The sequence below is a fragment of the Phaseolus vulgaris genome, chromosome 7 (genome assembly GCF_051622355.1).
Source record: "Phaseolus vulgaris cultivar YP4 chromosome 7, ASM5162235v1, whole genome shotgun sequence".
NCBI classification, from domain to species: domain Eukaryota; kingdom Viridiplantae; phylum Streptophyta; class Magnoliopsida; order Fabales; family Fabaceae; genus Phaseolus; species Phaseolus vulgaris.
In genome coordinates this window covers 21318149-21390237 of record NC_143504.1, presented here as the reverse complement: position 1 = coordinate 21390237, position 72089 = coordinate 21318149, and the positions used below count along the sequence as shown (strand labels likewise).

Below are 72089 nucleotides of genomic sequence, written 5' to 3'. Positions count from 1 at the left end.
TCTTAGCCATATAGTTTGAGCACAGCAACTCCCTGCTGCAATGTATTCTGCTTCAGCAGTGGAAAGTGCTACACAAGCCTGCTTTTTGCATTGCCATGAGATCAAGCTTGATCCAAGCAAATGACAGGTTCCACTTGTGCTCTTCCTATCAATTTTGCAACCTGCAAAATCTGAATCAGAATACCCAGTTAAGCTTAATGAAATGTTACCTGGATACCACAAGCCAACTTCTTTAGTTCCTTGCAAATACTTCAAAATCCTTTTGACAGCATTGTAGTGTGATTCTTTAGGAGCAGATTGAAATCTTGCACACATGCACACTGCAAACATTATATCTGGCCTGCTGGCAGTAAGATACAGCAGTGATCCTATGAGTCCTCTGTATTTGGTTTCATCAACAGAAATTCCAGCTTCATCATGATCCAAATGACAGCTTGTTGAGAAGGGTGTGCTGATTGGTTTACACTTGTCCATTTCAAATTTCTTCAGCAAATCCTTGCAATACTTAGCTTGACTCAAGAAAATGCCATCCTTGAGTTGTTTGACCTGCAAACCTAGAAAGTAGTTCAACTCACCCATCATTGACATTTCAAACTCACTCTTCATGACTTTCACGAAAACTTCACACAATTCTCCATTGTTTGATCCAAAAATGATGTCATCCACATATACTTGGACTAGAATTGAGTCATCTCCTTTCTTCTTAATGAACAAGGTCTTATCTGATGTGCCTCTGTCATAGCCTTGAGAGGTGAGAAAATCACTTAGCCTCTCATACCATTGCCTAGGAGCTTGCTTGAGTCCATAGAGAGCCTTTTGGAGTTTGAACACATATTCTGGATGTTGATGGTCTTCAAAACCTGGTGGTTGTGAAACAAATACTTCTTCATTTATATAGCCATTTAGAAAGGCACTCTTCACGTCCATTTGAAATAGCTTGAACCCTTTGATGCATGAAAAGGCAAGCAGCAGTCTAACAGCTTCTAACCGAGCCACTGGTGCATATGTCTCATCATAGTCTATTCCTTCTTCTTGATTGTACCCTTTAGCTACAAGCCTAGCCTTGTTTCTGGTGATCACTCCATGCTCATCCATCTTGTTTCTAAATACCCATTTTGTTCCAATTACATTCATCTCTGGTATTCTAGGAACAAGAGTCCAGACCTCATTAAGAGCAAACTGATTCAGTTCCTCTTGCATAGCTAAAATCCAGTTGCTGTCCTTGAGAGCTTCTTTCAAATTCTTGGGTTCAACTTGAGATACAAAGGCCATTGCTTCACAGAAATTGTTCAAGGATTTTCTAGTTGACACTCCTTTCTCAATGTTCCCAATTACATTATCAAGTGTTAAATCTCTTGGGGTTTTCCACTCTTTTGGCAAACCTGCAGCTGCAGTAGATTCTTGTATAGCATGTGTATCAGCAGTATCAAAATGAATCGATTCATTTTGATTTAAAACAGATTTAAATTCATTACTGTCAGGTTCATCAGCAGCTTTAGATATACTATGATCAGTTTCATCAAAAACAACATGCATTGATTCTTCTACTATGAGCAACCGTTTATTGAAGACTCTATATGCATGACCATTCAAAGCATAACCAATGTGCACACCTTCATCAGATTTAGCATCAAACTTACCAAGATTTTCTTTACCATTATTCAATACAAAACATTTACACCCAAATACTCTAAGGTGACTCACACTAGGTTTTCTGCCCTTATACAATTCATATGGGGTTTTCTTAAGAATTGGTCTTATTAAGGTCCTATTTAAGACATAACCAGCAGTATAAACAGCATCAGCCCAAAAGTACTTAGGAAGCTTAGATTCATTTAACATAGCTCTAGCAAGTTCCTCTAGTGATCTATTTTTCCTTTCAACTACACCATTTTGTTGGGGTGTCCTAGGGGCTGAAAAGGTATGAGCAATCCCATGCTTCTCACAGAACCTCTCAAACTTAGCATTTTGAAACTCTCCCCCATGATCACTTCGAATTGATTTAATGCAGCAACCATTTTCATTTTCCAGAATTTTTGCTAATCTCTTAAAGGCAGAATAAGCATCATGTTTATGTGCAAGAAATAGAGTCCATGTAAATCTAGAGTAATCATCCACAACAACTAAAGCATACAAATTTCCAGCCAAGCTAGCAACTCTAGATGGACCAAATAAGTCCATATGTAACACATCCAATGGATTTTTTGTAGAGACAATATCCTTTAACTTGAAAGAGGATTTGATTTGTTTACCTTTTACACAAGCATCACAAAGCCTGTTATCCTGAAATTTAATGTTAGGTAAACCAGAAACTAAATCTTTAGATTTCAATTTATTCAAGTGATTTGTGTGTATGTGAGCTAACCTCCTGTGCCACAACCAAGACTCATCACTTCTGGACAGCAAACACTCATTTGAAGAGTTAGTTTCCATGATATTCAACAAGTAAATGTTATTCACTCTCTTACCAGTAAACAGTGCCTTACTAGATGAATTACTTGAGATTGTGCAGCCACTTGACTCAAAATTCACTTTGTATCCTTTGTCACAAAGCTGACTTATGCTGAGAAGACTATGCTTAAGTCCTTCTACATACAGCACATTCTCAATGGTTGTTGAATTTCCTGTTCCAACAGTTCCTCTGCCCAAAATTCTCCCTCGGTTATTGTCACCATAGGTCACATGTCCTTCTGCTTTGAGCTTTAGGCTGGTGAACTTTGTAAGATCTCCAGTCATATGCTTGGAACAGCCACTGTCCAAGTACCACTGGTTCTTCTTGCTTCCAATCTGCAAAACAGAATAAAAAATATACAAATGGTACCCTTTTCAGTATAGGGTCCAGCACAGATTAACACCTTCTCTTTGGTAGCCACTTAGCTAAGTTCTTAGGCACAAGATGTCTTATAGCAATGCAAGACCTAGATGTATGACCAGATTTCATGCAGTAAAAACAGGTTACATGAGATGCCTTTTTGCCACTGTTAAAAGTTGAAAAAACTGATTTTGCTGGAACAAAAAAACTTGAAAGCTTTTTGACATTGGTTGTATTTCCAGGGATATAACCAAGTCCATTCTTATTGAAAACAGCATTCCGTGATCCAAGGAGAGACTCAAGGTTTTCTCTTCCCTTGGTGAAATTGGAAAGGGTTTTCAGCAAATATTCCACTTGTTTTTCCAATCTTTTGCAGTTTTCACAGTTTTTAATAGAGGCATGCAAGCAAGTCAGTTCAAGGCTTACCAAATCTGTTTTGGCCTTATGCAATTCTTCCTCAAGTGTTTTTACTTTAGGTGCAAGCACATTATTTACCTTTTGCAGCTTATTGCATATTACAGCTAGCCTATTGGCTTCCTCATGTGTTTCCTTGAAGGCAGCAAGCAAATCATCATAGTTATCAGAATCAGCAGAAAAATTACTTACTGATTCAGAGCTTGACTCCTCATCCTTCATCATGAAGCACAAATTATTCTCCTCATCTTCTGTTGAAGAGCTGCTAGTTGAGGATACTTCATTTTCCTCCCATGAGATGTAGGCTCTTCTTCCTTTGTTCCTTTCAAATTTCTTGCTGGCAGATTTGTCCCTTGTTTGATTGTCTGGACAATCTGTTTTGATATGCCCTGTTTTGCCACATCCAAAGCAAGTATATTTAGAGGAATTTAAATCATTGGGTTTAGGATACCTTCTTTTCTGCTGGTTCCTATTTTTGCTTTTCTTCCTCAGAAATTTGCTGAATCTTTTTGTAAGAAGGTTGATTGTATCATCATCTTCAGCATCTTCCTTTTCTTCCTTGATCTCATCCAATTCAGTTGCTTTCAGTGCCAAGCCTTTGGGTTTTCTCTCTGTTGTTTCCTGTTCTTTAAGTCTTTTAAGCTCTAACTCATGCTCCATCAGCTTTCCAAACAGTGCAGTAGTTCCCAATTTTGACAGATCACGGCTTTCAGAGATAGCTGTCACCTTTGGTTGCCAGCTTCTGTCGAGGCACTTCAATATCTTTATGTTGAGCTCCTCTCTATCAAATTCTTTTCCCAAGCCAGTGAGGTGATTCACAATGTGGGTGAATCTTTTTTGCACATCAGCAATGTTCTCTCCGGGTTGCATTCTGAACAGCTCATACTCTTGGATGAGTGCATGTTTCCTTGACCTTTTTACATCCTCAGTCCCTTCATGAGTCACTTCTAAGACTTCCCACATCTCCTTTGCTGACTTACATTGAGATATTCTGAAGAACTCGTCAATTGTCAATGCAGAAGTTATGATATTCTTGGCCACAAGATCATGCTGAGCCTTCCTCCTTTCAGTCTCATTCCACTCTGATCTTGGCTTTTCAACTTGTTCATCTTTGACAATCTGCATTGGCACATAAGGTCCATTGACCACAACTTCCCAAATTAATGCATCAATGGATTCCATAAAAATTCTCATTCTAGCTTTCCAAAATGCATAATTCAATCCATTAAACATAGGTGGTCTATTTACAGCAGAACCCTCAGCAAAAAGCACATTAAACTCAGACATTTTTACAAACAAACTTGATTAAACTACAAGTCCCAGCTCTTGATACCAATTGTTGGGTTTAATAGTGCCAAAGTTCAAGAGGGGGGGTGAATTGACCTTTTAAAACTTCTTCGCAGAAACAGTGTTTAACCCAGTTTTACAGAAAATAAATCGATTTATGTTAAAATGAACAGATTTATTTCAGCACTGTTTTTGTTTGAAAAGCTTTTAATTCAGCAAGGTTAATCACAAGATTATGCAGTGAGAATTTCCAGCAGCACACACACAAATATCAGATTTGAAAAACAGTGAAACACAAATACAGCAAGCTTCAATTTCAAGCAAGTGATTAAGGTTCAGTTGATAACATGCTAGTTAATAGAGTGACCTTTGCAAACAAGCTGTTCCAGTGACTTTTAACAGACTATGAGTGTTCTTCTTGATGTCAAGAAATTTTCCAGAAATTAAGAACAATGAATCACAAAACAGCAAGCTTCAACTTTAAGCAATTTGTTTAAGGTTCAATTAGTAGCATTGACAGTTTCTTGAACAGCCTATCACAGTCAATCTGTTCCAATGGTTTTAGCAGATTATGTATGTTCTTATCAGATTCAAACACCTTTTTCAGAAATCAAGAACAGTATGCACAGTGCCCAGAAAGAACAGATTTATTTTCAATTGAACAGATTTATTTCTTTGCTGTTTTATCAATTATGCAGAAACGAAATTGCAGAGAGAGAGAGAGAATGAACACAAGCAATTATACTGGTTCACTCAACCTGAGCTACATCCAGTCTTCACCAACAACAGGTGGAATTCACTAACACACAGTACAATCAAGTACACTTCCCACTGTTCTTGAAACCTACAAGAACTTAGGTACTCTTGCTGAAAAAAACCTATTTCAGCACTCACACACACACATCCACTCTCCAAGAACACCTATCAAGAAGAGGATTCAACCAAACTATTACAAGTAATAAGAAGTGAAACGACTACACCTGATTGAGGTAACAAAGATCAGCCTTAAACCAGTAGGCAAGATTGCTAGAACAGTAGCTGCACCTCACACCAAGCTTTTGGAACCAAACCAAGAACAAGCACTTTGTGATTTTCGAAATCTTTGAAGAACAAATGCTAATCCTTTGTAAACCTTTGATTCTCTGCTGTAAAACTCGTTTTTTGCAAATGTATGAACTGTTGAATTGATAGTTAACTCAGAAAACAAGTTTGCCTTTTATAGAGAACCAACTTATAACAGATATTTGAAAAACAGTTAAAGCTGTTATAAAATGAACAGATTGAAAATAAAATGAACAGATTTATTTTCAAAAAGCAGTTAGAGAATCTGTTAAGAGAGGTGACTTAGTCAACCATTCTGGTGCAGAGATAAAACTGAAAACGTTTAAGCTTGTCATGGCACCAGAGAGAAAAAGAATCTATTCATTTACAGATGAACAAATTTGTTTTTTTCAAAACGAAAACAGAGAAAGTTTAACTATTTGAAACTCAGTCGTTTTGAAAGGTAGAAGACTTAGTCAAAATACCTGATGCACAAAATCTAATTTTCACAAGACATAGCCAAGGCATCAGTGTAAAAATGAATCTGTTTATTTAGAAAAGAACATATTTATTTTTATGCAGTAAACGTGTTTTTGTGTAAAACATGTGAAAAACAGTTTAAGAAAACTTATGCTTGTTCTTATCACATGGCCAGTGGTTATGAGGTGAGTTACTCAGCAAAAAGCCCACTCTTAGACAACCTCTAAGCACTACCTAAGACACACTTAAAGCAAAGCAAAATACAAATGAAATGTACATATAAGTCTTCATCAAACACTACACATAAGTCAACATCAAACACAATCTTGAAGGGGCAACAACCATCTTCAACAAAACTCACACAGGTACATAATATTTGTAACATACTACATCTATTACATATAAATATATCAAAACTTATAGTGTTTTTTTATTCAAGGAAATGTTGGACAAAGGACAATATTACCATCATCATTTATTGGTAGTCGTCGAGACTTGACCCAACGATATGAAGATGGCATGACAATTGTTGTTCATGATGGTAAACCTGATATTTTCTTTACAATGACATGCAATCCTTCTTGGAGTGAAATTTCATCAGAACTTAAAAAATTTCAAACTCCACAAGATCGTCCTGACTTGCTCACAAGATTATTTCGTGCAAAATTTGAACAATTGAAGGAAGATGTGATCGATAAAGGATTTATTGGAAAAGTTAAAAGTTACATGTATGTGACTGAATTCCAAAAACATGGACTACCCCATGTGCATATGTTAGTTATCTTACACGATAATGATAAATTACGTGATCCAGAAGATTATGATAGCATTGTTAGAGCAGAGATACCAAAAAATGAAGAAGAACCACAGTTGCACGAAGCTGTACTAAAACACATGATACAAAGGGCAAGTGCTGTACCGTCTTGATGTCATGTCTGCAGAACAAAGGGCACACTTTGAGACTACTCATGCAAGGTTCCAACACCTTGATGATCAGATTGAAGGGGTTCAGGCACAACTTGCAGAGCTTTACTACAAGGATCAGTAGTTTTTCTACTTTTAATGCTTTCTTTATCAGTTTTTAAGTTTCTGTAATGTTGAACAATTTGGTTTTCTGTTTCTGAACTATTATGGTTATAATTTCTGCCTTATACCCCTGTATTCCCTATGCTTATATGCTGTTTGATGAATCCAAAGGGGGAGAAAAATAGCTCACCATGCTAGGTGATGCTAGCTGAAACAGGGAGTTGACTCTGCACCTTTAAACAAATTCTGCATGTTATGCAATATTGCTGTTTTCTGGTTTAAAGTCTGGTGCAGTGCAGGTACTTAAAGCAACAATGCTATGAGGTTAGATATGGGGATTTGTCTCCATCAAACAGGGGGAGATTGTGGAAGATGGTTGTTGCCCCTTCAAGATTGTGTTTGATGTTGACTTATGTGTAGTGTTTGATGAAGACTTATATGTACATTTCATTTGTATTTTGCTTTGCTTTAAGTGTGTCTTAGGTAGTGCTTAGAGGTTGTCTAAGAGTGGGTTTTTTGCTGAGTAACTCACCTCATAACCACTGGCCATGTGATAAGAACAAGCATAAGTTTTCTTAAACTGTTTTTCACATGTTTTACACAAAAACACGTTTACTGCATAAAAATAAATCTGTTCTTTTCTAAATAAACAGATTCATTTTTACACTGATGCCTTGGCTATGTCTTGTGAAAATTAGATTTTGTGCATCAGGTATTTTGACTAAGTCTTCTACCTTTCAAAACGACTGAGTTTCAAATAGTTAAACTTTCTCTGTTTTCGTTTTGAAAAAAATAAATTTGTTCATCTGTAAATGAATAGATTCTTTTTCTCTCTGGTGCCATGACAAGCTTAAACGTTTTCAGTTTTATCTCTGCACCAGAATGGTTGACTAAGTCACCTCTCTTAACAGATTCTCTAACTGCTTTTTGAAAATAAATCTGTTCATTTTATTTTCAATCTGTTCATTTTATAACAGCTTTAACTGTTTTTCAAATATCTGTTATAAGTTGGTTCTCTATAAAAGACAAACTTGTTTTCTGAGTTAACTATCAATTCAACAGTTCATACATTTGCAAAAAACGAGTTTTACAGCAGAGAATCAAAGGTTTACAAAGGATTAGCATTTGTTCTTCAAAGATTTCGAAAATCACAAAGTGCTTGTTCTTGGTTTGGTTCCAAAAGCTTGGTGTGAGGTGCAGCTACTGTTCTAGCAATCTTGCCTACTGGTTTAAGGCTGATCTTTGTTACCTCAATCAGGTGTAGTCGTTTCACTTCTTATTACTTGTAATAGTTTGGTTGAATCCTCTTCTTGATAGGTGTTCTTGGAGAGTGGATGTGTGTGTGTGAGTGCTGAAATAGGTTTTTTTCAGCAAGAGTACCTAAGTTCTTGTAGGTTTCAAGAACAGTGGGAAGTGTACTTGATTGTACTGTGTGTTAGTGAATTCCACCTGTTGTTGGTGAAGACTGGATGTAGCTCAGGTTGAGTGAACCAGTATAATTGCTTGTGTTCATTCTCTCTCTCTCTCTGCAATTTCGTTTCTGCATAATTGATAAAACAGCAAAGAAATAAATCTGTTCAATTGAAAATAAATCTGTTCTTTCTGGGCACTGTGCATACTGTTCTTGATTTCTGAAAAAGGTGTTTGAATCTGATAAGAACATACATAATCTGCTAAAACCATTGGAACAGATTGACTGTGATAGGCTGTTCAAGAAACTGTCAATGCTACTAATTGAACCTTAAACAAATTGCTTAAAGTTGAAGCTTGCTGTTTTGTGATTCATTGTTCTTAATTTCTGGAAAATTTCTTGACATCAAGAAGAACACTCATAGTCTGTTAAAAGTCACTGGAACAGCTTGTTTGCAAAGGTCACTCTATTAACTAGCATGTTATCAACTGAACCTTAATCACTTGCTTGAAATTGAAGCTTGCTGTATTTGTGTTTCACTGTTTTTCAAATCTGATATTTGTGTGTGTGCTGCTGGAAATTCTCACTACATAATCTTGTGATTAACCTTGCTGAATTAAAAGCTTTTCAAACAAAAACAGTGCTGAAATAAATCTGTTCATTTTAACATAAATCGATTTATTTTCTGTAAAACTGGGTTAAACACTGTTTCTGCGAAGAAGTTTTAAAAGGTCAATTCACCCCCCCCTCTTGAACTTTGGCACTATTAAACCCAACAAGTTTGTCCTTCGTGCAAAGCATCTTGCAAACCTTGATACACTTCAGCACGAATATTATTTTGATGATTTCGAATTCATCGTAACCTTCCTGCTTCAATCTTGACATAGTTGTCTACAACATATTGTTGTAAAAGTCGTCCCGCTTGTAATATTGTAGATTGATCATTGGGTCGAATCTACATTGAAGTAATCATGTATGTGTATTAATTTTATGATACCACATTGATAAGTAAATTGTTGGAAATGATATATATAATTGTGTTGGAAGTTACCTAAACCATGTAGCTATAATATTCTCGGCATGAGATACTTTGGGCATTAAGATTTTTTGTGTTGAAATCCCAACCATATGTTCCAAAAGGAAATAATAGTGGATATTGTAAAGGGTCATAATATCCCACAGTTTCTTGAATGTTTATTAAGTTCCCATCATGACTTACAACTTTAATGTCTCGTCCACATGCCATTGATTCTGTGTCCCCAGTAACAATAATTGCTGCCACTTGAGATGCAGTTGGAAGATTATATTGTGGTTGATTGGCAGGACGCTCTTTAATGACTAAAGTACATTCATGAATATTTTGTTCTTGAGCAAGTTGTCTAAATACATGCACAAATGAATTGCACTGATGTAGTATTTGTTGTAACTTATTAACAATGGTTTGATGAAGATGAGGAGTTTCCAACATGAGGAGTTAAATGCGGATACACAAAATGACAAATAAAATAATAAGATAGAAAGATAGAGATAAAATTAAAATAAAATAAGATGGTAGTTAAGAGGGAAATTCCCTATATATAGGTATAGATAATATATGTATAAATTATATTAATAATAATATATATAAATTATATTAATAATAATAAGTGTATAATTGATATCGGACAGTGAAGTGATGAATATGAAATTAGGAAAACTGCAATTCGTTTTCTTAGTCTCACATTAAAAATTTATAAATTGTTCTAGGCACTTTGTAATATGTTCGTTAGAGCTTAAATCTGAAAACAATTATTACTTTTTTAAAAGTTGAAAAAATGAATGATTATTTCTTTAAAATAATCGAAATTTGCGGTCAATTTCTTGAATGATATCTAAAAGGACAATGATATTTTAATATTCTAATTTTTTTCACACTTTTTTGACAACCAATAATATTATTATTTTATTTTAATTTTTTTATTAATTTTAATATTAGTTAAATATAATATTTTAACCAATAATATTATTATTTTATTTTAATTTTTTTATTAGTTAAATACAATATTTTAACCAATAATAGTATTATTTTATTTCAAAATTTAATGTAATATATTTTTTATTAGTTAAATATAATATTTAATTATTAAAAAGAGGTGTAAAGTAGAAGATATAAAAAGAAAGGAATGTGGAACAAACATTATTCATTCTAAAAATAAACTGCAAGGAAATCAACATCCATATGTAAATACGTTAAACTCGATGCTTGGAAACATAGTGCTTATTTAATTTGTAATGTACATAAAGAACGGTGAGACCAAAGCCAATAAGGTCAGAAAATAAAAAAAGATGACATGCTCCTTCCTAAGATTTGGAAGCATGCATTGACATTTATTCACCTTATGCTGAATTTAAACTTATAAAACTCAAGTACTTCAAATTTCCTTTATGACAAGACCTTGCTTATGAAAAACCTTTATGTTAGTTTGATAGTTTGCTTGAAATTGAAGTTCCGCCCCTTCGAAATGGTTGATCAAATTATGTGAAGATGCTTCGTTTATAATCCCTCGTCCATGATCATATTCAGAAAGAGGATCTTAATGCTGATGCTCAAGGAGTGGCCACATTTTCCTTTGCAAGAGGAGCAATCTCATCACCTTCAATTCCAGCTTCACTGCGACCAACGTCTAGGCTAAACAGCACTTTTTCCCATTGTTTGGCTGGTCCCTGTATCATAATCATCCCAATGATCAGATAAACAGAATTTGCCTCAATGTAGCATTTTTTTTCAGTATGCTATGAAATAAACAAACGTTTCACATATGCTTACCTTCCATGAAAAGTCTTGGGCCATGCAGTTCTGGATAATCTTTTCCATGGCTACGGTACCATATGTTCCAAGGGCTCTCCTTACGGTAGTTGCTATCTTTTCCACATCAGCAGGATCAATAGCTTCACACTACAGAAAAACCACAGTAGCAATCTTTCAGATTCGCTCCTATATCAAATAAAAAACAAGACAAGACTATTTTTCTACTCTACTTACGTCTACGTTAAATGCACCCATGTGGAATCCAGTAAACCCTTCTTGAACGGTATCAACGAGTCCACCAGTGGAAGAAACTATTGGCACCTGTTGCAAACATTTATTGTTTAGAGTCAAAATATGTTGTCCCGGAACACCAAGGCGTAGAGGAGAAGGAAATAGAGAAAAAGAGGCCAATAGTCTCTACCGTTCCATATGGCATAGAATGCAACTGAACTAGACCACAGGGTTCAAATCTACTTGGGATCATTATGAAGTCAGATCCAGCAATTATCTTGTGAGCCAAGGGACCATCGAATTTTGCTATGCCTCTGGCCTTCTTCGGAGAAATTCCATCCATCACCGAGTCAAATGTCGAATAGATGACAATGTCCTTTCTCAAACTAGAAATTGTTATGTGGATAATATTGTTTGTCCTTTCTCTATAAGTTTTTCTTCTTATAGATATTCAATTTGTCCTTTAAAAGATTTTTTGGAAATTGACATCTTATGCATAAAAGTGTACTAACCAGGTTCAGTAACATGTGTGTTACTTGGTGTTGCTTCGTTATCGTTAGATCCTTCAAATATCAAGTTAAATGAATGAGTGAATAAAACTGTACCGATCAGGTAATCGGAAGTGATGACGAGGCAGCAAGTGATAATATAGGCGTGTTGAACGGGACACCTGGCTGACAGGAGGGAAGTACACCGGGAAGTCTGTGTAGTCGCCAATCGTTCAGTTGGCATTCTCCGATCTCTAGTATGTATAACCGGCGGTCACCAGGCTTGCGTCATAATCGCCGTATGAGAGTTTTAGGCGATCAAGTGGTTAGAGACCGCCTAGAGGGGCACATCGCCGAAAGATCAGGGAGGCTTGCTTAAGGCTTTCAAGGGGTACAAATACGAAGGACGAGGTTATCAGATGATCATTCCCTAGCCAGGAGTCGGGGCAAGGGAATAGTTTACCAGAACATGCATGATGTGCAAGTGAAGCAGATCGTGATAGCGGCAGGCGAGACCACAGAGAAGGTGTGCATGGTGACACCCCGTACTCGTCGCTTAAGGGGTTGCGCTCCAAGGAAGCTATGCACCAAGTTACTCCTCGCATGGGTAACTTAGTTGAATAGCTTGAAGAGTAGAGGTGACGCTCAAGTAGAAGGGGGCTCCAGAAGGTGACACGTGTACAGTTGGATGCGAGCCACGTGTCCAGAGGTGTAACCGTCAGGAGAGAGAAAGTGCTCAGGTATATAAGGAACTCTTAACAGACGTTGAGGTACGCTTTCTGAGAACACTAGAGTACGCTTTTCAGAACACTGAGATTCACTGCGCACGGTTCCTTGAGTTTTGATATTCTCTCTGAGTATTTGGTGATTCCGTCACTGACTTGAGCGTCGGAGCGCGATCGGCCGCAGTGGCGCCACTCTGTTTTCTGCAGGTTCTTGCGAAGAATTGAGGTGTGGAGGACAGAAGCTAACGTGGTGCGAAGCTGATCCAGAAGGAGAAACCTTTGATGTGGCAAGGCTCTTGCACTCAGGTCAACTAGCAGGATCATCTGGCGCCCACCGTGGGGCCGTGTAAAACGTGTTTCCCATCCACAGCGTGAGTTCTTGAAGTTTCTGCGATTCTTGTGTGGTTGTGTGTTGGTGCAACCATTTTCGGCGTTTTCCACTGTTTGTTTGAGCTTTCAATCGGTAGTTTAGAGTTTTCCACCGTTTGTTCGAGCTTTCAATCGGTAGTTTGAAGTTTTCGCCGTTCGTTTGAGCTTTCAATCGGTGAATCGAAGTTTTTACCGTTCGTTCAAGTTTCTGATCGGTGAATCAGAAGTTTTGGTGGAGAAGCGGTAGGTTCGCGTTGAGATTGCAAGTTTCTGTGGAGGTTTTTGCATCCGAATCATTTCCGTGTTGTTGTGGTTGCGTTCTTGGAAGTTCGTTGGGGTTTAAGAATATTTGACTGATTGATTACTGGATCGATCGTTCCGCTGGTGAAGGTTTTGGTCGCTGAAGTTTGATTTGTTGATTTTTCATGAGAAAGATGAGAAGTACGCGTTCCAGTTCCGTTGTGCCAGCTGCTGCAGAAGGCGCCATGACCATGGCGCAAATAATGGAGATCATGCGCGCATTGCAAGAAAATGTGGAGGCATTGCGCATAGAGCAGGCGAAGATGCATGAAGACCTGGTCGCCTCTCAGGCCAGAAATGAAGAGCTCAGCAAGGTCACTGAGGAATTGCGTCAAGCTCTTCAGGAGCAGAGAGGACGCGCAACTGTTGAGGAAGTTGCGCCGTCATCGCCACCGTGCGTTTTCCCTATGTCATTCGCTCAGGCGATCACGGACACGCCGATCCCTACGAGCGTAGTACCTGTGAAAGCTTCTTTCACCGGCATGGAGGATCTGAAGCACATCTCACCACGTTCCACACGCAGAAGATGTTGTCAGGAGGCTCAGATGCTGTCTATTGCAAGATGTTTGTGAGCACACTCCAGGGAACAACGCTGGAATGGTTTGTTAGCCTGCCTACTGATCACATAACCAATTTCAAGCAGTTTTCGAAGCTTTTCGTCGACCAGTACATTGTGAACAAGGCACAATCTAGGGTGTCTTATGACCTGTTCGACGTAAGGCAGTATCAGGGAGAGTCCCTCAGGGACTATTTGAATCGTTTCGGGGCACAGATGGTCCGCTCGCATGCCAAAGACGAGGAGATGTTGGTATACGCCTTCAAAAAGGGCGTGCTGCCTGGACATTTCTGTGAGGCGCTGATTAGGGGCCACCCCGCCACGTTTGCTGAAGTTAGGCAACTTGCTGTGGCCCACATCGCCGACGAGAGTGAAGTCGCCGAAAAGAGAGGAAGCGTGGCTCCTGCTAGGCCACGGGCCCAGACTAGAATCCAGCCCCAGAGGGTGCTGGAGACGGCGGCGGCTAAGAAGGATCAGAGGACTCGCCATCCTTATGATCCAAAGAAAAACAAGGGAAGGTGCCTAGGGCGCCCTAGGGAGTTCAATCGCCCACTAAGGTACAAGTTTGTCATGGGGTTGGCGGATCTGATCGCCATTCCCAACATAGCGGCCAGGCTTAAGGCGCCGGAGAAAGTTGGCGACAAGGTGTTAGGGCCAAAACCAAACGTGTGGTGCGAATTCCACCAGAGTTTTGGTCACACCCTTGACTCGTGTTTGACCCTGGGTTACCAGCTCGACGACTTGGTCAAGAGCGATTTCTTGAATGACTACCTGCTGGACAAGAGGACGGGGGGTGCGTCGAGCTCTCAGCCGGCGAGCAGTGAGGGTCAGCACCATGAGATGCCCACTCATGGCGAGATCCACACCATCGCTGGAGGTTTTTTATGTGGTGGATGAACTGCATCACAGAGGAAGAAATATGCGAGGTATGTGATGGCAGTGGATGTGTTCGAAGATCACTCGCCGGATGTGGACATTACGTTCACGAATGAGGATCTCAAGGACGTTGTTCCCCATGACAACGATCCCATAGTCGTCTCGCTAGTCACGGCGGGAAGGAAGGTCCACCGGGTACTGGTGGACCAAGGATGCTCGGCAGATGTAATGTTCTGGCCGACTTTCACCAAGTTGCAATTACCCCTTGACCAGTTAAGGCCCTACGGAGGATGCTTATATGGGTTCGTTGGTGATCAGGTGGAGGTCAGGGGGTACATTGAGCTGAGAACTACGTTCACGGATGAGGTGGCCTCGAGGACGAAGAAGATCAGATACCTCGTTGTGAACGCCCCCTCGGCGTATAACATTCTGTTGGGAAGGCCGACCCTCAACAGAATAGGAGCTGTGCCCTCAACCAGGCACATGAAGGTTAAGTTGCCATCAATGGAGGGGGTGGTGATCACCATAAGATCTGACCAAAAGGAGGCAAAGAAGTGCTACGAAAACAGCCTCAAGAATAAGAGGTCGGTGAGCTACATCACCACGACGCCGCCTCCCGGTGTGAAGCCCAGGTCAATAGAAGGGCGAGTTGTTGATGCGGCGATGGAAGTGACCGCCGGAGGCAATGTCATCATGGTAGATGCTGAGGTTGAGGGAAAGAGCGCCGGACGGGAAGAAGAAGCGATAAACCGCCCAGAGGAAGCGAGGGAGTCGGGAATCGCCAAGGCGGTGATCGCTAGGGAAACCAGGCCCAAACCCGTCGAGGAGTGGCTCGAGAGGGAGATCGGGGGCAAGGTCTTCAAGTTGGGAAGATCTTTGGAAGGTGAGCTCCAAGACCAGATCGCTAAGGTGATAGAACGATATCTGAATGCTTTTGCATGGTCTGCTTCAGACATGCCGGGAATCGACCCCGATTTCTTGTGTCACCATTTGAAAATGGACACACAGGTCAGACCAGTGCGACAGAGAAGAAGGAAGTTTAATGAGGAGAGGAGACAGGCAATTAGGGATGAAACGCAGAAGCTCCTCGCCGCAGGCCATATCAGGGAGGTCCAGTACCCTGAATGGTTAGCTAATGTCGTGCTGGTAAAGATGAGCAACGGGAAGTGGCGCATGTGCGTCGACTTCACAGACCTAAACAAGGCTTGTCCAAAGGATTCATACCCTTTGCCAAGTATAGATGCCCTGGTCGACAGCGCGGCAGGGTGCAAGTTGCTGAGTTTTCTAGACGCCTTCTCGGGGTACAACCAGATAAAGATGCATCCCATGGATGAAGAGAAGATCGCCTTCATGACTGAGAGGTCGTGCTACTGCTACAAGGTGATGCCTTTCGGGCTGAAGAATGCGGGGGCCACGTACCAAAGGTTGATGGATAAGGTACTTGCACCAATGCTGGGGAGGAATGTGCAAGCGTACGTAGATGATATGGTCGTGACCTCGTTAGAGAAAAGCAGGCACGTCTCAGATCTGGAGGAGATGTTTACCACGATCGCCAAGTTCAGATTAAAGCTGAACCCCGAGAAGTTCATTTTTGGCGTGGAGGCAGGGAAGTTCTTGGGTTTCCTCTTAACTGAAGGAGGAATAGAGGCAAATCCTGATAAGTGTGTTGCCATCTTGGCGATGAGGAGCCCGACTACCGTGAAGGAGGTGCAACAGCTTACAGGTCGGATGGCCGCCCTATCCCGTTTCGTGTCAGCCAGTGGAGAGAAAGGCCATCCGTATTTCCAATGCTTAAGGCGAAACAACAAGTTTGTCTGGTCGAAGGAATGCGAAGAAGCTTTCGTGAAGCTTAAAGAGTACCTGGCGAGCCCGCCGATTTTATGCAAACCTTTGGTGGGAACCCCTCTCAGGTTGTATTTTGCTGTAATTGAGAGGGCGGTGAGTGCGGTGCTCGCCCAAGATCAAGACCAGGCTCAAAAACCTATCTACTTCGTTAGCAAGGTGTTACAAGGCCCAGAAGTAAGGTATCAAGCCCTGGAGAAAGCTACACTGGCGGTCGTATTCTCGGCGAGGAGGTTGCGCCACTATTTTCACAATTTTACAATGTTGGTGATGACCGACTTGCCCATCCAGAAAGTCTTAATGAAGCCTGATGTAGCTGGGAGAATGGTGAAGTGGGCGGTGGAGCTGTCGGAGTTCGACATCAAATACGAACCCCGAGGACCAATCAAGGGGCAGATTTTCGCTGATTTTGTGGTCGAGCTCTCATCGGAAGCAGCACGAGTTGAGGGGGACGATTTTCGTTGGGTACTTTCGGTGGACGGATCGTCTAACCAGCAGGGTAGCGGTGCTGGAGTCATTCTAGAAGGGCCTAACGACGTGCTGATAGAACAGTCCTTGAGATTTGCTTTTAAAGCCAGCAACAATCAAGCAGAGTATGAGGCGTTGATCGCAGGCATCTTGTTGGCTAAGGAGATGGGGGCTAGGGTGTTGATGGCCAAGTGTGACTCTTTGTTGGTCACGGGACAAGTAATAGGCGAGTTCCAGGCCAAGGATCCACAAATGGCGGCTTACTTGGAGTATGTGCAGGAGTTGAAGGGTTCCTTTGCCTCGTTTGAGGTGGTGCATGTACCCAGAGAACAGAATGCTAGCCAAGCTCGCCAGTTTGGGCAAGGGGGGTAGGCAGAGGACAACTATTCAAGAAACTCTGAAGACGCCCAGGGCGTTTGTGGCAGACCACCAGGTTCTTCAGATAAGCAACTCGACGAAGAAAGCGGCGAGGAGTCACAGGTCCTTGACCCAAGAGACCTTGAGATTGCCGAGAATAAGAGCATGTCGAGGGGAGAGGGTGAACGTGGCGCAGATCTGCGCTACGCATAAGCCAGACACATGGATAACGCAATACCAGCGCTGCCTGGCAGATGGCGTTCTCCTGCTGGATCCAACGGAGGCTAGGAAGATAAAGAAGAATTCCAGCAAGTTCACCATGATCGACGGCGAGCTGTACAGGTTTGGGTTTACACACCCACTCCTAGAATGTGTGCACGGAGAAAAATGTACAAGAATTATGGCCGAGCTCCATGAAGGCATTTGTGGGAGTCACATCGGGGCTCGAGCTCTGGATGCAAGAGCTCTCCGTGCAGGTTATTACTGGCCGACGATGAGGGAGGACTGCAAGAAGTATGCACAATGTTGCAAGCAATGTCAACAGCACGCCGATTGGCACAAGGCGCCTCCAGAAGAACTAAAGTCAATTTACAGCCCTTGGCCGTTTCATACTTGGGGAATTGACATTCTGGGACCCTTCCCATTGGCGGTCAGGCAGATGAAGTACTTGGTAGTGGCGATTGAATACTTCACCAAGTGGATCGAAGCGGAGCCAGTAGCCCAGATCACCGCACACAAGATCGAAGGCTTTGTGTGGAAGAACCTCGTGTGTCGGTTTGGTGTGCCTAAGCGCCTGGTGTCGGACAATGGAACTCAGTTTGCGAGTCACCTGTTGAAGAAGCTGTGCGAAGAGGTGGGAATACAGCAAGTGTTTGCATCTGTCGAGCACCCACAGACAAATGGCCAAGTAGAGTCTGCCAATCGGGTGTTGCTGAGAGGTTTAAAGAGAAGGTTGGAGAAAGCTAAGGGATCGTGGGCTGAAGAGGTACCCCGCATAGTTTGGGCGTACCATACCACAGAACAATCAGGAACCCACGAGACCCCGTTCAGCTTGGTTTATGGATGTGATGCGATGATTCCAGTTGAAATCATGGAAAGCTCGCCGAGATTCCAGAACTTTGTCGCGGAAGACCGAACGAAGAGAGAAGATTGAATCTGGATTTACTGGATGAGGTCAGGGAGGAGGCAAGAGTAAAGGCCGCGACAGTAAAAAGGAGGATTGAGCGAAGATATAACTCTAAGGTGATGCCAAGGCAATTTAGAGAAGGCGACCTGGTGATGAGGAATGCCCATCAGTACGAAATGGAGAACAAGTTATCGCCTAAGTGGACGGGACCGTTCAGAATAACCGAGGTTCTCGGGAACGTCGCCTACCGCTTAAAGACGTTAGAAGGGGGGGCGATTCCTCGCACCTGGAACGCCACACACCTCAAATTATATTACAGTTAAAGCTTTGTAAGTAAAAACGAACATGAAGAGATTTACAAGCTTTCTGTTAAAACAGTTTAAAGGGGGCACTCTTTTTTCCCTAAGGAGGGTTTTTAATGAGGCCACCCAATAAAGAAGCGTTTTCAAAGTTTAAAGTTTCTGAGATTGCATGCTTGTTGTTTCGAAAGTCTTAGAAAAAAGACCTCATCACTCGTACGTGATCTAAGGCAAAGTTATACTGCATGCTCTCTAGTTAAAAGTTTTAAAGTCCCCATCGTTTTTCGGCAATCGGCGGCAGTAGTTAAAGTTTTAAAGTCCTCATCGTCTTTCGGCGATCGGAGGCACCAGTGATGATTAAAGACCTCAAACGCTCTCGTGCGTCTTGAGGCAAGAAGAGAAAAAGACCTCCTCGCCTTTGAGCGAGTGCAGGCGAGAAAGAGAAAAGACCTCCTCGCCTTTGAGCGAGTGCAGGCGAGAAAGAGAAAATACCTCCTCGCCTTTGAGCGAGTGCAGGCGAGAAAGAGAAAAGACCTCCTCGCCTTTGAGCGAGTGCAAGCAAGAAAGAGAAAAGACCTCCTCGCCTTTGAGCAAGTGCAGGCGAGAAAGAGAAAAAGTCCTCCTCGACTTTGAGCGAGTGCAGGCGAGAATAGAAGAAGTCCTCCTCGCCTTTGAGCGAGTGCAGGCAAGAACAGATTGAAAGACCTCTCTGCACCAGCAGATAGAGGCAAGATTAAAAGTCCTCAGTGCATCCAGGGGGGAGGAGATGTACACCCTGGGCAAGTTGAGGCACCAGAAAAAGTCCTTCTCACCTCAGAGTGAGTTCAGGCAAGATGAACTGAAAGGTCAGGGGTGTTCGTGACCTTAAACGGTGGGAAGGGAAGGAAAACGCCCTTTCCCCCTTTAAGTGAAACATCAATATTGACTCAGTAAGACCAGAGAAAGCTTCCACGCTTGTAGGCGGTGTGAGGACAGATAAAATCCTTCTCGTCTTGAACGAGTTCAGGTATGGCGTGAAGGGAGAAAGAAGTTGAAAAGATAGCTAAGGTAGGTTCAAAGAGAACACCTCACTATCCAGCTCATTGCTCCGAAACTCAGGGAGGTAGAGAAGGATCCAAAAGGCACCTCTACCTCCCAGATGAGGGAACAATGGTCAAGTTATGAAGGCAAGAAAGTTCACATCGCCAGAACCCTACGACGATCAGAAGAATTCCAGGTGATGACAGGAATAAGGGCTCACTTTGCTGGGCAGATCAGGTAAACTGTATTGTGATACTAGTTTAAGTTAAAACCTGCTGCCTGCTAAATAACTTATGTTAAGGTTTATTGCCTTGAGTTCACAAGTTATATTAAATGTCATCGCTAAAGAGTTAATAGTTGCTCAAGTTTACTTTGAGTTAACAGTTTGATAAGTTGTTATAAGGTTGATAGTTTATTCAAGATCGAAGCAGTGTGTGAAAGGTGAGGCTCGAATGTTGTTGAGTTAATTCGTTTGAGTAAGTCTCGCCAGTTATGTTGGTAAACCACACAACAAGTAAAGGTAAAACCGTGCGAAGTAAATAGAAAACGATATATGAGAAGTAAAAATCATATAAGAAGTTGCAGTTCAAGTTTGCATACATACATAAACAGTTACATAAGCAGTAATTACAGATAAAGTTTTTACAAAAGAAAAGGTGATGGAGGAAGGCAGCTAGTCTTCAGAGGGTACAATCTTCCCATCCACCACCTCGTTGCAGATCGACGCCATGGAGAGGTCGAGCTCAGGGTATTGACATGCAACTTGCTCCAGAGCGGCGTCAAACCCGGCGGTGAGGACTTGGGCGGTGCTTTGCTCGAGCTCTTGTGTTTGCTTCTTCAGCTCTTCCTTTTCCTCACGAGCTCGAGCTAGGTCTTCAACAGCCTTTTTGCCTTCGTCCCGAGCCTGGGCCAACTCTGCAACAATCTTCTTGGCCTCCTCTCGAGCTTCGGTGAGCTCAGCAAGAGCATCGTCCCTTTCTTTTTCGACCTTCCCAAGGAGAACCTCCCGATCTGCTGACCTTTTCTCAAGGTTTTCCACCTTGGTTGCATCCGCCTTTTTTGCAGCCTCCAAGTCTGCCACCTTGAGCCTGTAAGGGACCAGCTTGCTTTCCAAGTCGATCTTCTCTTGGACTTGGAGATGCAATTTCTGGCGCAGGTCGGAGGCTTCCTTGCGAGTGCTCCTGAGCTCAGCATCCATGGCGTCCTCCAGCCTTGAGTGTTCAATCTCCACCATCATCAGGTTGCAAGAGAATTTCTCAGCCTCAGCCCTTATCATCAGGTTTGACTCCTTTAGCACAAAGTTCTCATCTTGGAGCTTCTTGAGTGAGTCCTTCACAGCCCTTGATACAATCGAGGGAAGATCCTCCGCCATCATCTTTAGTGTGAAGGGTCCCAAGACCTTTTCAAAGGAGGTTGGGAGGCCTGAGGTTGTCGCTGGAGGTGCTGGGGGGGTTTGGTGCTGACTTTCACCACCGCCCTCTTCAGTTTGTAGGGCAAGGGGGGCTTCTTGGCGTGGTGGTGAGGTCGGAGATTCTGTTATCAAAATGGGCGAGGCTTGAGCGACCTCATCGTTTCCTAACGCAGCCCCAGCAATAGAAGTGGTTGAAGGAAGACCCTCTCCGGCAGATACGAATGGTGTGAAGGCGCTTGGAGGGTTCTCTATGAAGTTTGGGTCGCTGCTTTCGACTCTCTTTCTATTGTTTTGTCCGCAGAGGAATTTCCATCCCTGGATGTAGCGATATTCTGCACGGCGGGAACTCTTTCCTGTTCCTGGCCTTTCATCATTCTTTTCCTTTGTGGAATGTCTAGTGGGGTGCGGCGGCGGCTAAGGGCGTCGCTTGGACTGGTTGTAGCGGAGCTGGAGGTGAGGGCGGTGTTGGTGTTTAGAGTGCAGGTGGTGAAGAGGGGGCCGCCCTTGTTCTCTTAGTAACGAGGCCATCCTTAGTCTCCTCATCATCCTTTTCTTCCTCTTGCACCACTTGAGGAGCCTTCCTCTTGGGTCTCCTCAAGACTAGCTTCTTCCTTTCTGGGGTGGGCAGTACCTCGAAAGAGGTTGGACCTCGGGGAGGGGTCTTGCCTTGAGCAGCGGCGATCTCCACCACCGAGTTGGGCACGGTTTGGGAGCCTGCCGCGAGCTTGTGAGATCGGGCGATCGCCCTCAGTTCTGCCAGTTTCCCTTTGCCCAACATGTTATCTGCACAAGGTAAGGGATAGGTAAGCAACCAAAACAGAAGCAAAAGATACAAGTATATTCATGCAAAGGTAACACAAGCAGCACATGGATAAGTAATGGAATGCCAAAATAGAGTGGTAAAAATTCAGAGTTAGTTTTAACGCGAAGTGGGAGACTTGGTGTTGAGGTAGGAGCTAACCTATGTGAGCTTCGAGTTGGTCCTCGAGGAACTCGAAGGAAATTATTGAGGCGGTGAGGAAGGTAATGTTGGCAGCAGCCATACTCTTCCAAAAGAGACAAAGATCTTTGTCTAGCTCCCCCATGTTGTCGGGACTTCTTGGCCTCCTGAAGCTCTCTTTAGAGTCTTTGTTTCCCTTGTTTACCCAATACAAGGGGAAGCCGTTGAGCAGGGAGGGGTCTTGGTCATTTTTGCACACCTTGATGAACTTTCCCTTCCAGTCTTTGTAAGATTGCTGGAAGATCGAGAGGATTGACCTTCCATCAATCCTGTTCAAGCTGACCCAGAGGCGATCTCCAGGATTCTTTGCCTCGAACAGAAAGAGGAAGACGTCGACTGAAGCCGGTAGCCCCAAGTGTGCACAGATAATTTGGAACGCCCAGCTGTTGGGATGAAGCTGGGCAGGGGCGATGTTGAGCTCGGTCAATAGCTCTCTCTCAAAACGGGTAAAAGGAAGCCTGAGCTTCACTTTCTTGAAGAAGGTAATGTAGATGAAGCAGAACAACTCGTTGTTGTTCCCCTTATCGTCCGCGCAGATCGGTTCACCCGGGCAGCAGGGCAGCACGACCACTTTGCTAACGTGCTTCTTGTGAAAGGAAAGGTCGGACTGGTCTCCTTTCCTCGGTCGGTGCACGCCCAACTCGGTGGTTATCGAGGAAGTCTCTTTCAGCAGAGTTGGGGTGGCCCAAGGGTAGAGCTTCTTATAGTCTTGCGGAGGAAGGGAGGCTCCTCCGGCGAGTGGTGGAGTCGCCTGGGTAGGGTTGGCATGAGAAGGAGCAGGCCTCTCAGCCTGTGCAGAGGGAGCACCAGAGGCTCGAGATGGGTTGCGTATCGATGGAGGATTTGTCCCAGGGACAGCCCTACTGGTTTTGGGTGGAGGGTTTCGCGATGAAGAAGGAGGGTTAGCGGTGGACTTTGTGTGAGCCATCGCAGGAACTGCAAAGGAAAGAGAAAGGTTGAAATGAAGATAGCAGAGAATGACTCGATTGGGGACGAAGAACATAGAACGAACGACTAAGGGTTCGCTGGGATAGACATTATCAAGGGCGAAAACTTAGGTTATGAGAAAAAGAAGAACAGCCCACAACGTATGCTTCAGACGGATAAAGGATTATGCAAACCGATTAAAATGCAACAAATACCCATGGGAGGAGTAAAAGGGTTACCTTTTTATGATCGGATGAGTGATGAAGAAAGTTGAAGATTGAGGAAGACGAAGAGCTTCGTGGTTCGCAGAGAAAATGTTTGGAATGCTTGAGAATGAAGAAAGACGATGGAACAGTGAAAAGCGCGAAAGAGTTTAAGGGTTTTCGAACGTTTTAGGAAGCGCAAACGTCAGTTAAAGACGACCGTTGATGAAGCCACATGTCGTGTGATTGAAAAAGGGGTTGGTGGAGAGTCAGAAAGGTAGAGGGTACGAACGTACGGAAATCTGTACCAGCGCCACGTAGATCGACGATGACGTGACCTCTTAGTCTTTTCGCTGGACAAGTCTCAGCTTAAGACTGGGGGGCTTGTGTACCGATCAGGTAATCGGAAGTGATGACGTGGCAGCAAGTGGTAATATAGGCGTGTTGAATGGGACACCTGGCTGACAGGAGGGAAGTACATCGGGAAGTCTGTGTAGTCGCCAATCGTTGAGTTGGCGTTCTCTGATCTCTAGTATGTATAACCGGCGGTCACCAGGCTTGCGTCATAATCGCCGTATGAGAGTTTTAGGCGATCAAGTGATTAGAGACCGCCTAGAGGGGCACATCGCCAAAAGATCAGGGAGGCTTGCTTAAGGCTTTCAAGGGGTACAAATACGAAGGACGAGGTTATCAGATGATCATTCCCTAGCCAGGAGTCGGGGCAAGGGAACAGTTTACCAGAACATGCATGATGTGCAAGTGAAGCAGATCGTGATAGCGGCAGGCGAAACCACAGAGAAGGTGTGCATGGTGACACCCCGTACTCGCCACTTAAGGGGTCGCGCTCCAAGGAAGCTATGCACCGAGTTACTCCTCGCATGGGTAACTTAGTCGAATAGCTTGAAGAGTAGAGGTGACGCTCAAGTAGAAGAGGGCTCCAGATGGTGACACGTGTACAGCTGGATGCGAGCCACGTGTCCAGAGGTGTAACCGTCAGGAGAGAGAAAGTGCTCAGGTATATAAGGAACTCTTAACAGACTTTGAGGTACGCTTTCTGAGAACACTAGAGTACCCTTTTCAGAACACTGAGATTCACACGGCTCCTTGAGTTTTGATATTCTCTCTGAGTATTTGGTGATTTCGTCACTAACTTGAGCGTCGGAGCGCGATCGGCCGCAGTAGCGCCACTCTGTTTTCTGCAGGTTCTTGCGAAGAATTGAGGTGTGGAGGACAAAAGCTAATGTGGTGCGAAGCTGATCCAGAAGGAGAAACCTTTGACGTGGCAAGGCTCTTGCACTCAGGTCAACCGGTAGGATCAAAAACTACATACATAATCAAGTTATATAATATTTTTGTTACCTGCGTTATTTATTGATCGAGCCAAATGTCGAATAGATGTCAATCTTCTTCCTGAAACAATATTTGTCATATGAATAGTATTGTTTCTCCTTTCTCTATATTAGTTTTTCTTCGTATAGACATTTGTTTTTTAAAATACTTTTTGAACATTGACATCATATGCATAAAAGTGTACTAACCAGGTTGAGTAACATGTGTGTTACTTGGTGCTGCTTCGTTATTGTTAGATCCTTCAAATATGAAGTTAAATGAATGAATGAATAAAATTATATATTAAGAAAATTATTTCAAAATAATATATGTTTTGTTATGTAATATTTTTGTTACCTGCATTATTTATTAATCGAGCCAAATGTCGAATAGATGTCAATCTCTTTCTTGAAACAATATTTGTCATATGAATAATATTGTTTCTCCTTTCTCTATATTAGTTTTTGATCCTGCCGGTTGACTCGAGTGCAAGAGTCTTGCCACGTCAAAGGTATCTCCCTCTGGATCGGCTTTGCGCCACGCTAGCTTCCGTCCTTCACACCTCGATTCTCCTCAAGAACCTGAAAAAGACAGAGTGGCGTCGCTGCGGCCGATCGCGCTCCGATGCTCAAGTCAGTGACGGAATCACCAAAACTCTAAGAGAGAAAAGCTAAAACTCAAGGAACCGTGCAAAATCTCTCTCAGCGTACTCAAGTGTTCTCAAAGCGTAAAGAAGTGTTCTAAACGCGCGTACCTCAGAATCTGTTAAGAGTTCCTTATATACCTGTGCATTTTCTCTCTCCTGACGGTTACACCTCCGGACACGTGGCTCGCATCCAGCTGTACACGTGTCACCATCTGGAGCGTCCTCTACTTGAGCGTCACTTCTACTCTTCAGGCTGTTCGACTAAGTTACCCATGCAAGGAGTAACTCGGTGGATAGCTGCCTTGGAGCGCGATCTCTTCTAGTGGCGAGCACGGGGTGTCTCCATGCACACCTTCTCTGTGGTCTCGCCTGCCGCTATCACGATCTGCTTTACTTGCTCATCGTGTACGTTCTGGTAAGTTGTTCCCTTGCCTCAACCTCTGGCTAGGGAATGATCATCTGATAACATCGTCCTTCGTACTCGTACCCTCTGAAGGCCCTAAGCAAGCCTTCCTGATCCTTCGGCGATGTCCCTCTTTCGGCGGTCTCTGATCCCTTGGTCGCCTAAACTCACATACGGCGACTATGACACAAGCTTGGTGACCGCCGGTTAGATATGCTAGAGATCGGAGAACACCAACTTAACGATTGGCGACTACACAGACTTCCCGATGTACTTCCCTTCTGTCAGCCAGGTGTTCCGCTCAACACGCCTATATTATCGCTCGATGCCACATCATCACTCCCGACTACCTGGTCGGTACAGTTTTTCTTCGTATAGACATTTGTTTTTTAAAATACTTTTTGAACATTGACATCTTATGCATAAAAGTGTATTAACTAGGTTGAGTAACATGTGTGTTACTTGGTGCTGCTTCGTTATCGTTAGATCCTTCAAATATCAAGTTAAATGAATCAATGAATAAAATTATATATTAAAAAAATTATTACAAAATAATATTTTCTTTGTAATGTAATATTTTTGTTACCTGCATTATTTATTGATCGAGAATGTCGAATAGATGTCAATCTCCTTCCTAAAACAATATTGGGATATGAATAATATTGTTTGTCATTTCTCTATAAGTTTTTCTTCGTATAGATATTCCATTAGTCTTTTAAAAATATTTTTAAAAAAAATTGACATCTTATGCATAAAAGTGTACTAACCATGTTCAGTAACATGTGTGTTACTTTTTTTTTTATCAGCAAAGAATAAATAAAATAAAAAGAGACATTTGAGAGGTGTCTCAACCCTTATACAAAACCCCAAATACAAGTATTCTAGTACCCTACCAACTAATGATCCAACAATACACAATCCCAGTACAAAATATAAGAACCCAACAAACACAGTTACATCAACCCACCAAAAAGGTCACACCCTCAAACAAAGACATACAAGAGGTTTTTGCCATAAGGCTGAATTACCATAACCAAGTGTCAAACTCGACAAATAAAAGACACATCACCCAACAACTAAGCCAAATCTTTGTAACATGCAAACTGTACCAAAAATCCAAAAACTAACATCAACAAACCGATCCTTCAAGGATAGTACATAGACCAGATATTGCTTGCAAGAAAACGTAACAACTTCCAATCGCAGTTCTGAGCAAAGAACTCAGTCCGGCCCTGCCAAACAAAATGTCCAAGACAACCGCAATACAGAGCAGAATCATCAGTCTGACCTTGCCAGATAGGAAATACTAAAACAACCTGCACAACCACTTAAAGCTTTCCAAGCCTCAGTCTAGCCATTCATATAGGAGTTACCGAAGGAACCTGCGCAAACCACACAACAACTACCAAAACTAGAAAAGAACGTTAGTTAAAAACACAAAAAATCAGACTTTCAAATACCTCATACAACAAATAGGATCCAAACACCAGACTGAGTAAGAGAACGCAGCCGATTTTTATTTTACTGTGACCCAAGACCAAGTCTTCCTTTGTGCCACGGTAAAAACCTCCACTAGATCCACCCGCCCATTCTCAAACACAACCCTATTCCTGTGATTCCAAATTTCACTCACAAAACCTACCCAAATACCCCCCCAACACTTGGTAACTGCGTGGTTCAAACCAAGAGGTTTGAACATCCTAAAGTGCATTTGTGCATCACAATGTAGCACCAACGGGAAACCCAGCCACGTGAGACACATACCCCAAATTCTCCAAGAAATCTTACACTAAAAAAATAAATGTCTTACGACTCTTCTTCCACACCACACAGATGGCACCGATTGCACATCAAAGGTATACCGCGTCTCGAAAGATTGTCCTTAGTAGGAATAGCATTACGTAACACCCTCCAAGCCAAAAAATGTGCCGAAGGTAAGGTCTTTAAAGTCCAGAAATTCGCGAACAGATCCTCCCCCACTACAGACTCCTCCCCCATGAGGCACTTATATGCTACCTTCACAGAGAAATCCGTATGATCCACATCCCTCCATAGCCATTTATCAGGTTTAACTCCACCTTCTCTTGTTAACCTTTTGGTATCCAACTTCCGCATTAGAAGATCAAGTAGACTGGATTCCCACACAAAAAGATTTCTTCTCCACCGCAGTTTCCAGGACCAACCATTATTACTCCAACTCCCAACTTGTGACAGAGTACAACCAGTATCCAAGGAGATTAAATATAATATGGGGAATTTATGCATTAGAGGGATGTTTTCCAACCACTTATCCTCCCATAATCTGATTTCTTTCCCATCTCCTACTTCCCACCGACCTTTATCTTCAAAATCAAATCCCCACCCCTCTAAGTGCCAAACTTTCCTGAGGTCCCTCCACCACATCGACTCCTTACAAGACTGATCTTGAGATCTTAAACCCCTCCACCCACCGTACTTAGACTCTATAATATCCTTCCAAAATCCACTCTCTTCAGACTTAAGTCTCCATATCCATTTCTCTAGAAGAGCCAAGTTAAACTTTTCTATGTCAATGACCCCTAATCCGCCATTATCTTTCGATTGACAAATCTTATCCCACGCCACCCAAGCAATTTTCCGGTTCTCTGACCCCACTCCCACAAAATGTTTTTTTGTAACCTTTTCACTTCCCTCAACACAGTTACCGGCATATAAAAAATGGATATAGAAAATAGATAGCTAAATTAAAAATAGATAGCTAAATTAAAAATATTTTCAGAAAATATTTTACAAAATGTGAAAATAAATATATAAAATATGATAATATTTATAAAACACTTTGATCTATATATTAAATATTGTCTATATAAATGAAAAAATATAATTAAAAAATATCTTCATATAATAATTCGCAAAATGCAAAAATAAATATATTAAATATAGATAATATTTTAAAAAACATTTTCATCAATATATTATTTTAAAAAGTAGAGTAAAAAAAATATCTTTAGAAAATATTTTTCAAAATGTGAAAATAAATGTATAAAAAACACTTATATTTTCCATTTGGTTATGTAATGTATTAAAATGTAAAAAAAAATAATAAACATTAGAATAATTATTTAAAAAAATTGTAAAATATAAATCAATACCAAAAGCACAACAAATTATAAAAACACTGTTGCAATACAAACATACATATAGCAAGAAAAAAAAGGTATGTGACATAAAATAGATAGATAAATTTAAAATATTTTCAAAAAATATTTTATGAAATGTGAAAATAAATACATAAAATATGATAATATTTAAAAATACTTTTATGTATATATTATTTAATATTATTTATTTAGATTGAAAAAATAGATAGCGCAAATAAAAAATATATTCAGAATATATTTTTGAAAATGTGAAAATAAATATATAAAATATGAAATTATTTACAAAAACATTTAAAATTTAAAATTTAAAATTTAAAATTACCTATATAGGAGATCTTCTCTTAACTACCATTTAAAATTTAAAATTTTAAATTTTGAATTTTGAATATTTTTTAAAAATAAATTTTAAATATTAAATTTTATATTTTAAATTACGGGATCTCCTCTTAACTACCATTTAAAATTTAAAATTTTGTATTATAATTTTCATGTTTTAATATTTAATTTTAAATTTTTAATATTTAAGTTTTAATATTTAATTTCGTATACGTTTTATGTACTAATAAATTTGAAATTTGAAATTTTAATTTATCTATATATATAGGGGATCTACTTTTAACTACCATTTTAAATTTAAAATAGTGAATTTTGAATTTTGAATTTTAAATATTAAATATTAAATTTTAAATTACCTATATATAGGGGATCTCCTCTTAAGTACCATTTTAAATTTAAAATAGTGAATTTTGAATTTTGAATTTTGAATTTTAAATATTAAATTTTTAATTTTTAATTTTTAATTTTAAATTTTAAATTTTAAATTTTAAATTTTAAATTTTAAATTTTAAATTTTAAATTTTAAATTTTAAATTTTAAATTTTAAATTTTAAATTTTAAATTTTAAATTTTAAATTTTAAATTTTAAATTTTAAATTTTAAATTTTAAATTTTAAATTTTAAATTTTAAATTTTAAATTTTAAATTTTAAATTTTAAATTTTAAATTTTAAATTTTAAATTTTAAATTTTAAATTTTAAATTACCTAGGGGATCTCCTCTTAACTACCATTTTAAATTTAAAATTTTGAATTTTGTATTTTGAATATTTAATTTTTAATTTTTTAAAAAACTAAAGCCCTAAGAAAACCAAAATCCCTGCAACTCACCCATCACTGCAATGTCTCTCAATCACGATCCTTTGGATGGAAATTTCCTATATGTTTTCTCATATAGTAACCCTCTCATTGGTTCAGTTTTTTTCTGGTACTTAATTTCTCTTTCAATTTTTTAATTGTTCCATTTGTTTGTGTGAGCACAATAATATTGTCATCATATAATGCCAAAGACATTCATAAATGAATAATCAATAAAAGTAAAATCAGAAGTGGTTGAAAAACAACACTTACAGATTGATTTTGTGGTTCTGGAACGGAAGTGGTTCTGGAACTTGCGACTTCTGGTAATTTGAATTTGAAAACAGAAAGTTTGATGGGATAAAAGTGAAGATGATCAGGAGAAAAATATGATATAAATTTTGATAGAATAAAAGTGAAGATGATCGAGAGAAAAAGAGGATAGAAAGTTTGATGGGATAAAAGTGAAGATGACCGGGAGAAAAAGAGGATAGAAAGTTTGATGGGATAAAAGTGAAGATGAACAGGAGAAAAAGTTGATAAAAAGTTTAATGAAAAGGAGAAAAAGATGGTAGAAAGTTTAATGAAAAGGAGAAAAATATGATAAAAAGTTTGATGGGATATAAGTGGAAGATGAACTGGAAAAAAAGATGCAATTGTAGAATGTTTAAACTCATTGAGTTATAAAATTTAAACTCTTCACAAAATGACAAATAAAATAATAAGATAGAAAGATAGAGATAAAATTAAAATAAAATAAGATGGTAGTTAAGAGGGGAATCCCCTTTATATATAGGTATAGATTATTAGTCTTATTAGTATTATTAATATTATTAGTATTATTAGTATTATTAATATTATTAGTATTATTAGTATTATTAATATTATTAGTATTATTAGTATTATTAATATTATTAGTATTATTAGTATTATTAATTGTTCCGGCCGGTTGACCAGGGACGTCTTTGCGGGTGGCCTATCCTCGCGAGCTAGGGCACCTTCGTTCTACACCGCCTGTGTATACCTGAAAAAGAAGTGAACAAAGGGGCGTCCTCGCGGCCGTTTGCACTCCGACGATCAAGTCAGCTGGCGAGAAACATCAAAGTGACACACCCCCGTATCGGAGCACCGCAAATGAATGCTCTGAAGGTGGTCAAATTACTGAGTAACTAATGCTTTTTCTCCCTAATTTCCTGTGCGTACAGTGGGTGCGCGAGCAAGCAACTAGAGTGTGTTTGTGTGTGTTCTCCCAAAAAAAAAACCCCAATCCCACGTTTAAAGCCCCCTTTTAACGTCTCTAGCATTTAAAGCGTCTTAAAGCGCATTTAAGGATAAAACGTTCAGCGCCTTTAAGACATTCAAAACGCTTAAGGTGTTTAAAGTGCTTTAAAGCGTTCGAAACGTAAACTTAATTACTTTGAAATAATCTTAATTACCTCATACTTGACAAACTATCTGGAAAACATTGATGTTTCTGTTCTTCCCGCCACGTGTCCTCCTGACTTAACCGTTATTCTACGTGGAGGGCCTCACAGCACTGTAACCCAACTTAGGGATATTTCATCGTGTGAGTCCTCATTCCTTGGAGTGCATCTGGCGCAAGGGGTGACTTTTTGGGTGCCAACTCATGCGCCCCAACCTCTACTCACTCGCCCTGGAAGTGTATCCACCTTCCTCTCACACCCTGCACTTGGTTTCCCCTGGGCATGACCTTCTCTTGAGTCCTATCTATCCCAAGGGTCTCCTTGAGGTGGCATGGATACTTCACGAGTCAGGCTACTCCCTACTGGCGCTAGTACTATGGCCTTGAAGCCACCTTACTCTTCTCTTTATCACTGTTCTGAGCTGTCGAGGCCTGAGGCCTTCCCGTGGTGTCACTCCCTCCATGGTCTTTCCTACCCATGGGTATCGGGGAGTAACACCGTCGACGCCTTCCTTGGCGACGCCCTATCTTGGCGACCACCTATCTTGGTGACGCCTTGTTTTGGCGACGCCCTATCATGGATACCTCGTCTCCGGGCCCTGCAAGGCTTTACTTACAAAATAGATGGGCCTCTGTACTTGGTCCTGCTCCTGGACTAGCACAGAACTGATGGCCCGCTCTGTTACCGCAAAGTCAAGTCGGAGGGGCACGCCTGCCACTGGTTTGCAAAGCACTTGTGGTGTCGCCAAGTATTCTTTTAACTTGAGGAATGCTGCTTCACACTCGTCAGTCCATGCAAAACAGCTATTTCTCTTGAGGCACTAGAAATAGGGGCGCCCCTTCTCTCGTCCTGCGGAAACGAACCTTGATAATGCTGTCATTCGCCCTGTTAGTTGTTGCACTTCTTTCACTAATGTCGGGCTCCTCATAGCGATTATGGCTGCGCACTTATCAGGGTTTGCCTCAATTCCCCTCTCAGTAAGCATGAAGCCTAAAAATTTTCCCGCCTCAACCCCAAAGACACACTTCTCAGGGTTCAGTTTGAGGCGATACTTTGAGATGGTGGAAAACAATTCTTCCAGATTTGTTGTATGTTGCCTCTTGTCGCGGGAAGCTACCACCATGTCATCCACGTAGGCTTGTACGTTCCTGCCTAACATAGGCGCCAGGACCTTATTCATTAACCTCTGCCTAACATAGGCAACCACCATGTCATCCACGTAGGCTTGTACGTTCCTGCCTAACAATTCTTTAACCCAAACGGCATCACCTTGTAGCAGTAGCTACATGTATCTGTCATGAATGTTGTTTTACCCTCGTCCCTCTGGTGCATCTTGATCTGGTTATAACCTAAAAAAGCGTCCAAGAAGCTCAGCATCTCGCAAAGGCACTATCCACCAGGGAGTCGATGCTGGGTAGTGGATAGGAATCCTTGGGGCACGCCTTGATCAAATCTGTGAAGTCCACACACATCTTCCATTTCCCGTTTGCTTTCTTTACCAGAACGACGTTGGCCAGCCACTCGGGGTATTGTATTTCTCGGATGTGTCCAGCACTCAACAACTTTTGTGTCTCTTCCTTTACCACGAGGCGCCTCTCTTCGTTAAACTTTCTCCTCCTCTGTCGCACAGGGCGAACCGTGGCGTCCATGCTAAGATGGTGGCATAAAAAGTCGGGGTCGATGCCCGGCATGTCTGAGGCAGACCACGCAAAAGCGTCTAAGTGGCGTGAAATCACCTCCGCCACTCCGTCCTGTTCTTCTTGGCTCAACAAACGCCCCAGCATGAACGTTTTGCCGCCAATCTGTCTCTCCACCACATTGGCCGCTGGTTGGTCTCTGCTATCTTCCTTTGGGGACGTCGCCTTATAGTGCTCTCTAGGCGACGCCTCTTCCACGGGCGAAGCGTCGTCATGCCTCTCCTCTGTGCGCGCGTCTGCTCTAGGCGTCGCCCCTACGAGTGCGGCCTCGGCAGGTGTTGACTTTGCAGGCGTCGCCTCCTTCAAGGGCTCTACTTCCATTGCCGTGTTTGAACTCGGTGGTCGCTCGAACACCACGAACACACCTCTCTTTGTGTTTCATACTGTTTTCATAGCAATTTCGCGCTTCTTCTTGATTTGACTTGATGACGATCACCTTGCCACTAAGGTCCGACAGCTTCATCTTCATGTGGCACGTGGAGGCTACTGCTCTCAGCCTATTCACCGCCGGTCTGCCCATCAGGATGTTGTAAGCTGAATTGGCGTTTACAACTAAGTACCAGATGCTTTCAGTACGTGAGGCCGCTCCATCTGTGAATGTCGTCCTCAACTCCAAGTAGCCACGTACTTCCACTTGGTTGTCAGCAAACCCATACAAGCACCTGGTGTAGGGCCTCAAAAGGTCGGGAGACAACCGTAGCTTGTTGAATGTCGACCAGAACATAACATCTGCAGAACTTCCCTGGTCGACTAGAACCCTGTGCACCTTTCTTCCAACCGTGACAACCGAAATGATCACGGGGTCATTGTCGTGTGGGACAACATCTCGTAGGTCCGCCCTCGTGAACACGAGGTCTGACTCCCACGGGTCACCTGAGATTTTTTCGTCAATCGAATTTACTCCCCTCGCATATTTCTTGCGTTGGGATGTAGTGGGTCCTCCTCCGAAAAAACCACCATAAATGGTGCGAACCTCGCCATGGACCGACATCTCATGTGCTTGATAGTCCTTCAAGAAACCGCTTTTTACTAACTCATCTTACTGGTAACCCAACGATAAGCAGTTGTTGATATGGTGATCAAAGGCTTCGTGAAACTCACACCAAGAGTCCTTGCGAGGCCCCATCACCTTGTCAGACTTCACTGGTCATCTCAATCTTTCGGCTATATTGGGTACGACGATCAGGTCCTTCAACTCCACCACGAAGTCGTACCTTGTTGGTCTGGCCCTTTCCCTGGCCGGACGATTTCCTCCCGCTTGACCCCTGGGTTGGGGTTTTCTCGCCTCGTAGAGGTGTCTCCCTTCCTGATTCTTCCATCCCGTTGAGGTCTCGTTGACCCTGACGGGTTGAGCCCGTGTCTGTGCTCTCGGGCGTGTGGGTGCGACACTCGTGCGCTTCTCGCACACCTCTCCCTCAGAGGCGATATGCTCCACTGCGCGACGCCTTATTTCAGCGCAGGTCCTGGGGCGATTGCGAATGATTGATTTGCAAAAGGGGCCAAGGCATATGCCTTTCCTGAACGCGTACACGATCATGGGTTCTTCCGTAGTACCAACCTTTACTACTTGAGCCCCGAAACGGTTGATGTACTCCTTCAAAGTCTCACCTTGATATTGTTTTACGTCGAACAGATCATACGAAACGAGCGGTGGGGCCCTGTTCGCTAGGTATTGCTCCCTAAATAACCGCGACAGCTGTGGGAAGGAGGTGATATGGCCATCTGGAAGGCTGATGAACCAATCCATGGCCATTCCCGTCAGTTGCATCTTACGGCATCGGAGCCGCCTACTAGCACCATCTGCGTGTGGAACGCAGTGAGATGTGCTTCGGGATCCTCCATCCCAATGAAGATCACCTTGGGCCCTGCGAACGTGTTGGGGATCACCGCTTCCAGAATCTCCTGCGAGAATGGTGTGGAAAACTCCCTTGGTGGGGCGAGACGTTCGGTCTCATCTGGGTCGCGTTGCCCTTGGTTATTTCTGAAACCACGGTGCAATTCCTCATTTGTGCGATGAAGCTCTTCATTTCTCGCCTGAGAGGCCGCGAGATCCGCCTGCATGCGTTCTTGCTCCGCCCTTAATTCTGCCATTTCCTCCTGCAGCCCCTGCACCATGTCCATGACCTGCTGCATGGTCATTGCGCGCGCTGAACCTTGTCTCGTGGCCCTCATGCTTCAACGCAAAGTGTCGAATAGGGCCCAATGTTCTTGTTGTTACGGTGGCTTTGATAAACTCTCTAGAACTGTCAGACTGAAACTTGTGATGGGACGGATGTTTTAAATTGGCCCCACGGTGGGTGCCAAATGTTCCGGCCGGTTGACCAGGGACGTCTTTGCGCGTGGCCTATCCTCGCGAGCTAGGGCACATTCGTTCTGCACCGCCTGTGTATACCTGAAAAAGAAGTGAACAAAGGGGTGCCCTCGCGGCCGTTTGCACTCCGACGATCAAGTCAGCTGGCGAGAAACATCAAAGTGACACACCCCCGTATCGGAGCACCGCAAATGAATGCTCTGAAGGTGGTTAAATTACTGAGTAACTAATGCTTTTTCTCCCTAATTGCCTGTGCGTACAGTGGGTGCGCGAGCAAGCAACTAGAGTGTGTTTGTGTGTGTTCTCCCCAAAAAAACCTCGATCCCACGTCTAAAGCCCCCTTTCAACGTCTCTAGCATTTAAAGCGTCTTAAAGCGCATTTAAGGATAAAACGTTCAGCGCCTTTAAGACGTTCAAAACGCTTAAGGTTTTTAAAGTGCTTTAAAGCGTTCGAAAGGTAAACTTAATTACTTTGAAATAATCTTAATTACCTCATACCTGACAAACTATCTGGAAAACATTGATGTTTCTGTTCTTCCCGCCACGTGTTCTCCTGACTTGACCGTTATTCTACGTGGAGGGCCTCACAGCACTGTAACCCAACTTAGGGATATTTCATCGTGGGAGTCCTCATTCCTTGGAGTGCATCTGGCGCAAGGGGTGACTTTTTGGGTGCCAACTCATGCGCCCCAACCTCTACTCACTCGCCCTGGAAATGTCTCCACCTTCCTCTCACACCCTGCACCTGGTTTCCCCTGGGCATGACTTTCTCTTGAGTCGTATTTATCCCAAGGGTCTCCCTGAGGTGGCATGGATACTTCACGAGTCAGGCTACTCCCTACTGGTGTTAGTACTATGGCCTTGAAGCCACCTTACTCTTCTCTTTATCACTGTTCTGAGCTGTCGAGGCCTTAGGCCTTCCCGTGGTGTCACTCCCTCCATGGTCTTTCCTACCCATGGGTATCGGGGAGTAACACCGTCGACGCCTTGCTTGGCGACGCCCTATCTTGGCGACGCCTTGTTTTGGCGACGCCTCATCTAGGCGACGCTCTATCTTGGTGACGCCTTGTTTTGGCGACGCCTTCTCTAGGCGACGCTTGATACAGCCAATCTGTTGACTTTAGCCTTGACTTTGACTTTGGTCAACGCCCGGGGACGGGACGGTACATTAATATTATTAGTACTAGCGGGAATACAGGCACTCTCGCGCCTGTGTATCCGCATTTTTTAGTTGTTCATTTATATGTATTTATATTTAATATTAAAATTAAAATAAATAAAAATGTTATTATTCACACAAATGTATTAACAATATAAATTTATAATACATTATGAAAAAAAAATGACATTATCATCATCATTATGTAAAATCATTATACTTTGATTAAGAATTTAAATTTATAATACATTATGAATAAAAAAAATGACATTATCATCATCATTATGTAAAAGCATTATACCTTGACTAGCGGGAATACAGGCGCTCTCGCGCCTGTGTATCCGCATTTTTTATTTGTTCATTTATATGTATTTATATTTAATATTAAAATAAAAATAAAAAAAATGTTATTATTCACACAAATATATTAATAATATAAATTTATAATACATTATGAAAAAAAAAATGACATTATCATCATCATTATGTAAAATCATTATACTTTGATTAAGAATATAAATTTATAATACATTATGAATAAAAAAATGACATTATCATCATCATTATGTAAAAGCATTATACCTTGACTAGCGGGAACACAGGTGCTCTCGCGCCTGTGTATGAGAGCGCCTGTGTATCCGCATTTTTTATTTGTTCATTTATATGTATTTATATTTAATATTAAAATAAAAATAAAATATTTGTTTTATTATTCACACAAATATATTAACAATATAAATTTATAATACATTATGAATAAAAAAATGACATTATCATCATCATTATGTAAAATCATTATACTTTGATTAAGAATATAAATTTATAATACATTATGAATAAAAAAATGACATTATCATCATCATTATGTAGAATCATTATACCTTGATGTCAATTGGCTTAATCAACGCGAATGATTGATCATCCTTATAATTGTTCTCGTCTTTACATATTTTGTTTCCTACGAAAGAAGGTCAATTATGAATAAATTGTAAAATACACACACTGTTTGTGTAGATAAATGTGTGAATGCCCTGTTTTGTTATCTTCATTCAACTTTAAGGGCTTCTTGTATATTATGTTACCTTTGATATATATATAAGAAATAGTGTAAGTAGAACAATAACCTATACTTATCTTTATGTGTCACATAAATAAAACGAACAATACCTGATTTTGTGATAACAAAATATCTTTATAAACAACATTTTTTGTAAAATTTCCATCTTTTCCCTCAAGGTGTCCTTCTTTAATAAGAATTTTTGTTGAAGCTTGAGAAACACCTCTTGATAGTGCAACATATAATTGACCATGATTAAAAACCTGACGTGGAAGGTAAATTCCAACATTAGGTATAGTTTGTCTCTGTGATTTATTTATAGTAATGGCAAAACTTAATTTCACAGGAAATTGTTTCCTAATAAGCACAAATGGGAGACCTGCAATTTCTGTTGTTTTATGTTTAATTCTTGGTAAGAAAGATCTTTTTCCAGCATGTTAACCTGTCAAGATTTCAACATCCAACATGTTCATGTAGAACCCACGACACAATAATCTCGTCCCATTACATAACCCAGATTTAGGGTCTATGTTTCGCAACAACATTAATGGTGCACCTTTTTTAAGCTTTAAAATATGAGGTGGCAAGCCACCTGGAGCAATGGAGTGCAAGTACTCTTGTTGGTATAGACTATGTGTGTCTCCTTCAACTTCATCAAATGACAATAGATTATGTTGTTCTCCTAGAAAAAGATCGATAATCATGTTATTGAGTATTTCAACATCTTCATTTTTTGGAGTCAATATGGCTCTCTGAACCATATAAGATGCATCCCATGTATGAAATTACAATTGGGGAAATGTTTCTTGTATAAGTTTTTGTATTGAACTTTCTCCTTCCCATGGTATTGCTAGTTCATGGGGTATTTTCACCATATCATCAAGAATTGTAGGTTCAATCCCATCTCCAATGCGCATGAGGTATTCTGCAAAATTGTGATCTTGCAATGATCGCATGTTTTGTTGTAAATGCAATACCTTTGTGTTACTCCATAAAGGAGACTTAACAATACATGTAGAAATCATTTGTGCCTTTGTACCCTTTTGAACAACTGGTAGTACCTGGCGAAAATCTCCTCCTAATATCATCACTTTCCCCCCAAATGGAGCATCACAATCTAGAATGTCCTTTAATGATCTATCTAATGCCTCTAAAGCATATCTATTAGTCATTGGTGCTTCATCCCAAATAATTGCGGTTGTTTCTCTTAGTAGCTTTGCAAGATCAGATTGTTTGCTTATTGAACAAAAGGAAACAACTTCTACATTAATAGGTATCTTAAATCGAGAATGTGCAATTCGACCACCAGGTAATAATGTTGCAGCTATACCAGAGGAGGTTGTAGCTAAAATAATTTTTCCTTTACTTTTATAATATGCAATTAATGTACAGTAAAAGAATGTTTTACTGGTTCCTCCTGGTCCATCCAAAAAAAATACTTGACTTTGCTTACGATGAATTACATCTAAAATGGTATTGAAAGCGATCAACTGGTCAGTATTCAATCTTTGTACATTGTCAACATCTTCATTAGGTATTTGTATTGATAACTCTTCTTGTATAATTCTTGGTACTGAAGTATTTTCAAATGCATCCAATGTTAATGCTGGTAAATCAAAATCATTGATTGTTTTACCATGTTGAATAAGAAGTTCATTCAAATCCCTTAATAGCATATTAACGTTGATGCCCATAGAAGTGCTTCTTAAAGTATAATCCTCTGCCATAAAGATATAAAACTCATTCCAGAGACTTCGAACATCAGTTGGTTCACAAAAAAATAATATGGTCACAAACAACCTCCTTAAAGCATAAGGCATCTGTAAACTTGATGCTTCGACTAAGCATTCATGAATGCTATCATCGCTTTCTAAAAATCCCAATTTTTCAGCTGCTTTTTTAAATGTGGGGCAATATGTTTGATTTGATGATAATAGGTATTCCCAACTGGTTGACCCTCTTATATGGGATAACAAAATACGCAAGAAGAATTTTTCAACTTCTGAAGGAGATACAGTATAAATTCGACCAATAACTTTCTTCCTTGACGTTCTTGGGTACCATTCCTTTTGTCTGTTATGCCAACAATAATGTTGTGGAATTTCTCTATACAAATAACTTCTAGAATGTGGATCTCGACAATTTAGTGCAAAGAATTGCGTGAGCATGGTTTTGGAGACATTGTCATCATTTAATACATCACTTATGTTCTGATGCTTATAGAAGCGCACCTGATGACGATTTGGTAAATGAATTTGTAATCTTTCTACACTTGGATTCATTCTATAAAGTGTAAATCTAAATATTTTCCATAAAGCCTCCGGAGCGCAAATCCATCTAGCATCAATATATTGTTGGACTTCATCTACAATTGATCCTCTATAAACCTCCATTGCTACTCGATCTGGACCTTTGTACACATACTTGTATAAATATTTAATACTTTTAATGCTACTGCACACCTCAACAATTATATGACAATCATATTTTAGCAACAACTAAGGATTATAAGGAACCACCCATCTATTGTCAACAGTCGCATTTCTATTTATAGATACCGGTGCATTGAAACGCCTTTTGTATTGTGGATATGAATCAGTACCTTGACGTGTTTCTTCCAAGAACTCTTTAAGATATTTTTTCTTGCATTGATTGTGCTTCATACATGGTGATCTTGGATTAAGAGTTCCGCAAGGCCCGTGTATCATGTGTTTTAGTACAACATCGTGCAACTGTGGTTCTTCTTCACTTTTTGGTATCTCTGCTCTAACAATGCTATCATAATCTTCTGGATCACGTAATTTATCATTATCGTGTAAGATAAGTAACATATGCACATGGGGTAGTCCACGTTTTTGGAATTCAGTCACATACATGTAACTTTTAACTTTTCCAATAACTCCTTTATCGATCACATCTTCCTTCAATTGTTCAAATTTTGCACGAAATATTCTTGTGAGCAAGTCAGGACGATCTTGTGGAGTTTGAAAATTTTTAAGTTCTGATGAAATTTCACTCCAAGAAGGATTGCATGTCATTGTAAGGAAAATATCAGGTTTACCATCATGAGCAACAATTGCTATGCCATCTTCATATCGTTGGGTCAAGTCTCGATGACTACCAATAAATGATGACGGTACTATTGTCCTTTGTCCAACATTTCCTTGAATTAAAAAACACTGATTTTTGATATATTTATATGTAATAGATGTAGTACGTTACAAATATTATGTACCTGTGTGAGTTTGTCCTTCGTGCAAAGCATCTTGCAAACCTTGATACACTTCACCACGAATATTATTTTGATGATTTCGAATTCATCGTAGCCTTCCTGCTTCAATCTTGACATAGTTGTCTACAACATAAAGTCGTCCCGCTTGTAATATTGTAGATTGATCATTGGGTCGAATCTACATTGAAGTAATCATGTATGTGTATTAATTTTGATCCTGCCTGTTGACCGGAGCGCTGGAGAATGCCTCGTCAAGGATCGACGTGCGCGCCGCTTCTCACTTCCGTTCCTCCTCTGGATCTATCTCAAGAACCTGCAAAGAAATGATACGGCGCCGCTGCGGCCGATCGCACTCTGACGCTCAAGTCAGTGACGGTATCACCAAATACTAAGAACTGGAACCGTGCAAACTCTCTCTCACAAACAGCTCTGTCACTCGCAAGCGTAAAGTGTATGAACTGAACGCGCGTACCTTAGAAAATCTGTTAAGAACTCTTATATACCTGGTGGTTTTCTCTCTCCTGGCAGTTACAGACCTGGACACGTGGCTCGCATCCGTCTGTACACGTGCCATCATCTGGAGGCTCCCTGACTTGACGCCGCTTCTACTCTCATTTTGGCTAAGTCACCTATGCATGGTACTGCCCAGCGCATAGCTAACTCAGGAGTGCGATCTTTACTGAAACTGGCGAGTTAGGGCCTTCACACACCTTCCCTGTGGTCTCGCCGGCCGCCTTCATAATCTGCTTCTCCTTCGTCCTCGGCGATGTGCTTATTCTGGCGATCTCCGACTGCCTGGTCGCCTGAGTCTACATCTGGCGACTTCATCTTCAACCTGGCGATCGCCTATTCTGGCAAACTGGAAATCGGAACACGCCAACTTAACAATCGGCGACTACACGTGCCTCCCGACTTCCTTCCTAACTGCCAACCTGGCGCCTTGTCAACACGCCTACACTGTAGCAGGGTGCCACGTCATCGCACCCGACCACCAGGGCGGTACACAAGCCCCCCAGTCTTAAGCGAAGACTTGTCTAGCGAAAAGACTGAAAAAGCCTTCGTTAACACCGGTCTACGTGGCATGGACGCAGAATTCCAAGCGATAGTACTTTCTGCTGCTCTGACGCTCCACCAAACCCTTCGCGCATCGTTCGACACGTGGCTTCATCAACGGCTATCTTCATCTGTCGTTAGCGCTTCCAAACTTATTTCGAAAACCCTTAAACCCCTTACGCTCCTACTGTTCCATCACCTTCCTCGCACTTGCGTACGCTCTTATTTCCTTCTGCGAAAACTCTCGACGCTCCTCGACGCTCCAGATCACCACCTCCTTTCATCGTTCCCCTGATCATCGAAAGGTAACTACTTTCCTTCATCTGGTGGGTTTCCCTGCATTTTCACCGATTTGCATCATCCTGTAACTGTCTGGTGCATACGCTGTGGGCTGCTTTCCATTTCTCCTTCTGCGTAACTTAGGGCTTTGTCGATCGTCGCAACGAACTCACATTCGTTCGTCTTTCACCTTCCCTCCCTGATCGAGTCAGCCTTTGTAACCCTCCTGATTATTTTTTCTTTCTTCTTCGTTTGCAGTTTGCTATCATGACTCGCACGAAGATCACCCCGAACCCCCCTCCATCAGCGCGAAACCCTCCTCCAAAAACACACGACTCAACGCAAGTTCGTGGTGCTCCCTCTTCGCAGGCTGCGAGGCCTGCGTCTTCTCAAACCGCTCTGGCCCGGGCGACTCCACCAAACGCTGGAGGAGCCCCCATCCCTCTGCCAGACTTCAAGGCTTTATACCCATGGGCTAGCCCAACTCTCTTAAAGGAAACCTCGTCGGTAAACACTGCGGGTGCGGTTCTGCGATTGACCAACGGGGACGAGGTCCACCAATCGTTTCACAAGGAGCATGATGAGAGAATGATGGTGCTGCCTTGCCCCGCCGCTCTGCCAGTGTGCGCCGATGACAAAGTGAGCGCCGATGGGCCCTTCTGCTTTGTCTACACCACTTTCTTCAAGAAGGTCAAACTCAGGTTCCCTCTTACTCGATTTGAGAGGGAGCTCTTAACCGAGCTCAACATCGCTGCCGCCCAGCTTCACCCCAACAGCTGGGCGTTTGTCCGAGCCTTCGAGATAACATGCGCCCATCTGGGGCTGCCCGCGTCAGTGGACGTGTTTTTATTTCTGTTTGAGGCCAAACACCCAGGAGATCGCCTGTGGGTCAGCCTGAACGCCATTGCTGGGAGATCCATCTTCACCATCTTCCAGCAGTCGTACAAGGATTGGAAGGGGAAGTTCATCCAGGTTCGCGCAAATGACAAAGACACTTCCCTTCTCGACGGTTTCCCCTTGTACTGGGTGGACAAGGGGAAAAAGGAGTCCAAGAGCTGCTTCAGGAGGCCCAGAAGTCCTGATAGCATGGGAGCTTTGGATCGAGACCTTTGCCTATTCTGGAAGAGGGTGGCAGATGCCCACATAACATTCTTGACCCCCACCCTGATTTCCTTCGAGTTCTTTGAGGACCAGTTGGAATTCCAAATAGGTTAGGACGCTACACCCTTGCCTTAACATTGCTTCTGATATTGTTTCTGGGCGTCTTGTGCGACACACACAAGACTTTGGTTTTATCTTTTCTGCATATGCCCGCTTTTGCTGTTTCATTGCCTTGTACACTTACTCCATTCTCCTTTGAGCTAACTTATGCACTTTCATTTTATGCAGACACCATGTTGGGTAAGAATATGCTCGCTGACTTGAAGGCGCTCGCCCGCAACCACGGGTTGGCGAGCGGTTCCCAGACGGTGCCCAACTCGGCGGTCGAGAAGGCCATTATTCATGGGCGATCACCGCCTAAGGAGCCCGCCCAACGAAAGAAACTGGTCCTGAAGAGGCCAAAGCGAAAAGCCCCCCAAGTTGTCCAAGAGGATGAGGAAGAGGACGACGAGGTCACTGAGGATGGCCTCGTTACAAAGAGGAAAAGGGTGGCACCACCTTCTCCACCTGCCCCACCCCCTCTTCCAGCTTCAACACCACCATCAACACCTGCCCCTCCTCCCTCATCGCCAACACCACGAGCCCCTTCACCATCAGTCCAAGCAGTTCCATTGGCCACTGCGCCACCTGCAACTGAGGCCCCGGAGCCAAACTTCTTGGAGGACCCCCCGAGCGCCTCTACACCACATATATCAGTAGGAGGGGGCCCTCCTTCCAACACTTCAACTGCAGGAACCGTTCCAATCGGGGATGAGGTCGCTCACACCTCTCCAATCCTAATCACCGAGTCCCCGATTGCGTCGCCACGCCAAGAAGCAAACACCGAAAATATTGCTAAGGAAGGTGGCGACGAGAACCCTCAACAAGCCCCCCTGGCGCCTCTCCAAGCTGCAAATCTTTCCCTCGAGGTCACGAGGATGTGGGAACCTCTGACTGCTAAACTCAAAACCATTGCAGAGGATATCCCATCAATCATAATGAGAGCTGTGGAGAGCTCCACCAGGCGGCTACAGGATGATATCTACAACCTCAAGACCGAGAACAGCACAATGAAGGTCGAGGTGGAGAAGGTGTCATTCAGCCTGACGCTCGCGGAAATGGAACATTCTCGAGTAGAGGATGCCCTAAACACCGAGCTTAGGCTTGCGCGCAAGGAAGCTGTTGACCTTCGCCGCAAAGTCCATGAACTTGCCCAAGAAAAAGTTGAACTTGAAAGCAAAATCGTGCCTCTGCGCACCAAGGCGAGCGACCTGGAGGCTCACATTCAAGCCAATGCCGATAAGGTACAAAAACTGGAGCAAAGGTCAATCGACCGCGAGAAGCTGCTTGGGCAAGTAGAAAAAGCAAGAGACGACGCCATGGCTGATCTCTCCGAGGCAAACAAAGAGAAGGTGAAGATGGCTGCCGAGTTGGCCCAAGCTCAAACAGAATCCAAGAAGGTTGCTGACGACCTTCTTCAAGCTCAGGAGACCAACAAACAACTCCGTAAACAGGTCGAAGAGCTGGAGCAGCAGAACAAGGAGCTTAAGCAGCAGGTTGAAGGATTTCAAAAGCAAATTGAAGGATTTCAAAAGCAAATTGAAGAACTTAAGCTAAGCTCTGCTCAGATTCTGGTTGCTGGATTTGATGCCGCCCGAGAACAATTCGCATGCTTAGTCCCTGATCTTGACCTCAGCATGGTGTCGTTAGACAACGAAGTAGTAGATGGGAAGGTCGTTCCCGCCGAAGGCTCAACCAATTCTACCCCATCTGCTTCTTTATGAATTCACTTGTATTTACCTTGTAAAAACTCTTGCACATGTATTTTGAACAACTACTTATTTCAATAGCGAAACTGGTATATTCTTCCTTCTGACTCCTTTTGAGCGCTTCCACCCTCTTTGTATGTTTAACTTTGCCGAGTTTAACTTAGCGATTATGCAGACACAATCTTTGGCGTAACTGCCTCAAGCCAATTTAAACTTAAGCAATAATCGCTTTAAACAACGTGTACTCTTGAAGCACTAACCTGATCATAAGAAAAGTTTCCAAGCAACGAACTGTAACTTGATCATTGGTTCAAACAACGTCCCACTCGACCTGCTTTATCAAACAGGCCTTTCAATTTTCTCGCCGTGTTTGAACTTTTCGCGATCGCCAAGACCTCTTGGTAACACCAGCTTTTCTTAGCCTCAGGCCTTGGCAGTCATTTCTTTATCTGGGGCAGAAATGCCTATTGGGATCTTCCTTTACCCCCCCTGAACTTCAGAGCTGAAGACCGGCTGGCTAGGCGTTCTCTTCGAACCTACCTTAGCCACCTTTCAAGCTTCTTCCGCCCTCTTCGCCATACCTGAACTCGTTCAAGACGAGAAGGATTTTATCTTGCCTATACCCGCATACAAGCGAGAAGGTCTTTTAACTCGCCTGAACTCGCTCATCGGCAAGAAGGACTTTTAATGGCCTTAACTCGCTCGACGGCGAGAAGGACTTTGTCTGGTGCCTCAACTTGCCCAGGGTGTACATCTCCTCCCCCCTGGATGCACTGAGGACCTTTTCTTTCTCGCCTGCACTCGCTCAACGCGAGGAGGTCTTTTAACTTGCCTCAACATTGCCCCAGGAGTTACATCTTCTCGCTCCCAGAAACACGGAGGACTTTTTCTCTTTCTCGCCTGCACTCGCTCAACGGCGAGGAGGTCTTTACCTTGCCTCAAAACGCGCGAGGGCGTTGAGGTCTTCCATCTGGTGCCTCCGATCGCCGAAAGACGATGAGGACTTAAAAACTTAACTGGTGCCTCCAATCGCCGAAAGACGATGAGGACTTTAAAACTTAACTGGTGCCTCCAATCGCCGAAAGACGATGAGGACTTTATACTTTTTAGAAAGCATGCGATATATCTTTTCTTGCCTCAAATCATGTACAAATGACAAGGTCTTTTTTCAAAACTTTCGAAAATAGCACACATGCAATCTGAAAACACCTTATACTTCGAAAACTCTTCTTTTATTGGGTGGCCTCAATAAAAACCCTCCTTAGGGAAAAAAGAGTGCCCCCTTGAAACTGTTTTAACAGAGACATTGCAATATAACACTCGCGTTTGTCTTTACTTACAAAGTTCTTAACTATAGTATAACTTCAGGTGTGTGGCGTTCCAGGTACGAGGGATCGCCCCTCCTTCCAGCGTCTCTAAGCGGTAGGCTCCGTTCCCGAGTGCCTCGGTTATTCTGAACGGTCCAGTCCACTTGGGTGATAGTTTGTTCTCCATCTCGTACTGGTGGGCCTTCCTCATCACCAGATCGCCTTCTCTAAACTGCCTTGGCATCACCTTAGAATTGTACCTTCGCTCGACCCTTCTCTTCACCGCCTCAGCCTTCAGCCTTGCCTCCTCCCTGACCTCATCCAGCAGATCCAGGTTTAGCCTTCTCTCTTCATTCGAGTCTTCCTCTACAAAGTTCTGGAACCTCGGCGAGCTCTCCTGGATCTCTACTGGAATCATGGCGTCACACCCGTAGACCAAACTGAACGGGGTCTCGTGGGTTCCTGACTGCTCGGTGGTGTGATACGCCCAAACTATATGGGGTACCTCCTCAGCCCAACCTCCCTTGGCTTTCTCGAGCCTTCTCTTCAAACCTCTCAGCAACACCCGATTAGCCGATTCCACCTGGCCATTTGTTTGAGGGTGCTCGACGGATGCAAACACTTGCTGAATTCCCACCCCTTCACAAAGCTTCTTCAACAGGTGGCTTGCAAACTGCGTCCCGTTATCTGACACCAGGCGCTTAGGCACTCCAAACCGGCACACGATGTTCTTCCAAACAAAACCTTCGATCTTGTGCGCGGTGATCTGGGCCACTGGTTCTGCTTCAATCCACTTGGTGAAATACTCAATCGCCACCACCAAGTACTTCATCTGCCTGATCGCCAGTGGAAAAGGTCCCAGGATGTCAATTCCCCAAGTATGAAACGGCCAAGGGCTATAGATCGACTTCAACTCCTCGGGAGGTGCCTTGTGCCAATCGGCGTGCTGCTGGCATTGTTTGCAGCACTGGGCATACTTCTTGCAATCTTCTCTCATGGATGGCCAATAGTAGCCTGCACGGAGAGTCCTCGCGGCCAGAGCTCGACCCCCGACGTGACTTCCACATATTCCTTCGTGGAGCTCTGCCATAATTCTCGTGCATTTCTCGCCGTGTATACATTCCAGGAGGGGGTGAGTGAATCCAAACCTGTACAGATCGCCATCAATCAATGTATACTTGCTGGAATTTTTCTTTACCTTCCTAGCTTCTGTTGGATCTAGCGGGAGGAGACCATCTGCCAAGCACCGCTTGTACTGTGTTATCCAAGTATCTGGCTCATGGGTGGCGCAGACCTGCATCACGTCCACCTTCTCTCCTCAGCATGCTCTAATTCTTGGCGATCTCAGAGTTTCTTGCGTCAAAGACTTATGGCTTCTCGCTGCCCTCTCCGTCGACTTGCTTATCTGAAGGACCAGGTGATCTGCTACAAATGCCCTCGGCGTCTTCAGAGTTTCTTGAATCACCGTCCTCTGCCTACCCCCCTTGCCTGAACTGGCGAGCTTAGCAAGCAAGTCAGCTCGGGCATTCTGCTCTCGGGGCACGTGCACTACTTCAAAAGAGGCAAAGGAACTCTTCAATTCCTGCACATACGCCAAGTAAGCCGCCATTTGTGGATCTTTAGCCTGGAACTCGCCTGTTACTTGCCCTGTGACTAGCAGCGAGTCACTCTTAGCCATCAGCACCCTAGCCCCCATTTCTTTGGCCAGCAAAATACCGGCGATCAGCGCCTCATACTCTGCTTGATTATTGCTGGCTTTAAAGGCAAACCTCAACGATTGTTCGATCAGCACGCCGTTGGGTCCTTCCAATATGACCCCAGCACCACTACCCTGCTGGTTCGACGATCCATCCACCGAGAGTACCCAACGGAAGTCGCCACCTTCAACCCGTGTTGCCTCTGATGAGAGCTCGACTACAAAATCTGCAAAGATTTGCCCTTTGATCGGGCCTCGAGGCTCATATTTAATGTCAAACTCTGACAATTCCACTGCCCACTTCACCATTCTTCCTGCAACGTCAGGTTTCTTCAAGACCTTCTGGATGGGCAGGTCAGTCATCACCAGTATTGTGAAACTGTGGAAGTAGTGGCGCAACCTCCTCGCCGAAAACACCACAGCCAACGCAGCCTTCTCCAGGGCCTGATATCTCGTTTCTGGGCCCTGCAACACTTTACTCACGAAATAAATAGGCTTCTGAGCCTGATCCTGGTCCTGGGCGAGCACCGCACTCACCGCCCTCTCAGTCACAGCGAAATACAACCTGAGAGGGATTCCCGCCAGTGGTTTGCACAGAACCGGCGGGCTCGCCAAATATTCCTTCAGCTTGACGAAAGCTTCCTCGCACTCTTTCGTCCAAACGAACTTGTTATTGCGCCGCAGACACTGGAAATAGGGATGTCCCTTTTCTCCGCTTGCTGACACGAAGCGAGATAGGGCTGCCATCCGACCTGTCAGTTGCTGGACTTCTTTCACTGTAGCCGGGCTTCTCATCGCCAAGATGGCGGCACACTTGTCCGGGTTGGCCTCTATTCCTCTTTCAGTCAAGAGAAAACCCAAAAATTTTCCAGCCTCCACGCCGAAAATGCATTTCTCCGGGTTGAGCTTCAACTTAAATTTGGCGATCGTCGTGAACAATTCTTCCAAGTCTGCTACGTGCCTGCTCTTCTCCTGCGAGGTCACGACCATGTCATCGACGTAGGCTTGCACGTTCCTTCCCAGCATCGGTGCAAGTACTCGATCCATCAGCCTCTGGTACGTGGCCCCCGCGTTCTTCAACCCGAACGGCATCACCTGATAGCAGTAGCACGACCTCTCCGTCATGAAGGCCGTTTTATCTTCATCCATGGGATGCATCTTGATTTGATTATAGCCCGAGAAGGCGTCCAGGAAACTCAGCAGCTTGCACCCTGCAGCACTATCGACCAGGGCGTCAATGCTTGGCAAAGGATACGAATCCTTTGGGCAAGCTTTGTTCAGATCGGTGAAATCGACGCACATGCGCCATTTCCCGTTGCTCTTCTTTACCAGCACGACATTTGCCAACCACTCAGGGTACTGGACTTCCCTGATGTGGCCTGCGGCGAGGAGCTTCTGGGTCTCGTCCTTAATTGCCTGCCTCCTCTCTTCATTGAATTTCCTTCTTCTTTGTCGCACCGGTCTCACCATGTTGTCCATCGCCAGATGATGGTACAAAAAGTCGGGATCGATCCCGGGCATGTCCGAAGCGGACCAAGCAAACGCGTCCAGATGCCGCTCAATCACCTTGGCGATCTGGTCTTGGAGATCGACCTCCAGAGATCTTCCGAGCTTGAAAACTTTCCCCCCGATCTCCTTCTCGAGCCACTGCTCGACGGGCTTGGGCCTGGATTCTCTGGCGATCACCGCCTTGGCGATCCCCAGTTCCCTTGCTTCCTCCGGGCGATTCCGCGCCTCTTCTTCCTCCAGACCAGCATTCCTCTCCCCCAGCTCAGCATCTACCATCTCTACATCCCTTCCGGCGGCCTCCTCTGTTACCGGCGGTCTCGGCTTCACACCGGGAGGCGGGGTGGTCGTTACATAGCTCACTGATCTTTTATTTTTCAGGCTATTTTCATAGCACTTTTTCGCTTCTTTCTGATCAGACTTTATCGTGATCACCACCCCTTCCATGGACGGCAGCTTCACCTTCATGTGCCGAGTCGATGGAATTGCGCCTATCCTGTTAAGAGTGGGCCTTCCCAACAGGATGTTATATGCTGAAGGGGCGTTTACGATGAGGTACTTGATTTTCTCCGTCCTCGACCCAGCCTCATCGGTAAACGTGGTTCTCAGCTCAATGTACCCCCTGACCTCCACCTGGTCGCCAGCGAACCCATACAAGCACCCTCCATAGGGTCTTAGCTGGTCAAGGGGCAATTCCAGCTGCGTGAAAGTCGGCCAGAACATTACGTCTGCCGAGCTTCCTTGGTCCACCAGAACTCTATGGACCTTCCTTCCCGCCGTGATCAATGAAATAACAATGGGATCGTTGTCATGAGGCAAAACGTCCCGAAGATCCTGCTTGGTGAACGTAATGTCCACTTCCGGCGAGTGATCTTCAAACATGTCCACTGACATCACCGATCGCGCATACTTTTTCCTCTGCGATGCGGTGCATCCACCACCTGAGAAACCCCCTGCAATGGTGTGGATCTCCCCGTGGATAGGCATCTCGTGTTGTTGGGCTTCTCCACCTGCCGGCTGGGAACTCGACGCTCCCCCGGTCCTTCTGTCCAGCAGATAGTCGTTTAGGAACCCGCTCTTAACCAGATCGTCGAGCTGGTATCCTAAAGACAAACACGAGTCCAGGTTGTGGCCAAAGCACTGGTGAAACTCGCACCAAACGTCCGGCTTTGACCCCAGCACCTTGTCGCCCACCTTCTCGGGCGCCTTCAACCTAGCAGATATGTTAGGGATAGCGATCAGGTCCGCTAGCCCCATGACGAATTTGTGCTTAGGCGGGCGATTGTACTCTCGGCGTGCTGGTTGTTGGCGTGCTGGCGGTTGGCACGCTTGGCTTCTTCCCTTATTTCTCCTATCGTAAGGATAGCGAGTCCTTTGGTCCTTTCTGGCCGCCGCTGCCGTTTCCAGCACCCTCTGCGGCTGGATCCTGGTCTGGGCGCGTGGCCTGGCGGGAGCCACGCTGCCTCTCTTCTCGGCGACTTCACTCTCGTCGGCGATATGGGCCACCGCAAGTCGCCTAACTTCAGCAAACGTCGCTGGATGAGCCCTGATCAAGGCCTCGCAGAATGGCCCTGGCTGCACGCCCTTCTTGAAGGCATAGACCAGCATCTCTTCATCCTTGGCCGGCGATCTGACCATCTGCGCCCCGAAGCGATTGAGGTAGTCTCTGAGGGACTCCCCATGGTACTGCCTTATATCAAACAGATCATAGGACACCCTGGGCGGGGCCTTGTTCACAATATACTGCTCGACAAAGATTTTCGAGAATTGTTGAAAGTTAGTTATGTGGCCATTGGGCAGGCTCACAAACCACTCCATCGCCGTTCCCTGGAGCGTGCTCACGAACATCTTACAGTAGACGGCGTCCGACCCTCCCGACAGCATCATCTGCGTGTGGAACGTGGTCAGATGAGCCTCTGGATCCTCCACGCCAGTAAACACAGCTTTAACCGGAACCACACTCGTGGGAATTGGTGTGTCGGTAATCGCCTGAATGAAAGGCATTGGGAAAACACGAGGTGGCGTCGACGGTGCCACCTCTTCAGCTGAAGAACGACCCTGCTGCTCCTGAAGAGCTCGACGTAGCTCCTCAGCTACCTTGCTGAGCTCCTCGTTCCTGGCGCGAGAGGCGACCAGATCTTCATGTATCCTTGCCTGCTCGACGCGCGAGGCTTCTACCGTCGCCTGCAACGAGCGCATCATTTCTGCCATTTGCGCCATGGTCATGGCGGCGTCGCCTTCAGCTGCGACGGGAGCCACGGGACTGGAACGATTGCTCCTCATCTTTCTCATTAACTTCAGCGAACCACAGAAATACAGCAAATAACACTTCAACCACGAACGAATCAGCGATCAATCGGGGAAAACTCAAGAAACTGCGCAAGAACCCAAAAACACCGCAAACCTTCGCAGAAAACCACCAACAAAAGACCTCACTCCACCGATTGAAAGACAAACAAACGGCACAAACACAAACTCACCGAACGAAACTCAAAGAAACTGCCAACGACGGTTGCACCAGCACACAACCGCGCAGAAAACCTCGAAAAACTCCACGAACTCACGCTGTGGATGGGAGCATGTTTTACACGGCCCCACGGTGGGCGCCTGATGATCCTGCCTGTTGACCGGAGCGCTGGAGAATGCCTCGTCAAGGATCGACGTGCGCGCCGCTTCTCACTTCCGTTCCTCCTCTGGATCTATCTCAAGAACCTGCAAAGAAACGATACGGCGCCGCTGCGGCCGATCGCACTCCGACGCTCAAGTCAGTGACGGTATCACCAAATACTAAGAACTGGAACCGTGCAAACTCTCTCTCACAAACAGCTCTGTCACTCGCAAGCGTAAAGTGTATGAACTGAACGCGCGTACCTTAGAAAATCTGTTAAGAACTCTTATATACCTGGTGGTTTTCTCTCTCCTGGCAGTTACAGACCTGGACACGTGGCTCGCATCCGTCTGTACACGTGCCATCATCTGGAGGCTCCCTGACTTGACGCCGCTTCTACTCTCATTTTGGCTAAGTCACCTATGCATGGTACTGCCCAGCGCATAGCTAACTCAGGAGTGCGATCTTTACTGAAACTGGCGAGTTAGGGCCTTCACACACCTTCCCTGTGGTCTCGCCGGCCGCCTTCATAATCTGCTTCTCCTTCGTCCTCGGCGATGTGCTTATTCTGGCGATCTCCGACTGCCTGGTCGCCTGAGTCTACATCTGGCGACTTCATCTTCAACCTGGCGATCGCCTATTCTGGCAAACTGGAAATCGGAACACGCCAACTTAACAATCGGCGACTACACGTGCCTCCCGACTTCCTTCCTAACTGCCAACCTGGCGCCTTGTCAACACGCCTACACTGTAGCAGGGTGCCACGTCATCGCACCCGACCACCAGGGCGGTACAAATTTTATGACACAACATTGATAAGTAAATTGTTGAAAATGATATATATAATTGTGTTGGAAGTTACCTGAACCATGTAGCTATAATATTCTCGGCATGAGATACTTTGGCCATTATGATTTTTTGTGTTGAAATCCCAACCATATGTTCCAAAAGGAAATAATAGTGGATATTGTAAAGGGTCATAATATCCCATAGTTTCTTGAATGTTTATTAAGTTCCCATCATGACTTACAACTTTAATGGTCTCGTCCACGTGCCATTGATTCTGTGTCCCCAGTAACAATAATTGCTGCCACTTGAGATGCAGTTGGAAGATTATATTGTGGTTGATTGGCAGAACGCTCTTTAATGAGTAAAGTACATTCATGAATATTTTTTTCTTTGAGCAAGTTGTCTAAATACATGCACAAATGGATTGCACTGATGTAGTATTTATTGCAACTTATTAACAATGGTTTGATGAAGATGAGGAGTTTCCAACATCCTATTTTGTAATTCATGTGCAGTGTCATAAATGTACAATTGCAAAAAACGTGGCATGGAACCCTCATTTGGAAAAAACCCTCCAATCCTGTGATACATTGCACCTTGAGCACGAAAACTATATATACCACGACCAGTTGCAACTATATTTTCATCCATGTGAACACCAAGTGAAGTGAATGAAAGCACATGGTTGTAACTTCTAATATGTTGTCTAAAATGTCTACTTTCAAAAGAAGAACCGGAAAATATTTGAATCAACTCATCCGGAGCAGTAACATGTGGAAGTATGACTTTTCCACCCGAACAACACATATCACGTGATTCATGGTAAAATAATCGTGCATGACAATGTGCACATGTAGTCGGAGTAGACAATTGAAACATTACCATCACCATAGTATTTCTAAAATTTTGAGCTGAGTTATGCGTCCGTCGAAATCTATATTGCATTCTTACATGTATAATAATTTGTCAATAAAGTTAAGTATTTCATTGAACGTCCATCACGTAAATATTGCGATAAAAGTATACTAACCATGTTCAATGTGAATTACATTTGTATTACTTGGTCCTGCTTCATTATCATTTGATCCTTGAAAGTTATGTGGTGTAAAAGTATAAGATGTCAAGTTAAATAAATGAATGTGCACATGTAGTCAGAGTAGACAATTGAAACATTACCATCGCAATAGTATTTCTAAAATTTTGAGCACGGTTATGCATTTGTCGAAATCTGATGGAAGAGGGCCAAGCACAACTTTACAAGAAAGACAAAAGCCAAGACATGAGCATCCAAAGCCAAACCAAGAGCTTCTAGGGCTAAGGGAGGAGCGTCTAGGCCAAAGGGGAGGAGCCTCTAGCTCAAGGTGGAGAGCGTCTAGGCCAATGAAAGGAGCGTCTAGGACCAAATTGCTAAGCCCATGGCCAAGCGAATCCATGCAGATTTGTTTATGCTACATGAAGGCCCATTAGGGGTAGCTTAGTATTAGTTGTGGTGTAAATAGCATAAACTTGATTCCATGAGACTTGACCTAGATTTGCTAAAGATTTGGTCACTTCCTAGAAGGATTCTCCACATGGCCATGTGCTCCATGTGATGTAAATTTGCATTTCATTTTGATTAGCATTAGGGTTGCATTATGGTCCTCTTTAGCCTATAAAAAGAGGAGCCTACACCTTGTATTTTCAAGTTTATTGTGAGTAAAGTTATGCTGCCATTTTGTGCCAAGCTTTGCTTCTCCCTAGAACTCTAGGCTCTAAACTTCACATCCTTCACCTTTCCTTGGGCTGGCCGAACCTCCCTATGTTCATACCTGTCATGCACCTTCAAGATCAACATCACTCTTAGGAGGATCTTGCACACACACATCCATAGCTTCCGCACCATATCTTACATGATTCAAGAAGACCTTCATGAAATTTGCCATCATTCGGTATCAGAGCTTGGGTTCTTCAAGATGAGTTGCTTTTGGTCTTTTCATTTCTAGTTCTTCTTTATTTCATGTTGTTCATCTTATTTCCATAATTGTCTTGCTGTTTTTTACATTTTAATTTATTTTGGTGTGCTATTTGGAAGATCCAACCGAAGCACTTTTATTCAATTGATCTTGAACAATTTCTTGTGCAATTTGTGATAGGATTCAATACACCTTTGAGTTGCTGTTTTCTTTTAGGCTTTTGAGTCTTTATTGCTTTCTTATTTGGTTCATATTATGATTTTGAGTCTTTAATTTCTGAATCCATATATGTTTTGTCAAGTCATGTTCATCCACAATGTCAACAATTCTTAGTAGTCCTTTATTTGGCTTGATTGTTTCTTGATTTTGGGTATCTTTAATTGCTTTGAATCTGCTGTTCTTTGATCTTTTGGTGCCTTTTTAATTTTAGTTTGAGTTCCTATTTGTGTTTAGATCCTACACAAATTCTATTTCACAAATTCCATTGTGTTTAAATTTTGGTATCTTGCTGTTTTTTGTTTCCAGTTTCCAGAATCCCCTGTTTCACATTTTCTGTGCTGGATGTTTTGTTCCAGAAAAATATTTTCACTCATAGGAAAATTTTGATTCTCTGGAATATGGAAGTTTGAAGTGTTATAGAAAGGACAAAAAAAGAATTAGTTCAAAAGAATCAACAGAAAAAAAATGATAAATCTTTTAAAATCAGTATGCAAATCTGAGGCGCTACAGCTGGCGTAACTGAACACCAAAATTGCAAAATTTATTAAAACAAATTGGTGCATGCGTTTTGAGTGATTCCAAAGTCAGATTTTATCTAAGATCTTGAATATCTTGCATATCAAATTTCAGAATCATATCTTAAAAACACAGCTCAGCATAAATTGGGGAAAAACACGTTTCTGGCCCACAACATTTTCCAGTGGTGCTGTTATTTTTATTTGGTCATCTAATTCTAGTGCCATTCTTAGGATTCTTTTGTGTGCCTACCTTTATTTTGGTACCTTTTATTTGCTTGCTTAATATTTCTTGGACCTCTTTCTAGTTGTCATAATCTAACTCCTTTTGGTGGTACTGTTTTATTCAATTAAATTGTTTCTTGCTTTTGTTCCTTGACCTCTAATTTGGTCCTGGAATTTATTTCTCCTTTGGTGCTTAATTGAATGGAAACTTGACTTGGGTAAGGTCTAGTCTTTTGATAGGTGCTGGAATTGGAGAATTAAAACCTTCATTCTAAGGGGAAACACAGCCAAGGCCGAAACAAGCTTTCTTGAAAAACACTACAAACACTTGGAGGGCCAACAAGCAAAGACAACAAGGAAGTGCATTTAGCAAAAAGAGGATCAACAAAGGGAGTTTTCTTAATTTCCTTGCAACTTAATTTGTGTTAATTACCTCTTAATTACGATTTAGACGGTGAGTGTGTCTTCAAGGGCTCAAAGTGTCCAAGAAGCCTCACCTAGGGCTGACTAGTATAGAATTCTTAATTAGCAATTGTTAATTGTTTTTAGTTGCTTTTCTATTGATTAATTAGTGACGCTTTGTATGTGTGGTTTTTCTTTGTTTAAGCTTTTGTTAAAACCGTCTAGCTTTGTTAATTAATTAGCTTGCATTATTTTCTTGCATTAAAATCTGATTTCTCAACTTAATTGTGTTCTAAGTGGTTTACTAAGAGAAAACTTTGTGTGAAGACATTGGGGGATAGTTTTTGGCTAAGGCAAAGGCTTGGTATTTAAGTAGTCCTTTGTGACTCACCTTCCTTACCTGGAAAACTACCTTCTTTGACTTTCCTATGTTTTCTCAAGGTAAAATACTTGTATACACAAAGCTTTAGCCATGTCTTCTTCTTCTCATTCTACAAAGTCTATTGGAAGTGAATTAAAATCTTTAAAAACTCTTTTGAAAGAAGTTTCACAAACTGTGCAATCAATTGCCTATAGACAATTGGAGAGTGAGACTAAACTTAATGTTTTGACTAAAACAAAGGATGAGCAGTCTCACATTCTAAAAAAATTACCTTCTCATGCATATATCTCTAAAGATCATGATTCTTTTGGGGAGGGAAGCATTAGAGTAAAAGATTATTATCAAGCACCCCCTAGAAGACATAGAAGAGATAGAAAAGAACAAGAAAACCCAAGAGAGGTTAGGGTAGAACAACCCCATTTCCATGGAAAAGAAAATATAGAAGCTTGCCTAGATTGGGAAATGAGGGTAGAAAAATTGTTTGCTTCCCATAAAGAAAGAAAGGAAAGAAAAATACAAAAGAAGAGAGGGGAAGTTGAAAGGGAAGCTAAAGAAAAAGAAGAAAAAGAAAAGCATGAGAAGACCCTTGAAGAACAAAAGGCGTGGGAGAAGAGTGTTCCTTTCCACAAGGTCATTCAACAAGACCAAAGATTTAAAAATACCTTTGAAAATATGTGTCTTGTTGAACAACCTCAAAGCCTTACCTTTTGTAAAGGAACACTTGCAAGCCTAAGTGAAAAAGAAGAGTCTTTAAAAGAAGCTTGCATAGATAAAAATGAAATAGATTATTTCTCATATGTGCTAGGATATCACCAAGTGAATGTCAAGTTTTTTATAAGCATCTACAAAAACAAATTTTTATGTGAAGTAGGGCCTAAAGAAAGTTGTCATGTCTTATTGAGACAACCATTGCAAAGTGTACAAATCCTTATAAACAATGGTTGTCACAACGAGACTATCCTTACACATAAGAGAAAAAGTCTTCATGAAGGAGAACTCATGGGACAAATTAGAGTTGATAAAACTCTAGAGCTTTTAAAAGGAAAACTTTTGTCCCCCATGAGAAAAGAAGTTCAAAGACATTACCTTAGGTACAATTCTTGTTTTCAAACTACACCCAAGGCAATGTCTCATGAACTCTATACTCCTTCACCTTTTGCAAATGATCCTTGGGAAGATATAAATTTCATATTAAAACTCCCTAGGACAACAAAAGGTTATTATTCAATCTTCATGGTTATGGATAAACTCTTCTCTAGAGAAGTGATACATCTTCATGGTTTATCTTCAATCATAGTGTTGAATAGAGTTCCAAATTTCGCAAACCATGATTTGAGGATTTCCTTTGGAAAACTTGCAACTAAGTTGCACCCTTTACATTTTTATCATCCTCAAACACATGGTCAAAATACATTTGAAAACCTAGCTCTTTCTATTATGCCTAGCATAATCATCAAGTGCACACACAACTCTAGAGATGAGCAAACATACCATAAAGTAGTTAACAAAACTACTTATTTTTCTACTTTTAAAGTTATGTGTGGCCTAAATCATCTTTCTCCTTTTAGGTTGTTACCATCTCCTATAGGATTTATGCCTAAAGAGAAAGTAACCACAAATGAATATTTTAAAATGCATACGATGATTAGAGACCACACACAACCATTAAAAGAGAAACTTTGTCCAAGGTTGCCAAAACCAAAAGAAAAACAAAAATGGCAACCTAGTAAAATTAAATTACAAACTAACACCTATGCTTTATTTGATTATTTCTATAGGTGGATGTTTGATCCAGGAGGACAAGGTTTGGCGAAGCAAGAAGCTGCTATCCGAGATCAAGTCTGAAGATCTGAGGATAGGTCTTCTCAAGAAAGAGGAGATGATGGACACCATCCAGCCACAACCATTCCCTTAGGAAGCAAAAATATTGGATTTGAGGACAAATCCTTTTCAAGAGGGAGGGGATGATGGAAGAGGGCCAAGCACAACTTCACAAGAAAGACAAAAGCCAAGACATGAGCATCCAAAGCCAAACCAAGAGCGTTTAGGGCTAAGGGAGGAGCGTCTAGGCCAAAGGGGAGGAGCCTCTAGCTCAAGGTGGAGAGCGTCTAGGCCAATGAAAGGAGCGTCTAGGACCAAATTGCTAAGCCCATGGCCAAGCGAATCCATGCAGATTTGTTTATGCTACATGAAGGCCCATTAGGGGTAGCTTAGTATTAGTTGTGGTGTAAATAGCATAAACTTGATTCCATGAGACTTGACCTAGATTTGCTAAAGATTTGGTCACTTTCTAGAAGGATTCTCCACATGGCCATGTGCTCCATGTGATGTAAATTTGCATTTCATTTTGATTAGCATTAGGGTTGCATTATGGTCCTCTTTAGCCTATAAAAAGAGGAGCCTACACCTTGTATTTTCAAGTTTATTGTGAGTAAAGTTATGCTGCCATTTTGTGCCAAGCTTTGCTTCTCCCTAGAACTCTAGGCTCTAAACTTCACATCCTTCACCTTTCCTTGGGCTGACCGAACCTCCCTATGTTCATACCTGTCATGCACCTTCAAGATCAACATCACTCTTAGGAGGATCTTGCACACACACATCCATAGTTTCCGCACCATATCTTACATGATTCAAGAAGACCTTCATGAAATTTGCCATCAAAATCTATGTTGCATTTTTACATGTATAATAATTTATCAAAAAGGTAAAGTATTTCATTGAACTTTTATCACGTATATATTGCAATAAAAGTATACTAACCATGTTCAATGTCAATGACATGTGTGTTACTTGGTCCCGCTTCATTATCATTTGATCCTTGAAAGTTATGTGGGGTAAAATTATAACATGTCAAGCTAAAAAAATGAATAAAATTATATAGAAAAAATTAAAGCAATAATATGTGTTACCTGCATTATTTAATGATCGAGCCAAATGTCGAATAGATGACAATGTCCTTCCTGAAACCAGAAATTGTAATGTGGATAATGTACCGCCCTGGTAGTCGGAAGTGATGACGTGGCAGCAAGCTATTATGTAGGCGTGTTGAGCAGGGCCCATGGCTGGCAGAAGGGAAGGAAGTCGGGGGGGCTCATGTAGTCGCCATTTATTAAGTTGGCGTGCTCCGATCTCTAGCCTACCTAAACCGGCGGTCACCAGGTTTGTGATGAAGTCGCCGGATGCGAACCCAGGCGACCAAGTGATCAGAGATCGCTGAAAGGAGGACATCACCAAAGGATCAGGGAGGTTTGTTCCAGGCTTTCGAAGCAGAGGATGAAGTCGTCAGATAGTCATTTCCTAGCTAGTCAGAGGTTGAGGTCGGGGAACAGCTCACCTGGACATGCACGATGAAGCAAGTGAAGTAGATCATGAAGGCGGCCGGCGAGACCACAGGGAAGGTGTGTATGAAGGCACCCGTATTCGCCACGCAGAAGAGATCACGCTCCAAGACAGCTATGCGCTGAGTTGTTCCATGCATAAGTAACTTAGCCAAAAGCCTGGAGAGTAAGAAGTGGCGCCCAAGTCAAGGATGCTCCAGATGGTGACACGTGTACAGCTGGATGCGAGCCACGTGTCCAGATGCGTAACCTTCAGGAGAGAGAAAGTGCACAGGTATATAAGAGATTCTAACGAACTTCAAGAGGTACGCGCGTTTTAGATTACTTCTTTACGCTTGCGAGAACTTGAGTACGCTGAGAGAGAATTTTGCACGGTTCCTGAGAGTTCTTAAGTTTTCTCTTAGTATTTGGTGGTTCAGTCGCTGACTTGGGCTTCGGAGCGTGATCGGCCGCAGCGGCGCTGTTCTGTCTTTTGCAGGTTCTTGAGGTGAATCAAGGCGAAGGATCGAAGCTAACACGGCGCAGAAGTCGATCCAGATTTGACGAGGCAAGGTTCTTACGTCCTGGTCAACAGGCAAGATCATCAGGCGCCCACCGTGGGGCCGTGTAAAACCTATTCCCATCCACAACGTGAGTTCTTGGAAATTCCTGCAGTTTCTGTGTGGTTGTGTGATGGTGCAACCATTTTCCGCCGATCATTCAAGCTTTGTTCGGTAGATTCGTGCTTTTCACCGTTTGTGTAAGTTCTTGATCGGTGAGGTGAGGTTTTTCACTATTTACGCAGGTTTTAATCGGTGAGATCGAAGCTTCGACGTTCGTTCGGGTTTTCGACCGGTGAATCAGAGGTTTTGGTGGAGAAGCGGTGGTCTGTGGTGAAGTTGCGAGTTTCTGTGAAGGTTTTGCTGTTGAGGTTGTGTTCTTGAAGTTCTTTGAGGTTTGCGAAGTTCTGACCGATTGACTGCTGGATCGATCGTTGCTGAAGGAGGTTTTGTTCGTCGCTCATTGTGATCTGTTAAGTTTTCATGAGAAAGATGAGAAGCAACCGTTCAAGTCCAGTTGCGCCAGTTGCTGCTGAAGGCGCCATGACTATGGCGCAGATGGTGGAGATTATGCGTGCGCTGCAGGCGAAAGTGGAAGCCTCGCGCATAGAGCAGGCAAGGATGCATGAGGACCTGGTCGCCTCTCAGGCGAGGAATGAAGAGCTCAACAAAGTGACTGAGGAATTGCACCAAGCTCTTCAGGAGCAGAGAGGGCGCCCAGTCGTTGAAGAGGTCGTACCGTCGTCGCCACCTCGCGTTTTCCCCATGCCTTTTGCTCAGGCGATCACAGACACGCCCATCCATGCGAGTGTGGTACCTATGAAGACTACTTTCACCGGCGTGGAGGATCCTGAGGCGCATCTCACCACGTTCCACACGCAGATGATGCTGTCAGGAGGCTCGAATGCTGTGTATTGCAAGATGTTTGTGAGCACGCTCCAGGGAACAGCGCTGGAATGGTTTGTGAGCCTGCCTACTGGTCACATAACCAATTTCCAGCAGTTTTCGAAGCTTTTCGTCGAGCAGTACATAGTGAACAAGGCGCCGCCTCGGGTGTCTTATGACCTGTTCGACATAAGGCAGTACCAGGGAGAGTCCCTCAGGGACTACTTAAATCGTTTTGGGGCGCAGATGGTCCGCTCGCCGACCAAGGACGAAGAGATGTTGGTCTATGCCTTCAAGAAGGGCGTGCTGCCGGGACCTTTCTGCGAAGCGCTGATCAGGGCTCACCCCGCCACGTTTGCTGAGGTTAGGCGACTTGCGGTGGCCCACATCGCCGATGAGAGTGAGGTCGCCGAGAAGAGAGGGAGCATGGCCCCCGCTAGACCACGTGCCCAGACCAGGATCCAGCCACAGAGGGTGTTGGAGACAGCGGCGGCCAAGAGGGATCAAAGGACCCGCCATCCTTATGATCGAAAGAAAAACAAGGGCAGGGGCCCAGGGCGCCCCAGGGAGTACAATCGCCCGCCAAAGCATAAGTTTGTCATGGGGCTGGCGGACCTGATCGCCATCCCCAACATAGCAGCTAGGCTCAAGGCGCCCGAGAAGGTGGGCGACAAGGTGTTGGGACCAAAGCCAGACGCCTGGTGCGAATTCCACCAGGGTTTTGGCCACACCGTGGACTCATGTTTGGCGTTAGGATACCAGCTCGACGACCTGGTCAAGAGCGGGTTCCTAAATGATTACCTGTTGGATAGAAGGACGGGGGGCGCGTCGAGCTCCCAGCCGGCGGGTGGTGAGGCTCAGCAGCACGAAATGCCCACTCACGGAGAGATCCACACCATCGCGGGAGGTTTCTCGGGTGGTGGATGCACCGCGTCGCAGAGGAAGAAGTATGCGAGGTCCGTGATGACAGTGGACATGTTCGAGGACCACTCATCAGATGTGGACATCACGTTCATAAGGGAAGATCTCAGGGACGTTGTGCCTCATGACAACGATCCAATAGTTATCTCGCTTGTTACGGTGAGAAGGAAGGTCCACAGGGTTCTGGTGGACCAAGGAAGCTCGGCAGATGTGATGTTCTGACCGACTTTCACACAGTTGCAGTTGCCCCTTGACCAGCTGAGGCCCTATGGCGGGTGCTTGTATGGTTTCGCTGGCGATCAGGTGGAGGTCAGGGGGTATATAGAGTTAAGAACTACATTCACGGATGAGGCGGGCTCGAGGACGGAGAAAATCAAGTACCTCGTCGTGAATGCTCCCTCAGCATATAACATTCTGTTGGGCAGACCAACGCTCAACAGAATAGGAGCTGTGCCTTCAACCAGGCACATGAAGGTGAAGTTGCCATCGATGGAAGGGGTGGTGATCACCATCAAATCTGACTAGAAGGAAGCGAAGAAGTGCTATGAGAATAGCCTGAAAAACAAGAGGTCAGTGAGTTACATCACAACGACACCACCTCCCGGTGTGAAGCCCAAGCCAGCAGAGTGGCGAGTTGTTGGTGCGGCGATGGAGGTGGCCGTCGGGGGCGACGTCGCCATGATGGATGCTGAGGCTGAGGGAGAGAACGCCGAGCGGGAAGAAGAGGCGAGGAACCGCCAAGAGGAAGCGAGGGAGCTGGGAATCGCCAGGGCGGTGATCGCCAGGGAAGCCAGACCCAAACCTATCGAGGAATGGCTCGAAAGGGAGATCGGGAGAAAGGTCTTCAAGTTCGGAAGATCCTTGGAGGCTGAGCTCCAAGACCAGATTGCCAAGGTGATAGAGCGGCATCTGGATGCTTTCGCATGGTCTGCTTCAGACATGCCGGGAATCGACCCCGACTTCTTGTGTCACCATCTGGCAATGGACAACCAGGTCAGGCCGGTGCGACAGAGAAGAAGGAAGTTCAACGAGGAGAGAAGGCAGGCGATCAGGGATGAAACACAGAAGCTCCTCGCCGCCACCCACATCAGGGAAGTCCAGTACCCTGAGTGGCTGGCCAATGTCGTGCTGGTGAAGAAAAGCAATGGGAAATGGCGCATGTGCGTCGATTTCACTGACCTAAACAAGGCTTGCCCGAAGGATTCGTATCCTTTGCCAAGCATAGACGCCCTGGTGGACAGTGCTGCAGGGTGCAAGTTGCTGAGTTTCTTGGACGCCTTCTCGGGGTACAACCAGATAAAGATGCATCCCATGGATGAAGAGAAGACTGCCTTCATGACCGAGAGATCATGCTACTGTTACAAGGTGATGCCCTTTGGGCTAAAGAACGCGGGGGCCACGTACCAGAGGTTGATGGATCGGGTACTTGCACCTATGCTGGGGAGGAATGTGCAAGCGTACGTAGATGACATGGTCGTGACCTCGCTGGAGAAGAGCAAGCACGTCGCGGACTTGGAGGAGTTGTTCACCACAATCGCCAAGTTCAGGTTGAAGCTGAACCCCGAGAAATGCATTTTCGGCGTGGAGGCGGGGAAGTTCTTGGGTTTCCTCTTGACTGAAAGAGGAATAGAGGCTAATCCTGATAAGTGTGCTGCCATCTTGGCGATGAGGAGCCCGGCTACCGTGAAGGAGGTGCAGCAACTTACAGGTCAGATGGTCGCCCTTTCTCGTTTCGTATCAGCTAGCGGAGAGAAGGGCCATCCGTACTTTCAGTGTTTAAGGCGGAACAACAAGTTCGCTTGGACGAAGGAGTGTGAAGAGCCCTTCGTCAAGCTTAAAGAGTACCTGGCGAGCCCGCCGGTTTTGTGCAAACCGTTGGTGGGGACCCCTCTCAGGTTGTATTTTGCTGTGACTGAGAGGGCGGTAAGTGCGGTGCTCGCCCAAGACCAGGACCAGGCTCAAAAGCCTATTTATTTCGTCAGCAAAGTGCTGCAGGGCCCGGAGGTGAGGTATCAGGCCTTGGAGAAAGCCGTGCTGGCTGTGGTATTTTCGGCGAGGAGGTTGCGCCACTATTTTCACAGTTTTTCAATACTGGTGATGACCGACTTGCCCATCCAGAAGGTTCTGAAGAAGACCGATGTAGCTGGGAGGATGGTGAAGTGGGCGGTGGAACTGTCGGAGTTCGATATCAAGTATGAGCCCCGAGGTCCGATCAAGGGGCAGATTTTCGCTGATTTCGTGGTCGAGCTCTCGTCAGAAGCAGCGTGAGTTGAGGGGGATGATTTCCGTTGGGTGCTCTCGGTGGAGGGATCGTCGAACCAGCAGGGTAGCGGTGCTGGAGTCATCTTGGAAGGGCCCAACGGCGTGCTGATTGAGCAGTCCCTGAGGTTTGCCTTCAAAGCCAACAACAATCAAGCAGAGTATGAGGCGCTGATCGCCGGAATCTTGCTGGCCAAGGAGATGGGAGCTAGGGTGCTGATGGCTAAGAGTGACTCGCTGTTGGTCACGGGACAAGTAACAGGCGAGTTTCAGGCCAAGGATCTGCAAATGGCGGCTTACCTAGAGTATGTGCAGGAGTTGAAGAGTTCCTTTGTCTCCTTTGAAGTGGTGCATGTGCCCAGAGAGCAGAATGCCCGAGCTGACTTGCTAGCTAAGCTCGCCAGTTCGGGCAAGGGGGGTAGGCAGAGGACGGTGATCCAAGAAACTCTGAAGACGCCTAAAGCATTTGTAGCAGATCACCTGATCCTTCAAATAAGCAAGTCGACGGAGAAAGCGGCGAGGAGTCACAGGTCTTTGACTCAGGAGACCTTGAGATCGCCGAGAATAAGAGCATGTCGGGGAGAGAGGGTGAACCTGACGCAGGTCTGCGCTACGCATGAACCAGACACATGGATAACACAGTACCAGCGATGCCTGGCAGATGGCCTTCTCCCGTTAGATCCGACAGAGGCTAGGAAGGTAAAGAAGAATTCTAGCAAGTTCACAATGATTGATGGCGAGTTGTATAGGTTTGGGTTCACACACCCACTCCTGGAATGTGTGCACGGAGAGAAATGTATAAGAATCATGGCCGAGCTCCATGAAGGGATATGCAGAAGTCACGTCGGGGGTCGAGCTCTGGCCGCAAGAACCCTCCGTGCAGGCTATTACTGGCCAACAATGAGGGAGGACTGCAAGAGGTATGCACAGTGTTGCAAGCAATGTCAGCAGCACGCCGATTGGCACAAGGCGCCTCCCGAGGAGTTGAAGTCGATTTACAGCCCTTGGCCGTTTCATACATGGGGGATCGACATTCTGGGACCTTTTCCATTGGCGATCAGGCAGATGAAGTACCTGGTGGTGGCAATTGAATATTTCACCAAGTGGATCGAAGCAGAACCAGTGGCCCAGATCACCGCACACAAGATCGAGAGCTTCGTGTGGAAGAACATCGTGTGCCGGTTTGGTGTGCCTAAGCGCCTGGTGTCGGACAACGGGACTCAGTTTGCAAGTCACCTGTTGAAGAAGCTGTGCGAAGGGGTGGGAATTCAACATGTATTTGCATTCGTCGAGCACCCTCAGACAAATGGCCAAGTAGAGTCCGCCAATCGGGTATTGCTGAGAGGCTTGAAGAGAAGATTAGAGAAAGCCAAGGGATCGTGGGCTGAGGAGGTACCCCGTATAGTTTGGGCGTACCACACCACCGAGCAGTCAGGAACCCATGAGACCCCGTTTAGCTTGGTCTATGGATGCGACGCAATGATTCCAGTAGAAATCCAGGAAAGCTCGCCGAGATTCCAGAACTTTGTAGCGGAAGACTCGAACGAGGAAAGAAGGCTGAATCTGGATTTGTTGGAAGAGGTCAGGGAGGAGGCGAGAGTAAAAGCTGAGGCAGTGAAAAGAAGGATCGAACGAAGGTATAACTCAAAGGTGATGCCAAGGCAGTTTAAAGAAGGCGACCTGGTGATGAGGAAGGCCCACCAGTACGAGATGGAGAACAAGTTGTCGCCTAAGTGGACGGGACCGTTCAGGATAACCGAGGCGCTCGGGAACGGCGCCTACCGCTTAGAAACATTGGAAGGAGGGGCGATTCCTCGCACTTGGAACGCCACGCACCTCAAGTTATATTACAGTTAAAGGCTTTGTAAGTAAAAACAAACACGAAGAGTTTGCAAGCTTTCTGTTAAAACAGTTTGAAGGGGGCACTCTTTTTTCCCTAAGGAGGGTTTTTAATGAGGCCACCCAATAAAGAAGAGTTTTTCAAAGTCTAAAGTGTTTTAGATTGCATGCTTGCTGCTATTACGAAAGTTTTGGAAAAGGACCTTGTCACTCGTATGTGACTTAAGGCGAGTTGAAGTTATATTGCATGCTTTCTAAAAGTTAAAGGACCCCATCGTCTTTCGGCAATCGGAGGCACCAGCGACGTTTAAAAGACCTCAACGCCCTCGCGCGTCCTGAGGCAAGAAAGAGATAAAGACCTCCTCGCCTTCGAGCGAGTGCAGGCGAGAAAGAGAAAAAGTCCTCAGTGCCTCCAGGGGAGAGAAGATGTAGCCCCTGGGGCAATGTAGAGGCACCAGTAAAAGACCTCAACGCCCTCGCGCGTCCTGAGGCGAGAAAGAGATAAAAACCTCCTCGCCGTCGAGCAAGTGCAGGCGAAAAAGAGAAAAAGTCTCAGTGCCTCCAGGGGAGAGAAGATGTAGCCCATGGGGCAATGTAGAGGCACTAGTAAAAAGTCCTCAGTGCCTCCAGGGGAGAGAAGATGTAGCCCCTGGGGCAATGTAGAGGCACCAATAAAAGACCTTCTCGCCGTCGAGTGAGTTCAGGCGAGTTAAAGACCTTCTCGCCGTCGAGCGAGTTCAGGCAAGATAAAATCCTTCTCGTCTCGAACGAGTTCAGGTACGGTGTGGAGGGTGGAAGAAGTTTAAAGGATAGCTAAGGTAGGTTCGAAGAGAACGCCTAGCTATCCGGCCTATTGTTCTGAAACTCAGGGAAGGTAGAGAAGGATCCGAAAGGCGCCTCTACCCCCAGATGAGGGGAAAATGGCCAAGTTATGAAGGCAAGAGGAAGCTGGAATCGCCAAGACTCTTTGGCGATCAGAAGAAACTCGAGCGATGGCAAGAGTAAGGGCCCGTTTTGATGGAGCAGATCAGGTGAACTATGTCTTAAACTATCAGTTGGATTGAAACTTGCTGTTTAGTGAGTAGTTTCACGTTGAAGCTCGTCGCCTTAAGATTCACGAGTTATTAGGATACTATCGTTCGAGAGTTGGTAGTTTGGTCGAGCTCGAAGCAGTAAGTAAACAGTTGCGCCCGCAGAATTGCTAAGTCAATTTCGTTCAAGCGATTTTTACAAGAAGAAGCAAAGCAAACAGAGAGATCATATGAAGAAGCAGGAAATTTTATAATAAGGTGGTGTCAGTTCGAAATACATAAGGAAAAAAGGAAAGTTATTGCAAAGTTTATGCAAAAGCAAATAGGCAGACAAGCGATGGAGGGAAGCAACTAATCTTCAGAGGGAACGATCTTCCCATCCACTACTTCGTTGCATATTGACACCATGGAGAGGTCCAGATCGGGGTACTGGCAGGCAAATTGCTCCAGGGCAGCGTCAAACCCAGCGGGGAGGACTTGGGCGGAGCTCAGCTCAAGCTCTTCGTGTTATTGCTTGAGCCCCTCGGTTTGCTGCTTCAGCTCGTCAGCTCGTCAGCTCGCTTCTTCAGTTCTTCAGTTTCCCTGCGAGTCTGAGCGAGGTCTTCAGCAACCTTCTTGTTTTCCTCCCGCGCCTGGGCTAGCTCTGCAGCGATCTTTGCATTCTCCTCTCTGGCTTCGGCGAGCTCAGCCACGGCGTCATCCCTCTCCTTTTCAACTTTTTCTAAGAGAACCTCCCGATCGACCGACCTCTTCTCAAGGTTCTCTACCTTGGCTGCATCCGCTTTGATTGATGCCTCCAGGTCAGCCACCTTGAGACGGTAGGGAACCAGCTTGCTCTCCAGCTCGATTTTCTCTTGAGCTAGGAGTTGCAGCTTTTGGCGCAGATCGGAGGCCTCCTTACGCGCCATCCTCAGCTCGGTGCTCATGGTGTCCTCCACCCTCGAGTGGTCGATTTCCGCCATCATAAGGTTGCAAGACAATTTCTCCGCCTCGATTCTTATCAAGCGATTCTCCTCTTCGAGTGTGGAGATATCATCCTGAAGTTTCTTGTTGGAGCTCTCCACAACTTTTGTTATGATAGAGGGGAGGTCCTCTGCCATCATTTTGAGCCTAGCTGTGAAGGGCCCCCAGATTCCTTTGACCGCAAGGGGAAGGTTTGCAACCGCTGTTGGTGGAGGCGCTGAAGGAGCCTGGTGCTGGCTCTCACCACCGCCCTCTTGGATTGGTTGTTGAGGTTGGGCTTCTTGGCGTGGTGGTGACGTGGGGGACTCGGTAATGATTATTGGCGAGTTATGAGAGCCTTCATCCCCACCTGGTGCAGCTTCAGCGATTGAGGTGGTTGAAGGAGGACCCTCTCCAGCGGATACGAATGGTGTGGAGGCGCTCGGAGGGTTCTCCATGAAGTTGGGCTCGTTAGCCTCAACCGCAGGAATTGCAGCCGCCAAAGGTACTGCTTGGACTGGCGGTGTTGGAGCTGGGGGAGAAGGCGGTGTTGGTGTTGGGAGAGCAGGTGGAGCAGGTGGTGAAGAAGGTGCCACCCTTCTCCTTTTGGTAATGAGGCCGTCCTCAGTCGCCTCATCGTCCTCTTCTTCATCCTCTTGGACCACTTGAGGAGTTTTCCTCTTTGGTTTCCTCAAGATGAGTTTCTTACGTTGAGGAGCGGGCAGTGCTTCTGGAGGAGTTGGGCCTTGAGGGGGCGATCTGCCATGGGCAGCGGCGATCTCCACCACCGAGTTTGGCACGGTTTGAGAACCCGATGCCAATTTGTGGGTTCGGGCGAGCGCCCTCAATTCAGCCAACTTGCCTTTACCCAGCATGAGATCTGCACGGTGCAAAAATATACAAGTAAGCTCAAAGACAAAAGTAAAATATACGAGTACATGTGCAAACGAGACAAACAAATGGTGCTGGAGATAAAAACCAAGTCTAGTGTGCGACAAGCAGGACGCCCAATGACAGGTAACAGAGATGCAGCACAAGACGAAACCTAAAGGTCGAAGTAAGTGCTAACCTATGTGAGCTTCGAGTTGGCTCTCGAGGAACTCGAAGGTGATTATTGCAGAGGTAGGAAAGGTAATATTAGCGGCTGCCACGCTTTTCTAGAAGAGGCATAGATCCTTGTCCAACTCGCCCATGTTGTCAGGACTTCATGGCCTTCTGAAGCTTCCCTTGGAGTCCTTATTTCCCTTGTTTACCCAGTACAAGGGAAAGCCGTCGAGCAGCGAAGGGTCTCAGTCATTTTGGCGCACTTGGACGAACTTTCCCTTCCAATCTTTGTAAGACTGCTGGAAGATAGAGAGGATCGACCTCCCAGCAATTCCGTTCAGGCTCACCCATGGGCGATCTCTAGGATTCTTGGCCTCGAACAGGAAAAGGAAGACATCTACCGAGGCCGGTAGTCCCAAGTGCACGCACATAATTTGAAACGCCCGCACGAATGCCCAGCTGTTGGGATGAAGCTGGGCGGCGGCGATGTCGAGCTCGGTTAATAGTTCCCGTTTGAAATGGGTGAAGGGAAGCCTGAGTTTCACCTTCTTGAAGAGGGTAGTGTACACGAAGCAGAACAACTCGTCGTTGTTCCCCTTGTCATCCGCGCAGATCGGCACATCAGGAGGGCAAGGCAACACCATCAGTTTGTCATCGTGATCCTTGTGAAACGAGAGGTTGGGTTCGTCCCCTTTCTTCAGCCGTAGCACCGCCAGTGCAGAGTTCACTGAAGAAGCATCCTGATGCAAAATAAACATTACATTAAGCTTTTAAGCAACATATACTTTTTAACAAATCAACATGGGGTAAAATGTCATACTACAATAAGATCTTTTTGTTTCCAATTTTACGGTTAATGATTTCCAAGAATACTTTTTTTCTTGTGATTTTGCCCCTGGTTATATACAGTTGGATAACCGTTTAATAAACCCTATAAATATGAAGAAACATAGTTTGCACCGTATCCTTTGTGTTGAGCTATTTTTATCCATCTATGTAAAGTTGTTTTTGTCCATCTATATACCGAAATCACAATATGCAGCATGAGTGTAGGGCAGTGTCCAATGATCACAAATTCACTCAATTTAGAGGTTTGTTGTATGTGGTGACCCTAGTAAGAATATGTGGTGACCACATTAGACTTCCTTCACAGTCCCTTTAAAAACTTATTCTAGAAATGTGAAGTGCGTGTTGGTGTTGGCTTGGGTGGGCATGATGTCGGCAAAAAATGCGTTAGATCAGATTTTAGAGTCCATGAGTGTAAGGCAGTGTCCAGTGATCACAAATTCACTCAAGTTAGGGCATTGTTGTATGTGGTGACCTTAGTAGGAATATATGGTGACCATATTATACTTCCTGCACAATCACTATGCAAACTTATTATGTAAATATGAAGAGCGTGTTAGTGTTGGTTGGGTTGGGCATGATGTGGGTAGAAAGTGTTATATCAGGTTTTGAGAGTCCATGAGTGTAGGGCAGTGTCCAGTGATCAGAAATTCACTCAGCTTAGAGGATTGTAGTATGTGGTGACCCAAGTAAGAACATATGGTGACCCACATTAGACTTCCTGTACACACCCAGTGCAAACTTCTTCTGGAAATGTGAAGTGCGTGTTGGTTGGGGTGGGCATGACGTGGGAAGAAAGTGTGTTAGATCAGGTCTTTAGAGGGCATGAGTGCAAGGCAGTGTCAAGTGAGCAATTATTCACTCAACTTAGAGGATTGCAGTATGTGGTGATCCAAGTAGGAACATCTGGTGACCTACATTAGACTTCCTGTACAGACCCAGTGCAAACTTATTATAGAAATGTGAAGTGCGTGTTGGTTGGGGTGGGCATGATGCGGGCAGAAAGTGAGTTAGATTAGGTTTTCAGAGTCCATGAGTGTAGGGTAGTGTCCTGATGACAAATTCACTCAACTTAGAGGATTACAATATGTGGTGACCCAAGTAGTAACATGTGGTGACCCACATTAGACTTCTTGTACACACCCAGTGCAAATTTATTTTGGAAATGTGAAGTGCATGTTGGTTGGGGTGGGCATGATGTGGGCAGAAAGTGAGTTAGATCAGGTCTTTGGAGGGCATGAGTGCAAGGCAGTGTCAAGTGATAAATAATTCAGTCAACTTAGAGAATTTCAGTATGTGGTGACCCAAGTAGGAACATCTGGTGACCCACATTACACTTCTTGCACAGACTCAGGGAAACTATTCTTGAAAATGTCAAGTGAGTGTTCGTCTTGGTTGGGGAGGGGCATGACATGGGGAAAAATTGAATTAAATTAGTTGTTCTTGCACACACACATTTTTAGAATTTGTTATCTCTTAATTTGTTTATTTTCTTTTGGATGAATTGGTTGATATATTTTCTTTTGGACAGTTTTGAAAAGGCTTATCCTGGTTGGATGGGGAAGTATGGCGGTGAAAAGTTTGATCATGAAGGAAGCAAAATGAAAGTTTGATTT

General features: G+C 44.1%; 2 protein-coding genes across 2 annotated transcripts; one reads left to right on the top strand and one right to left on the bottom strand.

Moving 5' to 3' along the window:
* The first annotated feature begins 6553 nt into the window (after positions 1 to 6553).
* LOC150025826 (uncharacterized) lies at positions 6554 to 6961 on the top strand. Its single transcript, XM_090304760.1, has one exon. The coding sequence runs from the start codon at positions 6554 to 6556 to the stop codon at positions 6959 to 6961; it is 408 nt and encodes a 135-aa protein (XP_090160886.1).
* Positions 6962 to 40253: 33292 nt separating this feature from the next.
* On the bottom strand, positions 40254 to 41104 carry LOC150025825 (uncharacterized). The gene is made up of 2 exons (XM_090304759.1): positions 40991 to 41104; positions 40254 to 40934 (listed from the first exon to the last, which is right to left on the bottom strand). Exons 1-2 carry the CDS (start codon positions 41102 to 41104, stop codon positions 40254 to 40256), a joined length of 795 nt encoding a protein of 264 aa, XP_090160885.1.
* Between the last annotated feature and the right edge of the window lie 30985 nt (positions 41105 to 72089).

Bases quoted from the DNA above. Each gene is read 5' to 3' on its own strand.
- LOC150025826 (XM_090304760.1), top strand. From the start codon at position 6,554: ATGACAATTGTTGTTCATGATGGTAAACCTGATATTTTCTTTACAATG.
- LOC150025825 (XM_090304759.1), bottom strand. From the start codon at position 41,104: ATGTCAAGATTGAAGCAGGAAGGCTACGATGAATTCGAAATCATCAAA. The intron at 40,935-40,990 runs GTACATAATATT...ATCAAAAATCAG, and splicing joins CGAAGGACAAACTCACACAG to TGTTTTTTAATTCAAGGAAA.